Genomic DNA, 60,948 nt, shown 5'->3' with positions numbered 1-60,948 from the left:
GAAATCAGAAGATTCAGAACTTTAAACTGAAGAAAGGAAAAGTAAAAACTATACGATTGGCTCACTAGCAATACAATTAACTCAAATATAATGTACAACTATATATAACTCAATCATTTCTTAACCTGTCACAGTTTAACGTATGAAATAGCTAATCGTCACTAACAATTTGTTCGAAAAGATTTATTATAACATAATGGTTCGAGGACAGATAAAATTATTGGGCCGATATGGCCCATGTATATGTACGTTAGTCGTTGTAAATTAAGTTAACGACATACGACATACGTAACTTGTAACCCGTATATAAAGCATTGCTTCTCTATTGAACAAGATAAGAATCACCTTCATAACCTCTAAGTGTTCTTGACATGGTATCAGAGCTATAATCTAACTACAACACGGTTATTGTTCAAAATCGATCTTAAAGATCTAATTCCGCTGTGATTTTTCTCTTCGATAGAAGTTCTTCTCAAACTTGAAAACATGTCTGGTGACGATCAAACTGCGATTACTACTACAGCTCGAACTGCAACTCGACGTAGGATTTCACCGTACAACATAACCTCTAGTGATAACCCTGGTACTTTGATCTCAAAACCGTTGCTGCGTGGTCCCAACTACGATGAATGGGCTACAAATTTTCGTTTGGCGTTGAAAGCACGGAAGAAATTCGGATTTGCCGACGGTTCTATACCACAACCCGTCGCAGACTCGGAAGATTATGAAGATTGGATAGCAAACAACACACTTGTTGTTTCTTGGATGAAACTCACGATAGATGATAGCATCTCAACCTCGATGTCACATGTGGATGGTTTGCATGAGTTGTGGACTCACATTCAAAGACGTTTCGGCATGAAGAATGGACCGAGAGTGCAGCAACTCAAGACAGAACTTGCGACATGTAGACAGCGTGGTTTGGCTATCGAGACTTATTACGGGAAACTGACTCAACTGTGGCGCAGTATGGCTGATTATCAGCAGGCTAAAACCATGGAAGAAGTCAGAAAGGAATGTGAGGAAGACAAACTCCATCAATTCCTCATGGGCCTGTATGAAACAGAATATGGCGCGATCAATTCTGCGCTTCTCTCTCGCGTACCACTGCCAACGTTAGACGAAGCGTACAATGCTTTAACCCAAGATGAAGAGTCAAAGCAGCTTGGGCGAATGAACACTGAGCGACTTGATGGTGTCAGCTTTGATGTTCAAGCGACCGTCAAGCCTCAGTTTTCAAATGCTGAGAACAGAGGAGATGGATCCGGCGTGTGCTCACACTGTGGACGTCCAGGACACACCCCTGAAAATTGTTTTCGCCTGATCGGCTATCCGGAGTGGTGGGAAGACAAACCACGTCCCAAGTCAGGCATGACCTCTACTCGTGGCTCTGCATCTGACTGAACTCGACCCAACTTGATTACGTAACGTTGTTGGTTCGCGAAGCTTACTTCAGCCTTACGAGATTATGGCTTCCAGCAGAATGATTCTGACTACTCTTTGTTCACATTTGAAAAAGAGCAGAAGATAATTCAAGTACTTGTCTATGTAGACGATCTGATCATTACGGGAACTCTACTGATGTCATTAACGGATTCAAATCCTACTTGAGCTCTTGCTTTCATATGAAAGATCTTGGTGTTTTGCGATATTTTCTTGGCATTGAAGTAGCAAGAAACCCGACTGGTATGTATCTATGTCAGAGAAAATATGCACTTGAAATCATTTCGGAAACAGGCTTGCTAGGCGTAAAACTAGTCTCCTTCCCTATCGAACAGAATCATAAATTGGCACTTGCTGACGGCCCACTGCTTCCAGATGCAACTTCTTATCGACGCCTTGTTGGGAAACTCATTTATCTTGGTACGACTAGACCAGAGCTCTCTTACCCTATACATATTCTATCTCAGTTCATGGGAAATTCGAGATCAGAACATTGGGAAGCAGCTCTTAGAGTTGTTCGTTACTTGAAAAACAGTCCGGGTCAAGGAATCTTACTAGTGCGAACACTCCTTTGACTCTTACTGCTTGGTGTGATGCTGACTGGGGGGATTGTCCCATCACAAGTCGTTCTCTCAGTGAATGGTTTATACAGTTGGGTGGCTCTCCATTATCCTGGAAAACGTCTAAGCAAGATCGAGTATCTCATTCTTTCGCTGAAGCCGAAAATCGAGCCATGGCTGACACCGTTAGTGAACTTATTTGGATTCATGATTTATTGCATGCGTTTGGTATCGACCACAACACTCTCATTCCTCTTTATTCCGACAGTCTTTCAGCTATCAATCTTGCTGCGAACCCCGTCAATCATGCACGAACGAAACATGTAGGAAGGGATTGTCACTTCATACGTGATGAAATTAAGCGATGTCTCATTACTACACATCATGTTTCTACGAAATCTCAGCTAGCAGATATCATGACGAAAGCTTTGGGTCGCAAGGAGTTTGAAGCTTTTCTTGTCAAGCTGGGCGTTTGTGATCTCTACGCTCCACCTTGAGAGGGGTATTGGGCCGATATGGCCCATGTATATATACGTTAGTCGTTGTAAATTAGGTTAACGACATACGTAACTTGTAACCTATATATAAGGCATTGCCTCTCTATTGAATAAGACAAGAATCACCTTCATAACCTCTAAGTGTTCTTGACAAAAATAACATCTTTTAAACTGGTATAGAAACTAGTAAAACATATATATAGAATTCCATGTTGTTAATGCAGTGAGGCCTGAGTAAAATGCAGAAATAAGCAAGACACAAGTTTTTCTCTTTTTGAATTCACTAGAACAAGAAAGTCTTACACCAATCTTTTCTATTACAAGAATCCTTTAGGATTATCTCAATCCTAAGCTAAAACTCACCCTAGAGCCTAGACTTTTGTTTATCAAAATCTTCCCGACCCCGAGTTAAACTCCCCCTGAATCTAGACTTCAATCTTCCAACTCCTCGGAAGTACTTCACCAACTACGTCAGCACCTAGCGCAGTGCAGTGACACCAAAGGCTTGATCACACAAGCACAAAACAGTGATCTCTTGACTTTTTCTTTTTCCAGAGACAACTCTTACCATAGAGGCACATCCTCCATGTATACATAACCAGAACTTGCTCTCCAAGTTCTTCCAAAAGCAACTTAAGCAACTTTCCTTTTTTTCCCAAGAAATAACTCTCTTGCCTTTTTCTCTTCAAGTAATATCCATTACACTTAATGTAAATCTTCCAATAAAGATATTGCTTCTTCTCCAAGCTTAACAAGCCCACGAACATCACAACATACAAACTTCAACCAAGCCCATCTTCATGACACACACATGTACTACCTCATGTAGTACTTCACGAACTGATACAAAATATACATCTTCAATCTCCCCCTTTTTGATTATGCATGTGAACTCATCACCTCTGGATAGAAAAGCCACGTCTTCAATCTCCCCTTATGAGTCACATCATGGTCAAAAACTAATATGAAAATCCATATCCTCCAAAGTGAGGAGGAAATCTCATTCCACCATCTCCATAGTGACCAAATCTCCTAGACCACGTATTCCTGAGTCCAAATCCTCCATGATTAGCTCCTTGAAAAGACATGAAACAGTCACGTCGAATATGCCCTTGAACTCCACAAGAATAACATACAGGACCATGACACCTCATACCATAAGCTTGCTCCATCTGATTCTTTTCCCTCAATAACTTGAAACACCTTGGCCTAATGTGTCCAACAACACCACAGTGATGACAAACAGGCTGAAACATTTGTTGAGATCCACTCTTCAATCCAGAAACTCTCTCTGGAGCAGTCGCCGTATCAGTTGCCATAGCAGTACTCGTAGCAGCACGCGTAGCAGTCACATTCTTCACACCAGTTGCAGGCTTCACTGCAATCTTCCTATATGTTGCATTCCCAGCAAACCTCTTAACCTCAGGCTTTGTATCAGACGTAGCTACATCCTTAGTTTTACCTGCTGGTACAAAAACACCTTCAACTTTCAAACATTCTCCTTGATATCCAAGGCCACATCTATCACTTTACCCAATACTAAGAAGATGATCTAGCTGATTCGTCCCATTATTCAGCAACCTCAAATTCTTCTGAGTCTCTGCAAGTTGAGCACCAGCCTGTCGTGCTTCTTCTTCTTTCTCTGAAGCATACTTAAGAGCTTCAGCAACTTGAGCTTCTAGCTTGGCTTTCTCCTTAGCCAAATCTGAATTCGTCTCAACCAGCTTGAGCCAATGCTCATACAGCTTTTCATAATTCCCAGCAAGATCAAAGGTTCCACCTTCATCATCACTTCCAGCATCATCATCACCTCCACATGAAGACCCTGACACAGACGCTGAAGCAGATCCCACTGCAGATTTCGTCTTAGAACCAGACATAAAGGTTGTGAACGCCACAATACTCTTTAGCTCCTCACCATAATCAGATTCACTTTTAGAATCACTCTTGGTGACTGTCTTCTTCTTCTGCTTCTGCAGATTTGCACACTCATCAGCTACATGCCCAAAACCTTTGCATTCATGGCACTGTATAACCTTTGGAGAATCACAAAATTTTCCTCTTCTTTCTTTATCCTTCATGTTATCATCAACCATGAACCCCATAAAAGATTTGTTTTGTCCATTCCATGAGAAACGCTTCTTGAAAGGTAACTTAGCTCTCTCCATCAATCCTCGAGATCTACTTGAAAATCTTGTCCTTCTTCCTGAACCAGTTTCTGTCCTCACCCTTATGATCTCACCAGTAACTTAGGTGACCCGCTCTGATACCAATTGTTAATGCAGTGAGGCCAGAGTAAAATGCAGAAATAAACAAGACACAAGTTTTTATCTTTTCGAATTCACTAGAACAAGAAAGTCTTACACCAATCTTTTCTATTACAAGAATCCTTTAGGATTACCCCAACCCTAAGCTAAAACTCACCCTAGAGCCTAGACTTTTGTTTATCAGAATATTCCCGACCCCGAGTTAAACTCCCCCTGAATCTAGACTTCAATCTTCCAACTCCTCAGAAGTACTTCACCAACTACGTCAGCACCTAGCGCAGTGCAGTGACACCAAAGGCTTGATCACACAAGCACAAAACAGTGATCTCTCGACTTTTTCTTTTTCTAGAGACAACTCTTACCATAGAGGCACATCCTCCATGTATACATAACCAGAACTTGCTCTCCAAGTTCTTCCAAAAGCAACTTAAGCAACTTTCCTTTTTCTCCCAAGGAATAACTCTCTTACCTTTTTCTCTTCAAGTAATATTCATTACACTTAATGTAAATCTTCCAATAAACATATTGCTTCTTCTCCAAGCTTAACAAGCCCACAAACATCACAACATACGAACTTCAACCAAGCCCATCTTCATGACACACACATGTACTATCTCCTGTAGTACTTCACGAACTGATACAGAATATACATCTTCACATGTTCTATATAAAAACTTGTTTTATTTTAAATGTCAACCTACATTTTCATTTTTTAGATAGGCCATGTACCTTAACAAGACGAACTGCAAAAACCTTAAGAATTGGATTGATTAGGCCATAAACTTGCCGTGTTATTAACATTTTGTAGTCGTTTGGCAAAAGAAGGGGAGAAACATGATAAATTAACATATACCACAAGATTTGCCAAGTTACCACCACAAGAAACTGAATATTCCTTCCTCTGGTTCTGCAGATTCTTTGTACTTTGTTTTTTTATTTGTCAGGTACTTATTTTGTCTTTAGTCTACTCGTTTCGATTATTAACCTGTTTTCTCCACCGAAAAAACAAACTATAAGTCTACGCATGTACCATTCACATATTGTATCGAGAAAATGAATCTCATGTACAGGTACCTAAGGTATGATTAGAGATTTGTAAAATTAATTTATCAATGCTCAAAAAGGAGGTCTGATAATTGTGTATACATTCAAAACAAAGTTTATAAAAACAAGTACCTAGTATATAAATATATAATCTACTGTTATATCTTATACCAACTGCAAGTATGAATCAAAGATAGAAAGCTGAAGCCAAACATATGAGGACATCGGTGAGGATGAGACCAACAACGTCAAAGACAAACTTTGGAGCAAACAAACCCCAAACCTGCAACAAGACGAGAGAGCAAGTTTATTTAGTCACAGAAAAACAGCACAATAATCTTTGGCCTGAGTGAATATTGCTGTGTTTACCATCAGATGTCTTCTGTGGATGGTGACGCAGAGGATCGTAGCTGTGACTGTAGTCGCGGATATAACTCCGTAGAGCATGTACATCTGATGAGAATTAAAAGAAATATGATTGAACATCTTGTTGGTGAATGTCTATGATAATAGTTAACCAAAGATGATCCGTTATAAAGATATCTTACTTGAAACAACTGGTGGCGCTTTTCTCCATGAGACGGTATAAGGAGAGGAAGTCCAAATACAGAAAGGATGATCGAGAATCCAAATGTTTCAATTGTCAAAAGGATGGCTTGTCGTATAAGCACAAACTCATCAAACCTGAAGAAAATATGTAATAAGCAAAGCCATCATATAGAAAAAGACTGAGTTTACGAAACTTGGACCTACCCAACAAATGCAGCTCCATAGCGGAGACCATCAAAGGCGCACCAATGCCCACTGGCGAAAAACATGCATACAGAAAGAAGACTCCATTGCACAACACACACAGAATCTAGTTTTGAGAATTTGTTCTGTCCATCTGATTTGGTTCTTCTCTCTACACCCTCTAGCCTCATAATACAATAGCCTACATAAATTTAAATGCATGAGTAAAACCGTAACGACTTTAAAGCTTTTTGCTTAAAGAATCGTCAAGTGAGATGAATAAAAAGTACCAGCCAGCAAATATGCTAATGCAAGCATTGATCCTTGCTTCCCAGACAAGAGAATCACTGGCGAGCTACAAGCAGATACAAGAGCGACAGTTCTGCTGCCCCAATTCTTGTCTTTTCCTGAGCAAAACATATGTGCAGAAGCTAAAAGGAAAAGCTGCACCAATCCGATTACATAAACCGTTTGAGGGATGATATTTCTTCCTCCAATCACTTGAAGTAAACCATCAAAACCAAATATCTTGCTCTCTGAAGCCCACAGCAATGCTATCAAAAAGTAGCTTAACATACTACCAACAGTAACATACTTCCATATCCCCTCACTGTGTGTTCTAGCAATCGCAACGTAGAGTACACAAATGAGTGCAGCCACAGATAGGATAGGTGCAATTTCAATCGCATATGTCAATGCTGGATGGTCTGGAGCTAGCCCCAGCATCCACGTTGGTGAGCTACTCATAAACTGAGACGTTGCAGCTTGCTTTGTTAACCCAATATCTATAGAAACTCTGAGAACAGAAACCATAGCAAGAAATACAAAAGCCTGCAGACAAAGACAATGAGAAATATTATTACCTCACAAACCAGAAGTAACTAAGACATGTAAGAGATAAAACTGACTTCTTTCCGCATTGTTTTCCTCATGACCGAGTATCGCAGTTTGATAAGTCCAGTTGTTGCCAGGAGAAAGTTTGCAACTTTTCCTTCTTCCACTGTTTACACAAAAGTTCTTTGTCAGCAGCTCGTATGATGGTGTACAGTAAAATCAAAATTACTCGAAGCTTACAAATATAGCTGTTGGAAAGAAAGCTGCAAGCACGGATCAATACTATGAAGAGTGTGAAAGCTGCACCAGTAGATAATCCAGAACTCACTGCATAAGGTTTATTATCCCCATGAACTATAGCAAGAGACTGAAGGATGAGTGATATAACCAATATCCCAAACCCAGTGATCATTAAACTCAGATTGAACTCTGTCCATTTAGACCGTGCAAGTTCGGCAACGCTTGAGAAAAACTTCAAATATGCAGCGATTTGCGCTTTGAGAGCAGATGTATTTGTACTGTCCTCGTTTCCATCATTATACATCAATATGTGTTTGACAGAGTTGGACCAATGATGTTCTGCTGCAGAATAAAGATTTGATATTCTCGACATATCATCGGACGAGAAACCAACAACGGATGAATTTGAATAAACATCTATATATCTTTTCACCTGCATATAAATGGAGTTAGAAGTGAGAGTCTGAAAACAGAACATCGTTATGAAAAGTTACCTGCCAAGCATTCACACAGAGGACATTCACATAACTTTTCAACCACTCTTTAACAGCTGGTTGCTTAGTGTTATCTAAATTCAAGCTGCTGGAACCAAGGGCATAGAGCTCAGGGTTGACATGCCCAATGCTGAAAATTTTAGATATGAAACAAAATGTTAGAAATATTAAAATGTGTGAATGAATGGATACTTTTTCCCTGAGTAGAAGCAGGAAACAATATTTGAAAATGATTCTTACAAGGCACCTTCCGAAAGGAAATGATATCCCAAGCAAAGCTGACAATGTTGCCGCAAAATCAAGCTGCAAATAGCCCAAAACAATTGAGTCTAGCAAAAAGGTTAGCATAAGAGGAAGAGGAAAGGCAACACAAACCTGCTCGATGGAGCTGATGCAAATCTGCTTCCCCTCCTGACATTCAGATGAACCCAGTAGAATCACATTTATCAGATACTTATTATGATCACCAAGGAATATGTTTCGAAGGCAACAATTACCGGATCTTGTTTACAAGATGAAGTATCAAACTCAGGAGGAACCGAAGGTGTATGCTTCATCGTACTCATGGCAAACATGGTTGTTTCTACCTGTAAGGGGGATTTAAAAACGTAAAGTTGGGCTTAAAATCTTGAAGCAGAGCATATATATATATAAGAAGAAACCGACTACTTACCTCTTCAGCAGTGCCTCCGCCATGATCCCCATTTAATGTCTGCCCATGGTCACCCATTACGATAAGCATAGTATTCTCATGCACGCCACCTGGTCCCGCCTGGCTCTCCAATATATCAACGACTCTCTAGACGAGGCAAGTTTAGAACGAAAGCGAAACAAGATTAATATAGCTCATGCTAATAACTTTTTGCAAGACTGGAGAATGCAAGCAAAAGTTAATGATAAAATGTTTTTTATTTTCGTTGCAAGCATACCTCTAAAACTGTATTATATTGCTCCAACTTATTAATCATCGGCATCGAATCCACTCCAAATATGTGTCCTGCATGGTCCTGCAAATATTAAACTTAACCGAATCAAAGAAACGAACAGGGCAACATGACAACGGAAAAACAAAAAAAGGTAGCTGCCTGCATACCACGCCAAGAAAATGCGCAATGAGAACATCCCAGTCATCTTTGTAAAGAGTTGGGAATAGGTGCTCAATGCATCCATTGTCAACCTATCAAAGCAATCACACATTCTAACACTCAAAAATGCTTCATTCAGCCAAGCTATCTCGGAAAGAAACATGCTAATAACATGAATGACTTACAGTATCCAGATCTTTAACATTGAAAGAAGGGAAAGGATACGACTTTTGAAACTGATTAGGGAACAACTGTGTCCAAGTATCATCACCCATCATCACCAATCGTTTCCCATTTAGCACTAGCTACGCATAGAGAGGGAACACATTCAATTTAAAATAACATTAGAAAAGCAAACACTTTGAATTTAGAGAAGAAGGCATAAACTACCTGATTAATAAAATTATCCTCAACAATAGCAGGAGCACCAAAACTGTTGCCAACATCGACAAAAGTAGGCAACCCTCCCGTCGTCAATCCCTACAAAACTCAAAGCTCGAGATATCACACTAACACTATGATTTGAATAAGATGCAAAACTCTTTACCTTGAGACGCTGCAGACTGGTAGTAGGAGGATCAGCAAAAGCCTTAAAGATCTTAGCAGAGGATTCGTTACCAAACGCAAGGTTCTGCAAGACTGTTAATTTGTCCATCCACGGCTTTGCTTCTAATCAAATTACAGAATCAAGCTTTGTGGATTTTATAATTGGAAAGATTTCGTTTAGTGTGAGATTCACTAAACCTGGGAAGAAAGCACTCGGGGCTAAGAAATCGATTCTGAGAGCGTCCAAGACGATGATCACGACGCGGTCTACGACCGGTTTGGTCCAACATTTCGGCTGGTTCTGATTGGAGTTTGAGTGATGAATCGGGGGATTGGGAGAGAGGCAGGGAGAGAGTGAGACGTCGGAGCATGTGCTGTGGAAAGGAAGCTCTGTTCGAGTAAGGAGGAACCCGCGAGTGAAGATCAGAATGGCGACGGAGTGGATCAAGAGAAACGCTAAAGGTATCAGCTTGTTGTTTCTTTTCGGATACGTCACCATCTCCGGATCGGGATCTTCGACAATTCGGTTTCGCCGTGACGGCGGCAAAATTAACGAACAGAGGGTGATGATTATGCGAAGAAAGAAACAACAAGAGAAAAAGTAGGCGCGTTTAGTTTTTTTTAAGACAGGTCGGTTTTGAGACTTGGCTTATGTCCCTGTCCGCCCGGTTTGAGAATAATAAGAGGACAATTATAAGTTTGTAACTGTTATAAACCATTTAGTGATCGACCCGTTCATCAGCCCGTGTAGCAAGACGGGCCAAGTCCATCCGCAGGATCATACTGGCGCCTATCTACTCTTGTGTTTATCTACATTATAGTTGGTGTTTATCTTACGTATTGCTAGTCATTATCTAGTTACGGATAAGTACGATCTCATGTCGATCCAGTACTTAAACCGTCATTACCATATGTATATAAAGACCAGTTGGTCGATCTAATAATACACACAAGTTCCCCTCTTCATTCACAACACGTTATCAGCACGATAGACTCCAAAATCCTGAGACAAAACCTAACCTAAAATCCGTCACACATAAACCCTAATCCAGGCGTAACTTAAAATCAATCTATCTCTCAAACCCCGAGGAACCAGACGACGAGCCACATATCAAATTGAAGCTCTGGACAAGATGAATCTATCAGCGAAAACAGTTTGTCAATCCGATCTCAGACGCGCCCACACTCGCAGAAACAATAGACGGTGCCGCCTTGGTCTTTTGGAACCCTAATCCGGAAGAACCCTAATTCGTTCTTGATTCCGTTCCAGCAAGCATTACCGTCTCAGCTTCATCCCGATCTCAGCTCAGACGAACCCTTGAACTCAATCCTGTCTCGCGTTCCCGTCACTGCCTCAGCTCGATCCGACGATCAGCCTCAACCCGTTCGCGAGAGACAACCAAGGCGATCGCGACCTAACAAACCTAACCCGATAGCATCCTCTCAGCTCGCGATCCCGAAGCAGCCAGCTCGCGTCCGTTCGAGGTTCATCTTGGTGGTCCGGTTTCTACAATCTGCAAAACAAAGGTAATCCTAATTCTGAGAACATGAATTGAACATGGTTGTTTTGTAAAGATTGAAACCCTAAAATCAGAACTCTAAAGATGAAAGCCATAGGGAAAATAGATCAAACCCTAAAGAGTAAATCGGAGCTCGAATAAGTCCGATCCCCTAAACCATAATTGGAGATTGATCCATTGATCAATTAAAATCAAAGTCTTAATGATTTTGAATCTCAAATCAAATCCCCTTGATCAAAGATCAAAGTTTTTCGAAATCTCCTAAAAACCCAAATTTTGGAAAATCGGTTTTAAATTGTTTGATTTAAACTTTGATTGTTTGATCACCTAGAGCTATTGATAAGATTGTTTAAATTCGAATCTAAATCACTCAAACTGAAACCCTAAAAGTTTAAATCGGTTTTAAAATGTCTTTGTTTGATGATTGATGATCTGAGATGTTAGGATTGATAAATTGATTAATAGATCTAATCTCAAGATTCGAAATCCTTAAGGCCTTGAAACCCTTAATCTTGATTGATATTCCTAAAGGCCTTGAAACCTTAAATCTCTCATTACTTAAAACCTGAAAGATTGATTTAAAGAATTTACATATTGAATGAGAGTTAGGTTGCTAGATTATTTGATTGATATGGATCGTGTGGCATTGTGTTTTTGTTATCAATCATACTGAATGGCCGTGAGGCATAATGCATTGGTTCATACATGCGGCCTTGTGCCCTTGATTGAGATTAAAGCCGTAAGGCCTAAGCATCACAAAACATGAGCCGTGTAGCCTAAAGTATTATAGATAGACTTATGAAATCATATGCACTAATTATTTGAATTGGTTGCAAGAATTCTAAATCATGAATTTATTAATGATTTCAGATGTCGAGATTTGAGCCTTCGGATTATGCTGCCCTAGATATCTCTGGAGATAATTATCCAGAATGGGAAATGAACACTTCAATTGCCCTGAAGTCTAGAGGACTCGGGAAATGTATCATTGAAAGAAATGATGAAGTTGAAAGTGAAAAGCATAGAGCCATAACAATTATGCGCTATCATCTCACTGAGGAACTGAGAAATAAGTACGAAAGTATTGAGGATCCTTATGATCTTTGGATAAAACTAAAATCCATATACTCAATGGAATTATGGCGAAAGGCCATGAATGATTGGAAGATACTCAGGTTCCAGGATTTTAAATCCGTGGAAGAATACGATTCTGCTCTAATGAAAATCGCCCATAGTCTTGAACTATGTGATGAAGTGGTTACAGATAATGATCTACTGTATAAAACATATTCCACATTCAATCCAAAGGATCGGTTGCTATCATATACAGCTAAAGGTTTCACAACCTATAATGACCTATTGTCATACCTATTGGCAACTGAGCAAAGAAAGCAGAAAATTAAAGATACCATTGACAGATTTGAGAAACTTCAGAAAAGATGCATTGAGGAACAAAACAGTGAGATGAGATATCCTGAGGCATTGGATCAGGATGAATCCAAGAAAGCCGTGTGGAGTAATATAGATTGTGAGGCCGGCTTATACATTGACTAAAAGAAAGATCTCGACATGATAATTTTATTTTAAGTCTATGATTTTGTGATTTGCTTTTGACCTACTTGATGATTCACGATTTTGTTTTTATATATTATCTTGCTTGGTCTTGCTTGATGATTCTTGATTAAATAACAAATAAAACCTTAATAAAAGGATAATCAGTCCACTGATAGTTGATTTCATGCATGGTTTAACTTTACCTTGATTGTATAGGTTTAACTTTACATTCCTGCAATCACATAAAATCAATTGTTGGGTGTAGACTAATGAGTCAGTTCACTGATAGATTGATTTCTCGCATAGATTTAACTTCATCTTGATTGTATAGGTTCAACTTTACCTTCCTACAATCACTTGAAATCAATTAATTGGTACTGACAATGGCAAAATACACAACATTATTCAGATCCATTGAGTTATAAAAAAAAAATTCAATGTTTTCTACATTGAAACAGTGAGCAAAGAAAATACGATTCCTTTCAGATTTTTGAAAAATCGCCTAAAAGCATTATGAATACTTATACCCATATTTTCTACTGATTTATTCTATGCTAAGGATCAGTATGAAAGAGGCATAAAGCCATGGTAACCAGTATGGTTCACCACGAAATAAACACTTATGGCATGACCAGATTAGCCATCTTGATCCAAAACATGATGAAAAATTAATTAAGGCACAAAAATGATCCCATAAAATCTCACAATGTGTTATAAGTACACAAAAGGAAAAATCACTAAAATAATTAAGGCTCCACTGTCCTAAGCACTACGAAATTATGAGTATGTTCATGAGGGGGAGAGAGGACTAAAACCCACAGTCCATGATCATATCATAAATTCGGATTCCATGGTTTACAACCATAATATACACGGCTGGAAAGCTTTAAAGCTCTCACTAATGGTACATCACCCACGTCCAGCCTAAAGCTTAAGGACATTGTATATAAATATTGATTTACATCAGGCCATACATGTAAGCATAGACATTCCCACCTCTGAATGATTAAGGGTCATAAACCAGACATATACACAAACCATCTTAAGAAAATACGAATATTCCACCACATATATGTGTGCCATTTAAGATGGAACCTCAGATGAGGATTGGGAATATATATTAGATAAATAAGACTTCCTCCACGAAACTATAATGTATCTTGTGCCAAACATGGATGATTTAATCAAGTGGCCAAGAACACAGATTACAAAAGATAGTAATCTGATTATCCAACTTTGAAAGGAGAAAGTTATCAGGCTGATAAAGAGTAAAGAGTAAAAGAGAAATATAATGGTATCAACCATAGTTGTCTTGGCAAGATCCTCAGACCAAAGATTATGATCTAGACGTTCTAAAAGAATATGATCAAAAGATATAAAAGCTAGCAGAAATATATGCCAGACACACTGACCCGAAAAGAAAAAAATAACTATGTCATACCAGCTTAAGCACCACGAATTTGATGTCTAAGAGACACAATCAAGTTGCTACAATGTCTATTAGAGATAGACAAATAAGTTCCAAATAATAAGGAACCTCGGAAAGTAATGAAAGGTGCTCAGAATCGTACAAATCCGAGTTCATAAGAGAAACCAGTTCAGACAGAGAAATAAGGTTGCGCAACCACACATCTAAGGTACCAGACCATGTAGTTTGGGACGCCAAACTGCAAGGTATAAAGGTCTTGGATAATAAGATCTCAAAATCTAATTAGATCATGTCTGGAACAGTATGAAACTGAAGATAAAGAGTGTTAACACCAAATATGTATTTACATACATAAGAGCTCATAAAAGATTGTAGTACTTGGGATTTGAAGGATATAACCTGAGGATCATGAACCCACGTAGAGTACTCATAAAACCTATATAGGGACGTGGGGTGTTCAAAGAATTCAAAGTAATTATAAGACAGATGGGCGTAGTAACCATGTACATACAGAAAAGCCATCTAAGAAAGAAACAAGTGAATGGATCTTATGAGATAAGAAATTCCGTGAGATTAAAGGACATGACCACATGGTATAGTGTGTCCATGTTCCTTCTAAATAACGTTCAAGTATAGCTTGATTACACAAGGATACTCACAAGGACCAAGGAACAATTTATAAAGAGATATGCTCCTATATGGTGGATGTTACTACAGAAAATCAAGTTTGATTTTGTCTGGATATTTACTAAAGAAATAATGGTGTAGTAAGCAGCAAATGGATCACTGGATAAAGGTATCAACGTACCATAGAAATATGAGAAAGAAATTCTCATAGAACAAGCTTTGTTCCTAAGTTGTTTATGGATTGTAATATACAGCAGCTGTAAGTAATATGAAAGACTAAGTATTTACTTAGTGCAGTCAGTCCATACAGAAAATATTATAATTCCTTGTGATCATAATAAAGACCAACTGAGAGAAAAATGTTTAATGGTTCAAAGGTTCAATGATACAAGTTATCGATTGATTAAACAGGCTATGTTTTACATATGGAAAGTCTGTAGAAAAATCATAGATGTGTGTGTGTGTGTATGATTAAGTCAGCACGCCTAAGTGAGAACCATAAACCAGGATAGTGACCAGAAGGATGTCTGGTCGTGGCTTAATGATTATAAGCATTGCTAAAGCAAGAAAAGATCGATAACCATGTACAAAGGACATGAGTGTATGACTGCGAATTCATTGTGTGATGAGTTTCATTGCAGCAAATAATTATTGATGGTATGACCTTAGACACTCATGATTATGAGCGAATATAGACAAGGTCTATAGCTCAACATGGATCGACAAAAGAAAATAAAGAATGATTGGTTACAATGGATAAAGCCATTGGCACATACGAAGAGATATAAGTCCGAATGAACGAAAGATATGAAGTAAAGTTGTTCGTATGTGTTCTGGGTCTATGACTCAATATATATTGAATGTCCACATTTTGGGAAAGCCATATAACCAAAGAGAATCCGTGGGACATGAAAAAGGACCTGCAAGTAAAGTTTTATTGCAGATTATAAAGTCCATCCGAGCACCGTTTGAAGCACCATCAGTTCAACCAAGACATGGAGTGATCAGCAGCAAAGATGTACATCCTGACCACATCTTAATGGAGTTCCAAAAGACATACCAACGTCCAAGACTTACAAGTTCATTCAAGGAGAATCCAGCTGATCATCTTCACCAAGTCATAGGCAACTTCAACGTTCAAGAAGACTCGGATACCAGATGGGAATGCGTCTACTACAGTGATGCATTCATCAGGGGGAGTTCATGTGTTGTACTCTTTTTCCTGTCTTGTTTTCCCTTTTACCACATTGGGTTTTGGGTTTGTCAAGAGAGGTTTTAATGAGGCAACATCCAAAGCATGAATGAACCTTGACCGGATGTGTCGATCAAGGGGGAGTGTTATAAACCATTTAGTGATCGACCCATTTATCAGCCCGTGTAGCAAGACGGGCCAAGCCCATCCGCAGGATCATACTGGCGCCTATCTACTCTTGTGTTTATCTACATTATAGTTGGTGTTTATCTTACGTATTGCTAGTCATTATCTAGTTAAGGATAAGTACGATCTCATGTCGATCCAGTACTTAGACCGTCATTACCATATGTATATAAAGACCAGTTGGTCGACCTAATAATACACACAAGTTCCCCTCTTCATTCACAACAGTAACATGGTTCTAAACTTCTAGTTAATTAGATTTTTCATTATTCTTCGATTAATTTAGGACGATTATTGTTACTCAACCTTAGTTTTATGGTTGTTGATTTTACTAGTGTTTGCATCTCTATTCAGCAAAACATGTTCACATTTCCAGGAAAAAAATAAAATATTTGACTCCGGAAAAGATCTTCTCTCTAGTTCTTAAAGAAGGAGCGCACATGAGTTTTTGGAGTTAGTTGAGTCATCGGCTGTCTTTTGCTCTCGGTGTTAGCGTGCCCTCGAGGATACATCTCTATTGCCATTGGAAGAAATATTTAAATCACTTATATCTTTCACTAATCTTCATATTCCTCATATTCATTAAAACACCTACAATTACCAAATTAGCCTCAGGATAAAGAAAATAAAATAAATACAATTTAATGAAAGTTGAAAAAAAATGAAACCCGACCGTACAGCTCGATTGCGGTGAGGTTTCAACGATTGCGGTTCGAGGGGATTGCGTTTGGGAAAATGGAACCGGACCGTACGGCTCGATTGCTACTCTGGCCTCACTCCGGCTCAGTCCTTCGTCGTCTTCAGCTGCTGTGTAAAAGCCAATCATATCCCTTGTCCATCGCTGGTGTAACCTCCCTCCACCATAGAACATGTAGGTTTTAGGGTTCCAAAGCTCTTAAATGAGCTGAGAAACCAGATTGGAATGGATTTAGATGTTGCATCTTGGTATCCGAGTCTATTATGAGTTGAATTGAGTAGGAGAATGGTTGCATTGTTCGATTCTAGTGCGCTGAATGTAGATTCAAAATCAAAACGTGTACGACAGTAGAACTAGAAAAACTAGTATTACTGATGACTGTTGTAGAACTAGTAAAACTGGTATAACTTCGAATGTATAATGGATGGTATTGTATGCTTTTGGCATGCTACAATGAGCCACAACATCATACACTTCAGATGCGAAGGTGGAATGTATTGTTTAGTGTTGAAGCATGTTGTGGAGGAGATAAATCTTTCAATGGTAGAAGCACGCATATGCAAAAAGGTCGGGCTTGATGAATGTAATGTGAAGTTGAAATTGAGTTACATTCCACTGCTAGTTGGGAGTGGCGAGAAATTCGTCATTTGTGATGATGAGGATCTTTGTGGTTATCTTTTGTCTCTTGATAAAGACAACCGTAGGTGCATTTTGTTGGTGGAGGCAACAAAAGGTCAGAACTCTCAGAGCAACTTTCAAGAGCGGGCAAACGAAGTTTAAGAGCGGGGAAACAAAATTTTGTAGGTACGAACTATGAGGTATGCCATTCGAATGATGATGAAATCGGAGACAAAGCCATAACTTGATATGGTGGCAACAATCAAGTTGATAAACAACACGAGTAGAAGATTGTGGCGATTGAGGAGATGTTGGAAAAAAGTGATGAAAAAGTAAATGTGGATGAAAATGTTGATGCCAACTCAAAGGCACACCACAACTACTCAAAGGCACACCAAAACTAGTTGCATCTCTATTGCATGATGATTATCCAGGGCGATGGAACCTCTTGTTTTATTGAAAATTTTTACTCTGTTTATTGAAAAACTTTGTACAAATATGGTGAGCTGTGTTTTTGTTTGTGTAATACTAGTATGACTTTCTGAAGTTGACTTTGAAAATCGAAATGTTTGAATTTGACTTTGCTTTATCTGTATTTTAGTACCATATAAATTTTTTTGCAGACTTTTGAATTTGAAATACCATATAAATTTGCTTGGACCAAACAATTTGCTTGGACCAAACAATATTAGTTCTAAGGTTATAGTTACAATAGTATAACTGAGATTATAGTTACAAACTAGTTCAAAGAATAAAAAAAAATTAAAGATAGATACAAATAGTAGTTTCAAGAATCAAAAAAATTTAAAGATAGATATAGATACTAGTTCTAAGAATCAAAAAAAATTAAAATAGAAACATATACTAGTTCTAAGTATCAAAAGATTAAATTGAAAATTTGTGAGTTATCAATAATTATCGGTGGTATGAACAAAAATAGAGAAAAGGAAAAAAACTAAATTCATTTGTATATAGTATGATTTTGACTTTGAATTTGACTGTTTTATTTGTGCAACTATGGAGAACTGTTTTTTTGTTTGTGTATTACTAGTATGACTTTCTGAATTTGAATTTGGAAATCAAAATGTTCGAAATTGGAAGTCAGAATAAGAAATATAATCTTTAGTAGTCGAAAAAATGTTATATTCAACAAAAAAAATGTTATACTCTACAATCAAAAGAACAACCCATCACACTACATACACTTTCATAGTCATTTTGTTAAATATGTAATTACTAATCATTTCGCTTTAAAACTTGTATAGACACTTTTATTACGTAAATCACCAATAATCATATTTTGGAATCTTATATTTTATTGTACAACTAAAGAAGTAGAATATAATTACATATAATACTAAAATAATTGAAAATCACCGAAAGTACAACTATTTTGATATTTTGTACAACTACTATCCTGGGGAGAACTAATTGTATATATTAGGCGGGTATTTAAAAATAATTCAAAATTTTGGCGGACTTTCTAAAATTTCATGAGTCAAGGCGGGATTTTCGAGGGGAAAAAATAGATTCTCATTTCCCACTTACCACTGTCAAGTCCTCTCTCTTGTCTCCCTCTCTCTCTCATCTTTACTCTCTATTCTATCATCTCGTCTCTCTCCCTCTCATTCATCACACATTTCTCATCTCTCTATTACCTTTCTCTCTCATCTATCTCTCGCAAATTCCTCAATTTCTCTCAATTCCGAACAGGAAATTGATCCATGGGTTGAGAAACAGGAAAGGAAAGAGATGATGAAGATGAAGAAACACTGCGACATGCTTCAGTTTATTTGAGATGCTGAGCACGGGAATCCATCTTCGTGCCCATCTGAGGGACGAATCGTCGACAAGTTTTTTACTAATCCAACAGATAAGGATTTTCTACCAGGCCGAAGGTACTTCACTTGCAACGCGTACAAGGTAATTTACATTTTCTCTACTTGCTTAACTTACTGCAATATGTCAAACTGAGTGCAACTATGTGAAACTTGCAGAATGATGGGCTCCACTTCCGTCAACCATGGGTTCTCGGAGTTCAGGAAGAGGTTCGCTCCTTCAGGTAGGAGGTGGACGAAATGGCTGCAGAGATTGCTCAGCTTAAGGAGCTTTTTACCCGTAAATGAGAAGCCGTATGTTGTTTGGATGTGTGTCTTTTGTTTATGCATTAAGCCTTATGTTGTTTGGATGTTTGTCTTTTGTTTCTGCAATAAGCCTTATGTTGTTTTGTTTGGATGTGATGTTGTATTAAGAGTTGCGGAATTGTGTTAAGACTTCTAGAATTAATGTGATGTTGTGTTAAGACTAATTAATGTGATGTTGTGTTAAGACTACTAGTTTTCCGTAGTAATACCACAGTTTTCCGTAGTAATACCATATGGAAATGTTTCAAAACGATCCAAAACACTTAAACATATCATACATAGCTACCAAAACACTTAAAACATATCATATCATACATAGGTTCTGGAACAAAACACGTAAAACATAACATATCATACATAGGTTTTGGAACAAAACACTTAAACTTAAAGTAGATTCCAAGTTTTACGCAGTTTTCCGAAGCATACAACACAATAAAGTAGCTAAACGCATTACTCCAAATTCATCCAAGTTTTAAGTAGTTTTAACTCTTTTCCTTCCCTTCCTCGTGATACGATCCGGAGGTATGATCTTCACCTCCTTGATATGACCTGGTACATTCCAAGAAGACATGTCGGGCACAACATAAAGTGTCATGTCATACGCCAAAGCCCACAGTTCCGTCCAGTAGTATTTTGAGCACAGCTCATGGATATTAAGGCGGCTGCCATCAACGTTTGTAGTGAAATAGATGTAAGCTGCCATTCCGTGCAGACAAGGAAACTTTTCATAATCCCACACCTTGCAAGTACAATATTTTCCAACCAAGCTCGCCCAAAACATATTTCTTGCAATGTCAGTGATCTCGTACTTAAGCTCATAACTATTAAGCTCCCGTACAGATAGCTGTTGTGCAACAACCCATAGATTGTGCAAGTAGTTCTCAACCACAGGCACCAGTCTTGTATCGATTAATCTACAAACAGCATCCTTCCATTGAGTGAACCAATCAGAAAATTTCCTGACGATACAATCCAACATTGGTATTAAGGCCCACCTCGTTGCCTCTTTAAACACGCTCTTCATTGATTCCACACTGCTGCTTGTATCGAAGTTGTACATGTCACGTGGGAAAAAAGACCTTGCCCATTTGTCCTTTTCAGTATGTTCCACCACATACTTGTACACAGCAGAATATCTTTTCTTAAATGAGTCGTAAGCAGAGTTGAAGTCACCCACCGTGTAATATATGCCCAACTCCATAAATCTATGCCCGACTATATTCTTGTTGACGTTACAAGCATGTCATTTCACTTTTTTCCTTCAAATGCCATAAACAATGCCCATGGTGAGCCTGCGGAAACACGTTTCCTTTAGCGAAGATCAAGCTCTGATTTTTTTCACTCATGAAAACCAGTTCAGACGAGTCTCGTATAACACTTTTAAGCATCTCGAAAAACCAAGTCAAACTAGCAAGATTCTCACCATCTAGTACTGCAAACGCAAGTGGATAACTATGACCATTAGGATCTTGAGCTTTCGCGAAAACTATAACACCACCATATCTATTCTTCAGCCATGTCGCATCCACAGCCATCAATTTCCTCATAAATGCAAACCCTTCAATGCAAGCTCCCAAAGCTATGAAGAGGTACTTGAATTTACTTGCATCATCCAATTTCACACAGGTTTTTGTTTCCGGATTCACTTGCTCTAACATGTACAAATAGCTATACATCATTTTGTAGCTCTCTTCCGGACTACCAGGTATATCACTGACGTGATTGCTCATTGTATCCTGCCAAAAAAAGAACAAACACAAGAAACTGACAACAGTTATCCAAAGTTATCAACAGTTCTATCCGTTGTTCCGAATTATACAGTTATACTACAATTATCATGAACAAGATCGATCTAGGTCCAATGAGAAGTTGCATGTACATTCTCCAATTCTACTGCATATACATTCTCATTCCACCATTGGAATGCATTATATACCAATGTATTTCAATTGCAAATCCATTAAAACATACTTCCAAAAGAAAGCTCAAGACGGAGACCACAACTTACGGATACGAAATGTTTGACGTCAGGTGATTGGTCTACGCAGACAACGGCGGCGGCGGTAGAGAAGCTGCGGGAGAGAGGAGTGGAGGTGGAGCTGAGTTGCGGGAGAGCCGAAGGAGGAGGAATCGCCTTAGCCTCTTCTTTTAGTTTCGCGAGAGAGATGAGAGAAGTGAGGCTCATGAGAGGATGAGCGATTAAAGGAGGGAGGGAGGAGCGATTAGAAATCGCATTTGATTTTAGGGTTTGGTTGGTTTTTTCGGTTTATCCACTTAGATCCGACGGGTTATTAGATGGGTGGGTTTGACCCTGGTTTTCTTTGTAATTATCGACACTTACCCTGGCTTTATCGTATTTCATTCATTTTCGATTTAAAAATAAATGTTAACTGAAATAGAAGTTATAACGAGGACATCCTGGCTTTAAAAAAATGAACGAGGGGCGCTACAGACGATTTCTCTTGGTCCTCATCTATCCCAATGTCAGGGAGAAGTCACTTGATTATCCCCTTCAGGATGAGTCCTTTTTTTCCTTTGCATGTACTTCATTCATCACTGTCTCAACAACTTCCAATCAACCGGCACTTCTCTAAATAATGGTCGGCCTAGTTTGTGTCGGAGGTCATGTTCTCGGATGCAGCTAGCTGTCCGTGAAGGTGCACTTAAGAGGTCTTTGCAAGCTGTTCTTGGCAAACCTTATCCTTAAGAATTGTTCATCGAGCAAAGCTAATATCTACCGGACTCGGTTCTCGTTATAACTGCATATTCGATTTTGCGGACTTTGTTGTTTCTTCTGCTTATTAGTTGTTGTAGTTTGTTCCTATGTAGCTTGGCTTGCCTCTAACCTTAGTTTTCATTTATGTTGTTATGCTTCTTGTGTTTTTATGTATTTCAGTCAAAAATTAAAAGTTTGTAATGAATTTTAACATTTTTACCAAAAAAAATTAAATGTGATAAAACTAAAAACATAGTTCCCTTACAATAAATAAAATAATGTTTATTTATTAAGTGAGTAATTAGAGAGAGATGCATCAGCCTCTCGAAACTTAGAAAAACCGTAGTCTTTTTCAATTTTCTCCCGCACAAATCTAAAAGCTAAGGTGGGTCGATGGCTTTTCTAACACTAACACACTAGGTAAAGACCCGAGCCAAGCACGGGGTGAGTTAAGATGACAATAATATTTGTTGATTATAAACATTAGTGTGATGCCAGCATTAATTATGTAAAGCTTATTTGATGAAACTTACAATGGTTAAGCTACAAATAATTTACATCGTTAATTGAAGTTTATTTGATGGACCATCGTTATGACTTAGCAACTAATAGGAAACGTCCATAAATTGGTATTCGAGTTTTAAAACAAATTTTATAAAAATCCATGAACTCCAAACAGTGTATATATTCCAGGGCACACAACTTTTTTTTTGTAAGCCTAAATATGTAGTACAAACTTTTTCAAAATAATTACATTTACTACACATTTTATATAACATATTTTCCAGCATGTTCTTTATATAAATTATAGAACATACTATATTTTTTTATAGAACATGCTATATTAAATTAATGGCTGCTATAAAGTATAATGGTTTATGAAATCTTTCGTGTTGGAGGGAATGATGAATCCTTCAACCTTGTTTATATAGAATGTCGAAAGGAAACTAATAATAAATACGAAAATATATTACAAATCAATATCTTGGATGAATATAGGGAACTAATAATAACTATGCATTAACCTATCTACCTTATTTGTTTAATCACAACACTAAAATTGATGCCACTACTATATTCTGGCCAGAAACACAAAATATCACTGACTAATATGGTGTTTTGGCTTGGTCAGAAAGTTTACAATAAATACCATTAAGTAACCGGATTTATTAGCAATTATTTGGCAATATAGGGTCTGATTGGTAATGGATGTAGCTTTAAAATTTTTGCTTTAAAAAAAATCTGTAAACTTTTTGCTGTGGCTTTAGATTTTATTGCTGCAGAATTTTATGGAAAGCACAAAAAAATTGCTTTGGATATTTGGCTCTGCAGAGCACTTGTACAGCTGTAGGTTATTTCAAAAGCTGTGGTTTCAAAAAAAAATTTAAAGATTGATTGCTCTGAATTTGATGCTTTAAAAATAAATAGGGCTGTGGACAGCACCTACATCAACTACCAATCACCCGCATAGTTGGAGCAAATCGAGCAGATTTACCTTTTTCACAAGTTTTTTTCCAAAACAAATAAGTATGTTGTCTGAGGTTATAAATAGTAAAGTAAGAAAATGTCATGAACAAAATGTTAGTTTGTTCGAGAACCTGTAAATTCAGTTTAGACTTGTAGAATTAATGGTAACATGCTTGGACAATGGAATGTTAGTTTTTATAACCATTGATATTTTGATTCGAAACAAATGTGTTTGTTGTGGACCGTATATTTGTTCATGACAATAGGTTTTAAAACAACAGGAACCATTGTTTTAAGTCTAATAGACATAGTCAAGCTTGAATTTATTCCAGGATAATACGTGATAATAATTTTATAGGTTCATGTACCAAAATATCAGTTTGTCTCTAATAATGCCATACTTGTCATGAACAGAATGAACAGAAGGACAAAAAGGTACTTACAAAACATACTAATACGGTCGTGAAATATACATACTAATACGGTCGTGTTTATTTCGTATGCGAAGATGAAGAAGTCACGATTTTTTTCAGCCAACGATTTAAATTGTACATAAATTTGATTGATAAAACCGGTTAAAACAATTGACAATGTCGACCAGTTATTGTATTACGAACCAGGTAAAATCGTATGACAAATATCTTTAATCTATTTATTATTCAATATATGTCTTAATATATGTATAATAGGTACCAATGACAATACTGGTAAATATTCTACTAATTTAAGGACTATTAGATTAGTTGGCTGAGAAGAGTTGTGAGGTTGCCACATAGGCTATAATGACAAAGTTGTTATTAATTTACCAAAGGAAGATTATTTTTAAAAATGCTTCTTGATTAATAAGTAAGGGATGTTTACATTTAATCAAATGCATATACATCAATATAAAGCAGCAACTCATATACTTGTAAGTTCATCCCACGGGCGTACCATGTCTTGTGTAAATCGAGCAAAGCTAGATAAAAAAATTACGTCCCTTCCCGCTAAACTCACACCGCACCATTTATGATGTTAATCAGCACATATAGTTTTACAGGTTTAGACATACTGAATTTGAGAATAGCTAGGTAGAGACCGAGGATATTTTCTTATGCTCAAAACTAGTTAATTCGATTCAGGTTACAAAAATTACGGTCACCCAGCTTCCTCAAGAAACAACCTCATCGAGATCTAAACCAGTCGAATCAATATGTAAATACTACCAACATCCAGAACAGAAACAAAAAAACTTACAGGACTAAAAAAACAGACAGACTACATTGGTTTATAAATCACATTTTTTTTATTAAAAAGTAAGGAGAATGGATCAGAACATTGGCTTGATTTCCTCTGATGAGAGCAAATAATAATCGCTTAGCATAATCAGATTCGATCATTTGGGGAAATTGTCATCACCTCCATATCTCCTTTAACAATAGCGGACCAATACCATATGTTTTTGATTTATCTAGCACATCCTAGAAATTTTTCAGCTCAACATAAGCTCCAACAAGCCTACGACGATAAATATCACATATTAGTAAAAAACAAAACTATAAAAAAATTAAGGAGAATGGATCAGAACATTGGCTTGATTTCCTCTGATGAGAGCAAATAATAATCGCTTAGTATAATCAGATTCGATCATTTGGGGAAATTGTCATCACCTCCATATCTCCATTAGTAAATAATAAATAAAAGTTTATCAAACAAAAACAAATAAATCAACTGTATGTAAAAAAAAGGAGAAGGATCAGAAAATAGGCTTGACTTCCTCTGATGGGAGGAAATATAAATCGCTCAGTATAATCAGATTCGATCATCTGGGGAAATTGTCATCACCTCCAATTCTCCATGTTTAAAATTGTATATTAAGATCTAAGGAAACCAACTTAAGAATACTAACAAACAAATCAATAAATCTAATGTAATTCAAATAAAAAATAAAAAGGAGAAGGATCAGACTAATTGGCTTGACTTTCCTCTGATGAGAGGAAAATTCTATTCGCTCAGTATAATCAGATTCGATCATCTGGGGAAATTGTCATCACCTCCATATTCTCCCTTTTAATCTTTCATCAACAAACCTAACAACAACAAAAATCTACTTTCAGACAAGACATTCCAGATCTTAGGCTGTCTACTAGATAAAATAAGTTTCAGACAAGATTTTCCCTAGACTGCGAACTCGTGATGATTGATAATACACAGAGGTATTTACATTTAATATCAAAACAAATAGAAGAAATAGGAACCTACTATTGCGTCAACTCATACACAACGAACATGAACAAGAACGGTGGTAATCAGTTAAAGTGACGCGAGCAAGAAACACTAAAAAACTAGAGATCAGAGAAGCAGATCTAAGCAAGGTTCAAGGGTATGAGAAGTCGACGGCTGGTTTTTGTGAGAGCTTGAGGTTTTAGTCAAAGGTTATTTATACTGCCAATGAGATGTGGCTGATGCCGTAAAACCCTAACGCGCGTGTTATTTACGTGACTCGTACTTTAAGTAAATTTCTCTTTGGTCCTCATACTTTGTAAAGTTTTACGGACAGAGAGGCAAATACTTTTAAATGTTTTTTTTTTCAGACCTTCCTTTTTCTGTTTTTTAGTTGCTTTCTTTTTATGTTTTTACTTTTTATAAGTTCTTGGAAAACAAAGTATACATATACAGCTAGATTATGAGAATTCCACAAACAACATAATGGATTAGGCATGATAGTTTTTCTCTCCCCCAATAATATTTTACTTATGACAATGAAAATCAATCAACATTTCAATATATAGTACAGTCTCTTCTTTTTAGATAGTATTGGATAAACAAAATTAATAAAATCAGAAAATAATTGTAAGACACTTGTAATAATGTTTTGCAGCTAAACCAATCTGATTCAATTTCATCTTGGCAACATTTTCAGCCTTCTGGAACCAGGAATCCTTGCCTTCTTCTTCCGTAAACAATCTTCTCTCTTCATTTCCTCCGACAAGATTAATGTGAACTTTCAAAATCTGCGACGGTACGACTCGATGATATAAAACTTGAGTTGTTTGACGTGTGCAAATGAGCATTTTATGGTCTACTCTAGTCTCTTCTTCGATCATTCCGGATCCTGAAGAGTTTAGAGTTATGTTTGACTTGTCAGTGTCTTCTACTCGGTCCTCAAACGAGAAAAACTCATCAATCTCTATGTTGTTGAGTGTACTGGTCCCAGATCTGCCTGTAGTAGTAAAATAAATATTAGAATTACTCACACATTTATACATGGTCTCGTTTCTGTACTTAGAGTTCTTATATCATACCCACCAAAATATTCAATATCTTGATCATTCTCCTCAAAGCTTGGCAAAACCTCTACGTCTTCTGCGAAACTCTGCTAGGAATACATATATTAAAGCGGACGTCCATGCTAAGGTTTAGACTTTAGAGCATATAATATAAATGACTAATTTACATTACTGGCTATGAGATATGATGTTAATTACCTGATTTAAAGACCCGTTAGACATGTTCATCCATGTCGAGTGTCCAGCACTGTGCAATTGTTCTTCGAGATTTCCAATGTGTATTAAATGATCATCAACGTTGCTGTTATATAGCTGGTTGCGGTTACTTGCAACGAAAGCAAAGTCATCGAAACCACATTGACCGCTGTTTTGATTCATTCCATTGGAGAAAATGCTGGTCTGAACCGGCGTGTTTTCTACTTGCAACGGTGGCAATGACATTTGATGCTGCAACATTCCACGTTCAGTTTCTGTATACACCTATTATACACAACATGTTAAGATAAGGAGCTGATCATTCCATATAAGCTTTAGAATTATACTCCAAAAAATCATTAACAAATATAATTTAAAAATCATTCAACCAATTAAAAAAATGACTGCAAAATATAATTGGTTACACAATTTTCAATAAAATTAAAAATAATATAAATATATCAAAACTTTATCTATTTTGAAACAACAAACATCTTCTAAAACAACTAATTAGTTACACAGTTTTCAGTAAAATTTAAAATAATATAAATATATCAAAATTTCATCTATTTTGAAACAACAAACATTTTCTAAAACATCAACTATTATAAAATAGAGAGAGTATTAACTAAGGCCAAGCCCGACTCAAAAAGTAGGGCCTTGTGCCATATTATTTTGTTTTCGTTTTTAGACAATAACCAATTTTAAAATTGGACCCTTGCTATACAAAAACTTAAAAAGTTAGAGCTAGTAAAGAAAATCTGATAAAAAATGTGGGATCCTGACACTACCCTAGAGCCGGCACTGACTAAGGTTACCTTAGATTGATTGAGGTATGGTCCATAAGGAGATTCGTAATTTGAAAAGCTTGGAGTCATGTTTTGTGACAAGTATTGCGACCGGTCATCATGATCACCGAATGCGTTTCCAAATATCGGTTGGGTCTCCGTAACGTTATTGTAAGGTAGAACTTGATGTGTATTTGAACTTATTTCAAGATCCGAACCAACGTCAAAACTTGAGCTACGACTTATATTCGAACTCGTGTGGGCGTAAGGCTGATGATGCTGCTGATGTTGATCTCTTGGTTTCCCTTCGATTATTATCTTCTTGAAAACGCGGCAAAGTGCATATGCATCCTGAAATTATTAACATCATCAACTAAAGTTTAGTTTCAAACGGTCTTGTCTAATAAATAATAATAAAGTACAAATATATATACTTTAAGAGCAAGTTAACTGATTGGTTGGGTTAGCTAGTCAACCTGCATGCCGAACGCAGTAGGTTCGCATTCGGTTTCATCGAGGCGATATTCATGCATGACCCAACCAGTTCTAATACCGTGTGGGGCGCGTCCACGATAATAAACTAGGGTTTTCTTGGTTCCTATGGCTCGATCTCTCAGACTCACCCGCCGGTCTTTGCCGGTGGCTTTCCAGTAACCGCCTTTTGTTGCTCGGTTTGTTCTTGAACCATTGGGGTACTTTCTGTCCCGTGGACTGAAGAAGTACCATTCTTGGTCTTTGCTCGGAAGCAACGACTTCCCTGCCAATTTTTATCGGTGATTAGTTTCTGACGACAACAATGATTATATATGTTATACAAGTTTGGATAATCCATCTGAAATTAAAGATTTACAGTTTCCAAAGATACAAACCCTAAAGTACACACACAAATAAAGGCAAACTCATAAAAGGCTTGGTGGTCCATGAGAGTTTCTTTTTTGACCAAAAGGAGTCCAACAATTCGGTTGCGTCTGGTCTAGTCTATACTACTGTAATACATTATATATATAATATATTAATTGCTAACATTTATTTGTTTGCATCTAAGCTTAGTATATTTTTAGATAAGCCAAACCGGCAGATTCAATCCAAACTGATCTTAAAATGATAAAATTAAAATCAATGATGTCATCTGTAGTTTTGTTATTAACAACCCCTGGGATAAGTTTGAAGATGTGTAGAATCGGATATGAATCGGGATGGAAACTAAAACCAGAACCTATATATGTATATAGTAAAATTCATTTCATTTCATTTCACTCACTATTTTTTTTTTTTTTTTGAAACAACACTCATGACTATTCTTCTACCTGAAAAATAAACGAACAAAAACTCCGATGGAACACCTGTTACTCTATTAGTTGCAAAAGGAATTGCCAAGTGCACTAGATCTTAGTTTGAAATTGATGTTAGTTTAGCATCAACTTTTTATAAATAGCATATTTACAACGAGATGTAAATAGATTATAGATGTATATGCTTTGATCAAGGTTAACGTATATATTATGGGTTTTCTTGTCATCGTGATATTCTTATTCTTTTCTTCACTCTATGTCATAAATCTACGTTAAACCCTATTAAGCTCTTAAGCTAGTCAGCTAGAAAAGGATCTTGTACCAAATCATATACTGATAGATTGATTTGTGATTAGTCACTAATGTTCTAATAATTTATTACCTGGCAAGTCCCATGGTTCGCACTTGTAGAGGTCTACTTCAGGGATAATTTCCAGCTCTATCTCTCGACCGTTGATCTTTCTTTTGAGATAGTATGTGATTAGTTCCTCGTCCGTTGGATGGAACCTAAAACCAGGAGGCAACGAGACCGGAGCCATGTATAAACTCTTCGACGATATTGAAACCTGGATTCAATATCGGTTTATGTAGTGTGCGACAAGACTTAACGAACGGTCTTGTTAGGGAACAAAAGACCGATCGTATTATACGTATATAGGAAAGGTATAACTGAGTAAGAGATACTAGAGAGGTGGAGAGAAATAATACGAAAGACTCAAGAGAAAGAAGAAAGAGAGAGAAAACAAATGTTTTGTGTTATGAGGGCTTGAACGGTGTAGGTTTATAAATAAAGAGGAGAAAGACAGATTTTCTTATAAAATGGCTGAAAACTAAATAATCAAAGGGAGAGGATGTCACCTTTGGAATGAAATAACAATATAAAATTATAAAGAAAATACCCAATTGGTCCCATCTTTTTCTTGATCTCTTTTTGTTTTCTCTTACACAGATTCTGATTCTCACCATCGTTATCTTCAAGTTTGATAGATAGGTTTAAATATTACTAAGAAAGCTTTTGTTATTTATTCACAGTAGACCGGTCCATACATTACATAAAGAAATTAAACTGCGAATGAAAATTTAAATAAATGATTCATTCATTATAATTTTTGTGGATTTTGAACATATTTTCCATGCTACGTGGTTCTGGGATACTTGTTAACTTTCAAATACATGGTTTCTGTATAAAACTATACAAAAACATATGTCACAATTAAAATCGGCATAATGCAAAAATGTATTTCTTCATCTAAGAGGTCTCCTAAAGTATTCCATCCTTCCCCAAGTGTTGTCGGTTTGGAATGTTCCACGTGGCAGGACATCATTGGGTGCATGGGGAAACGAATATTGGGTTAACCAATAGAAACTGGTTTCAGATCTTTATGTTTTGCGGCGCTTCTAACTGAAATAAACTGCCTCATTTGTAATATCCCACTTGCGAATCCTTTAGTCACTTCGTGATTGCCGCTGATCAATATACAATCCCAATCTCAGCTATTCTTTTAATTACCGATCCCGAACCGAATCCTTAGCTAATCCCAGAGTAGAGCAACATCTCTTGTGAACTAGTTTTAAAAAATCATGTATTAGTTAGTTCAGTTTATGTTCGTTTCGTACTTCGCAGAGAACATGTTGCACTACTTGTCCATTCACAGGTGACATAAGCATGTATGTATACAAACACATCGCAATTTATAGCTTTTTAAAACGTGAAATTTGTAGATAACTTAGCTCTGATTTTACATCATCGATCGGTTGAAGTATGATCATTAATTATAGAGTAATTATATTGGTTATTAGTGTCTAGTTATAAGGCCATTCTCGAGAAATTAAATCTCCCGTGACTACAAAATAAATCAAGTTTGGCATATTCTCATTGCCCCGTCATCAGATCATCGGTCATACGATAAATTTTCTTCTCATTCACTCATTTGCTACTTGCAAGTTACAACGCCTTCCTCATCATTTTCCACTAATTCTTTATTTTTCAAATTTTTATTGTTACTCCCTGATAGATGCACGTATGCGATATCATAAGTTATTTTGCGTATTTCTAGTTTTGAAAACTTCACATGTCCTTTAGTGTCCACACTACTATGACATTATGAACCACACCAAATGATAACGAGACGCAAACTCGTTCGTTCATGAGCATGTAACATCTAAACCAGAATGAAACACATGATACTGATATATACAAACGCAGAAACGCTCATATATGGAGTGTGAATATTTTACACATCATATATAAAATTTGAAAGGTAAAGAGAATAACAAGTTGGGGGCTCCACATGGTAGATCATGTGGGTCCAGCTTGTGATCATGTGAAGAAATCCCTTGAGGCATTGATGGGCCAACCCCAGCATCGCTTATCAGCTTTTCTCATCATCATAATCAACTTTTATGTCATTCTTCAGATTCCTTATTCTAGATCTATATCCAATTAAACATTAATATAATATTAACATTAGCATACAAGTTTAACACACACACATATAATAACAAATTGTTCATACCCTTCTTTACACTTTTCCCTCACATGAATCCATCTTTTTGTTCTTTACTTATTCATTTTTGGATTTTACTTGTTCAATTACAGATATTTTTTAATAGTACTCGTATAGTATATAATAAGCATGAATGTATATTAAATTCCCAAGTTGAGATCATGAATTATTTACAATAGTTATTATCAAAAAAGAAATTCATTTGGAAGCAAACAGAAATTATGCATAACAAAAGAATTATCATTACACTGATACGCGTATATTAGACAGACTATTAGTAGAATCCTTGAATAAGAAATGTATTTTGAACAAAAAAAAAATACCAAACAAAGTGTAAATTTTACATAAAACTCTGAAGTCTCTGATTGGAAAAAGCGACACAATCCTGGTCAAAATTTGGCTGGGCCGGTTCGCTACTTTTGACTTTAGAGCAGTTTTTATCGGGTTTTTGTCTGGGCTAATAACCAGTTAACCACCTCTGCTTTTTAAACTGCAAACCAAACCGGAAAGACATTCGCGTAACGGTTCAACCGGGTTCACCATGAAACGACGCCGTCTTCACAACACAAAAACCTCGCAAAACCTCTTTCATTCCCGTCTCTTCCAGAACACTAACCACCACAACCATGGCCGACGGCGAAATTCAATTCCTACGCGGTTACGAGCTCCGTCTCCTCCGATGCACCGTATCTATCCCCTCCTCGGATTCTCCTCCCGAGATCCATTTGCTCGACGAATCCCAATCCGAAACCCATCCACACGACTCTCTTATAAAGTCTCTCTTGTCCTTGATCGAAGCTGGAGACTACCTCGGAGCTCTGGCCTCGGACGCTGCTAGGGTAATACTCGGCGACGCCGAGCTGGAACTAGTTGACTCGGTTGAATCGGCGGAACGAGTTTACTCCGAGGTTCTCGACAAGGTCGAGTCCTTCGTGGTGAACGATTCGTCGGATGAAATCGATAAGGCTCGCCGTGCTGTTGTGGTGATGTGCTTAGCAATCTCGTCTGCGTTTTGGTTCACTCGCTGTAATTTGACGGGGTAAGTTCATCAACTTCAAAAGTTGAGTCTTTATTGTAGAAAAAGTGGATTTTTTCTCATTAAATGTTCTAAAAGTTGAGTTTTTTTTTTTTAATTTTAATTTCGGTTATTACAAAACTCCAACGAGCTGTTTGGTTGTGTTTTCTGATCTGTTAGGCCGACAGATGGATCAGTGAAATGTTCGTTGCCGTTTAAAGTATCAGAAAGTAAGGAGTTAGTTGAATGGGAGAACTGGGCAAAGATTCAGCTCATGTCTGCTGGCTCTGACTTGCTTGGGAAGTTTTCAAATCTTCAGGTACTATCTTCCTTCTGCTTCAGCTCATGTCTGCAGGCTCTGAGCATTCATATTTTGTATGTCCTGAGATTTAAGGGCTATAGGCATTTTATATAAATTTTTACTTTTTTACAAATTTGGGAGCTTATATACATACAAGTTTTTCTCAAAATTTTGGGGGCTGTAGACCAATGCTTTACTAGCCTCTGCTCGGGACCGGCCCTGGTCAGTAGCCAAATAAAGTATGTGTGCATATATAACCACATAAGTTTTGTTACTCTTCTATTTGTTTGTTGTGAACTCTGCTTAACCCAATCCTACTTTCTTTTCCTGCAGCACTTAGTTTTTGCTAGGATGCTTCTGTTGAAGTTGAAAGATTTGCTGTTCGAGACAACTGCAACCCAAACATTTGAACTAAGGAGTGTTTCATGGTGGCTTGTCAGAGTTCTACTTATTCATCAGAGAGTTCTACACGAGCGATCTTCATCTTTGTTTGAGATGTTGCAAGTCTATATGGCTGAAGCTCTTGACCATTTTGGAGCCTTGGAGAAAGTTGAAAGCTATTGGTCTACCATGTTGCTACAAGGCGAAGTTTCATCCTTAACCTCAACCATACATCTGGAAGCATGTGTGCTGCAGTATATTTATGGACGGATTGATCCCTGTCGGTAAGTTATCATTGAGACACCATCGTCTTTACCTACTTCGTACATGTTTATAGCTTCTTATAAGATGTTTGTGACATATATATATATATATATAGCTCCAAAATTGAGTTTGTAATTTGGCGTTGCTGATCTAATTACGATACTTTGTGATCTTTTATCTACTATACTGCTATAGTATATTGGTCTTGAGTTGGAGTACAATTTTTCAGGTTACAGCTTGAATCTGCTAAAGCAGCATCAAACCTCGAGTTCTCTGTTAGTGGGGCTTTTGGATTTCGTACGATTCACCAAGTAAGCTATGATATATCTATATGTTTGTTATATTTATTCGTGTTTTGTTATTCTAAGTATCTCTGATCTTGTTATAGGTCGACCCAAAGGCACAAATGGTATTGATAGCCAAAACTAGTTCATCCAATGGGGACGTGATGTTGGCCTCTAGTAAAGCTGATGTTGGACCTTATGAGGCTTGGGGAGTTGAAGCACCTGAAGTATACATGACTCCCAAACTAGTGAACGACGAGAGTGAATCTGGCAAAGATTCTGCGACCTTAAAACCAGTCGAACAGGCAATGATTTTGGCTCAGTGCCTTTTAATTGAACGAGGTAGTCGGCACAATGAGATGCAAAGTAAGTAACTCCAAATTCAAGTGTATTTGAAACGTTTAATGTTAGTGTTCTCTGTTCTGTAATAAGCTTTGATGCAAAGATGGAAAGACCAATACTAACAATTCTGAGTAGTAAATTAACCTACCATACATCAGTTGTGACTGCAATTCAAAATGCCTGATTAGTTTCCTAAGGTCTGCTCTTGCTTCTGTTTCACTTGTGCTGAACTGTATTGAACTCTGCCCTTTAGTTTTATTTGTATATTGTAATAACTTTTTTCTCGTGCAGGATGGGATATGGCTCCATATATTGAGGCGATTGATTCTCAAAAGTCATCATATTTTGTTGTAAGCTACAATTTTCTTCAGTTATTTGATCGTCTCAAGTGAATAGTTATAAAATAAGGAGCTATTGGCTTTTCATTTCGTCATAACCTATGCAAGTGAAACAAACTGACTGACTTTTGTTTCTTCGGACATGGTATTAGCTACGGCGTTTCTGTGACTTACTACGTGTCCGGTGGGAATCAACTCGGGGTCGTACAAAGGGACGCGCCCTGGAGATGATGGGTAAACTGGTATGTATGAACTGTGTACATGATCATAATCAAATTGGTTTTTTTTCCCTCTTTTGCATTGGACTTCTCCCGTGCTGAAACACTCATTTGTTAGCGTCATTTCAATCTGTCCATTATTAGGTTGAAGCTATCAACAAGAGCGATCCTGGAGCATCACAAAGAATCCCTTTATGCTACGCAGTCCATCTCCCCACCATTCCTGCTTTAAGAAAGTAAGTTAAATTTTTATGTGCGTGTTCAAATATCCATTTTGGATTTCCTTCTGTCTTATGCATTGTACCGTTTTGATTCTATGAACAGGGAATACGGTGAGCTACTGGTGAGTTGCGGTTTGGTTGGGGAAGCAATCACAATATTTGAGAGCCTGGAGTTGTGGGACAATCTAATTAACTGCTACTGGTAAACTAAAAGTTTGAATCTTCATTTTTCCCATCCTTTCATGACTTGAATGTTTTGTTCTCGAATCTTATTACATGATGTGAAACTTCAGCCTTCTGGGAAAGAAATCAGCGGCTGTAGATCTCATCAATGCGCAGCTTTCTGAGCGGCCAAATGACCCAAGATTATGGTATATAAATCTTTGACAGTACCCTATTATACTCTCTTCGTGTTGGTTGTATATCTTATTAAAATGGCTGTGAAATACTGTAATCTTTATTGGGCTGTGAGGTGCCGTAATCATGTAATGCTTGGTATTGCTTTCAGGTGTTCACTTGGTGATGTTACGATTGATGACTCATGTTATGAAAAAGCCCTGGAAGTGTCAAATGATAAGTCAGTTCGTGCTAAGGTAGTGTGAGACACATGATTCTTATAGATATTCTCTCAGTCCACGCTCTAATTAACTCTCCTTCTTGTAGCGCGCTCTTGCTCGTAGCGCATACAATCGCGGTGATTTTGAGAAGTCAAAGATGTTGTGGTATGTAAAACAATTTGGTTCTGTTTCTTTATCTTTTTCCTTGATAAACAGGGAATGAATTTATAAAACTTAACCCTTTAAGCTGATTTACTTTTGAGATGTCTCATATTTTTTCATTCTTGTATAGGGAGGCTGCAATGGCGTTGAATTCTCTGTACCCGGATGGTTGGTTTGCTCTTGGTGCTGCTGCGTTGAAGGTATCATCAAACTCTATCTTCTCTGATAGTTCAGTAGCAAGCTTTTCCATTCCAAATGTCATTTATATGAAAAAAACATATAAATTATTGTCACCATGGCTGGGAGAGATGCTAATATAACATCTCCGATATTATACCGTAGGCCAGGGATGTTCAAAAGGCACTCGATTCATTTACTTTTGCTGTTCAACTCGATCCTGACAATGGAGAGGCCTGGAACAACATTGCTTGTCTGTAAGCACTTCAGTTTCATAATCTGCTCTGTTTATGCTGAAATTGCAGAGAAGATTAAATACTTTTTTTCTTTTCACGCACGCGTTCGTATTAAACTCACCTCACTGCTCATCTATTTTTCACTTTCATATTGGGTGCAGGCATATGATTAAGAAGAAGAGCAAAGAATCATTCATCGCATTCAAAGAAGCGCTTAAATTCAAGTATATATATCTTTCCCTTACCATTTATAACTTGAGTTAAGAATTTGATAGCGTTAGTTATCTAAAAAACATCGTTGCATCAACAGGCGAGATAGCTGGCAGATGTGGGAGAACTTCAGCCATGTAGCTATGGATGTGGGAAATATTGATCAGGTAAAGGCACCTACATAACTATTTGATTACCTTTAGCTTAGGAGTTAGACGAGTTGGTTTCATCTGTGCTGTTTTTTTTCTTTCGTTCAGGCCTTTGAAGCTATACAAAAGATACTGAGCATGAGCAAAAACAAGAGGGTTGATGTTGTTTTACTGGACCGTATAATGACAGAGTTAGAAAATAGGAATTCAGCATCGTCTTTATCGGTTGAAACTGAAGCTTCTTCTGATGAATCAACGGAGTCAAAACCGCGTGCTGCAACACCAGCTGAAACTCAGCGTCACTTAGAGTTGCTTGGGAAGATTATTCAGCAGGTTAGAAAAAACATTTTGATAGCTAGTATATTTCACTGTATTGTCTCATTGTCTGAGTTTTGAATGTGATTCTTGCTTATCTCTTTTTATAGATTGTCCGAACAGAAAGTACATCTGAAATATGGGGATTGTATGCAAGATGGAGTAGAATCAAAGGAGATCTTATGGTATGCAGCGAGGCATTGCTGAAACAAGTGCGCTCATATCAGGTATAAATGAGTCATAATTAATCAAAGCCGCTCTTTGATCTGTGAGCATCATTCTCAGCTCCATTTTGTGACATATCTCTGGCAGGGATCAGAACTGTGGAAAGACAAAGAGCGTTTCAAGAAGTTTGCAAGAGCATCGTTGGAGCTTTGCAGAGTCTACATGGAGATCTCACTGTCCACAGGAAGCAAGCGAGAGCTCTTTAGTGCTGAGATGCATTTGAGGAACACAATCAAACAGGTATAAACCAGTATTACTATTCATTAATCTCCACAATACTTGATAAGCTTTAATATGATGAGACTGAATAAATGGTGACATGTGTTTGTGTAGGCGACAGTGAGCTTCCCGGAAAGTGAGGAATTGAAGAAGCTCGAAAGTTGCCTTGAGGAGGTGAGAAATGCTCTGAAGAAGTGTGAAGAGACTACAAATACGAAAACATGAAAGAAGAAAGATACTCTAGTAGTAGTCTCTGGTCTGCGAGTGTTTGTAACATTTGTATCGTTTTTCTTGTTGTTTGGGTCAAAGACGATTCGTAGTCGTGGATCACTGGATTGGCTTCCTTTCTACCAATTATATTAGGACACGTGTACTATTATTCCCATAGAGGGGTCATTTTTGACGCGAAAACGCACTTCGAAAAAAAGAAAAAAAAATCTGTTGGTATGGTTTTGTTGCATCATCTCCATCCTCGAGTCTCGATCGCCGTATGGCCAGCTTACAATCCTCGCCGGAAAAGCCTCCAGGATGTGCTTTTGAGCATGAGATTTGGATTAACGCGAGATCTCTCTCTAAAGCGGTCCTTGGGCAAGTACTATTCCGTATCTCGACAACAACAGCTCACGTCGCCGATCTCCATGGCCACCAAGAGCGAGAATCTCGTGGAAACTTCGACGGAGGAGAAAGGTAAGGTAGATGAGGATAAGGAGGAAGAGATCTCACTCCCTCCGCCGCCGGAGAAACCAGAGGCTGGAGATTGTTGCGGTAGCGGCTGCGTACGGTGCGTTTGGGATGTGTATTATGAGGAGCTCGAAGAATACAACAAGCTTTCTAAACCCAGTTAGAATGATTCTCTTTCTTTTCGTCAAAAAATAATTTAACAGTTGATTGTTTTTGTGAATGTTCATTCTTTGAGAAGTCGAAGATGCTCTGTTTATGTTGAAACATGTTGGATCATTATATGTATATAACAAATAGTTGATGCTTTTGGCTTATAAAAAAACAAACGAGAAATCAATTTGGTCTATTCACAGGTCGATTGTAGATGCAGAGCCTTACTAGTTTTTACCTTTGAGGACCTATCACAAGAACAGAGATGTGGAGATAGAATTCTGGGTTCATCAAGTTGTTTACCACCCATGAAAACGGTATCTCTAGTTTCAATTCTATCCCTTGTATCCTTACCAGCTTGATTTCTCCCCTCGTCTCCTGCGACCCATCTGCTTCTTCTTCTCCACTCGTTTGAGCTCTGTCTCCACTGTACTCCGGGAGGAGACTTTCCATAGCGTCACGTAGAGTAAAGCATTTCCCTGTTAGATACTGGAACTAATCAGTTATCTTACACAAGAGAGATTCAAGTACAGGTCCATAAAGCCAATCTATTATTGGTGAAGATACTAAGAACAATGCGGCGGATCTTTAAGCTGAAAAATTATTTACCTTTTTCTTTGAGGAACTCAACAGGGCGATTCATGTACGAAATCTCATCCCATGTATCGATCTCAGGCACATCTTCAAGATTCTCGAAATTTTGACTTACACTTCGAACATACAGCCGAACAGGAATCCTTGCTGAAACAATGATCATCACAAGTCAAGAACATTAGGAAACCATTACTTTGCGAGGAGGTCATTATTCTATTCCTAAGTTGTTTCTGTTACACGATTTATTAGATGAGGGATACTACTATTTACAGCCAGCGTTTCTAACTAGGTTTATGTCACTTCAAACTGAATCTAAACATTTGAAGCTGAGGTTATAGTTGGCAAACCTGTCTTAACTTGTCCAGCCACATCTATCTCAGTCCCACCACCTTGTCGAGATACTGGAGATGACAAACTTTCTTTTCTTGAAAACTCATCTTCGATATTTCCCATTTTAAGCTTGGGTAATAACCTTGTGTAGGCATCAAGATCACCTGCCAAACCATCAGTTTTCAGAACTCGAAGTCATAGATATATCCAAAGGTTGTATACCAAGATTGATGAAGCAGATAGTAAAATTTGACAATGCTGAATGCAAAAGCTGTGTCTAGTGGCGGTTAGAGTTATAACCAGAAGTATTGCTGTAACAAGAATGATATTGGATATGCGATTCATTTTTTAATATATGCTTAACATGGACCACTCGTACCGTTCATGACAGAAGTCCACAGATCCTCTTGATCACTCTGAGACATATTCATAACATTCTTGCAGTTTCCATTGATAATATATGCCGCCTGCAGGAGTAAAGCATTGTTATAAAATAGCAGACAGGAGAAGCCTATGTCTACTCCACTAGGGAATGACCAATCAAATTCAGCAAATTTTTTTTTTATCATTCGCTGTCATTTGCCAGTTATAGATCTTCGACAGCCTATGAAATTCTATAACCCTCAGAACTTAACTTAACATACGGAAATGGTAATCATGGTGGCAGACAGAGATGTAAACGGTTGTAATAGATCAAAATGTGGAAGAATGCCATAAGCTTGTTCTACAACGTCAAATATACTGGAAGAGTATGCACTGTTTTATTTGGGAAGCAAATACGTTTCACTTAAAGTAAAAAAGAAAAGTAGAGAAGTTTTGACAAACCTCTTTCAAAGAGTTAACAAAGTTCCACTTGGCAGAATCTTCTCCTTCACATGGAATCAGTACGTTGCTAGGATATCCCCTAAAGTGTATCTGCAAGTAAAAAGTTTCTAAAACCCTCAAGAACAGCAAAAGATAGAAAGGAAAACTAAGGTTTGTGTATCCTAATTCAGTGTCTCTCAAACAAAAGAAGCTAATGAAGCTGAGATATAGAGAAAGAAAGGTCACAGTGAGGTTCCAAGGTCTTTCAGATTCAGCGCATAGGAGATCAAAAAGAACACCTGTTGGTATATACCTGCAATTACCAAACAAGACTCACCTCTCCATTTAAAACATATCACACAAAAAAAAGCAGTTACTCCTATTATATGGTAACAGATTGAACAGTGGGAGTAGTACCATTTAAGAGGAACGCCTTTGTAATCGAACCAGATTGAGTCTTCACCAGGAGGAAGTGAATCCTTGAAGTAAGGCTTTATCAGAGGAACTAACAGAGGCAAGTACCCTATCCTTGGTGCTAACACCTGAGTGCAAAACATAAAGAGAGAGCTTAGATCTTCGTATGCTCTTATCTCGAGCTTAACAACATTCCCTCAGTCAAATCCAATCCTCTAATGCAACTGTTCCTCCTTCTCAAACAAATTGATCATCAAAACGATATGATTCAAACCCTAAAACCCCAAATTCGATGGTGATCCAACTAACAAACAATCGTAGAAACAAAGAGAGAATCGATTACGAGAGCAGGAGGAGGAGCAGGGTGAGAAGCGACTTCGGATTTGTGGAGATGAATCTGCAGCGGAATTGCTCCTTCCCATACATACTTCATAGCTTCTTCATTCGCCGCCATTCTCTTCTTCTTCGTCTCCTCCTACGTATCCGTCGCAGCTTCTCTCTAAAAACGATCTTTCCCGTGACGTCATCTTCTCTTGCGTGTACAGTATTGATATAAGGCGTACGTTTAGATTAAATAGTTAGTCGCGAGCTAACATGATCCGTGTACCAAGTCCGAGATAGTTAGATTTTATGCGAATAGGTCTATATCGGTTTATCCTGGTTTGGCAATTATCCCAAGTTGGTTTGGTTTATTAAAATTCAAGGTATTATATACTGGTTTTGTAGAGTTTTAATTTCGGTTTCAATAACTTTCTGGTTTAATTTCTATTTTGAACTTTTCATAGAGGTAACAAAAGAATAGTAACGGGCTTAAATTTGGTTTGGTGTTCAAATCGGTTCTACCATCATAATCACTAGATTAACTCGAGTAAAAAAATTGTACAAGTGGTTTACAGTAACAAATTATGCCTAAAACAACAAACAGCTCGGAGAACAAAATAAAACAACAACAACAAAAAAAAAAAAAAAAAAAAACACTTTGATGAACATTAAGAAAATGTCATAACTATAAGCAGAGGCGTATCTGTTCTTGTTCTGCCTCTATAACCATCTTTCTCTTCTTGTATGGACCAAACCCTCTTGAATTAGACTCAGAGTTTGCTCTTCTGAGCTCCGAAAATGCAGACCTCTCGCTTGGTTTCAACTCCCACCTACACACCATTGTTTCATGTGGTTCTGAGCTCTTGTCCGTATGTCCTGTATCATCCACCGAACCAGTGTTTGATCCAGTCGATGATCCTTCATTCTGAACAGCCTTTTCTGAATCTGAGCATCTGTTTTCCACTTCTTCTTGCTTAGGAGGGACTTGTTGTATCCAACAGCTCAAGAGTTTCTTTTGTGGGTTTATCACCATGGGGAATGTTTCGGAACGGGAGAGTTTCCTTGGTAATGGCTGAATGATAGGTGACTTACAATACGTTGTTAGAGAAGAGGACACGCCTGAATCAGATACCAAAACTGTGTTACCAAAGAGTCTAAGGCTTTGCTTTGTCGGTTCCTTGACCAAGCTCTCTCTTGGAAACAACTCCAGCTTCGTAGATGGGTTTACCAGAGTCTCAAGATCTTCAGGTGCATTTGCAGTAGCTGCGAGAAGAGCAGCAGGAGGTGATGCAGAGGAAACCGGGGACAAGCTTCGATTAGGTGAATGTGAATCAGAGGAACCCAAGGCTTCTGATCCAACGGTTGACAACACAGAGGTTGGAGATCCGTTGTCTCGTTCTGAAGGAGAAACTGATCTGCTTGCTTGATCTCCCTCGTTCCCCAACTTGCGTGGGTAAGGATGTGATGGTTTTCTCTTGGGACGAGGAGGTGGTATCACAATTGGCTCCAACGAGCTCCCATTACCTCCAGATGCTTCTTTAGCAACCTGTGTATAAGACAAGATAACAGTGCTAAGTCACAAGTCTCCAGACAATCTATGCTATGGACAATGATCCCTTGTTTGGTACTTTCTGTGAACATATTATTTGCAAATAAGTTTTAAAGACCTTGGAGAAAAACTTCTGAGCATGGCTTCGAATCTGAACAGCAGTCTTTGTACCCACATGTTCTGTTTAGTGAAACAAACATATATATATATATATTTTTGGTGGTTCAGGTATTGGTAAAGAGTCTAAAGACCATATATAACTTGGTAGAAAATGATCATTCAGTTATTACCTTCTATTTTCCTCCATGCTCGCCCGTGTAGCTTCAATGCTTCAACAAACTTATTGTGCTCTTCATCAGTCCATCTCTCTCTTTCCTTTGTTATCGTGTATGGTTTCCTCACCTAGCAAGAAAGATAAACTGAGTCAAAGATCTTCACTTTTGACATAACAATATGTGACACATTAATTAGATTGCCAAATAGAAGTAAAACCTTGGGTGCATAGTCATTTCCCTCTTGGTCGCTGAATTGTATCTTCTGCTTCTCTGTAGTTTTGGCACCCTGAAGCAACCCACCACCAAGCCCAAAAGGGGAAACTTTTATTTTAGGAAAACATTAAAGTTTTGTACTTTTATAACAAAAGTGGCATTTGGTTCATTTACTTTCTACTTCAGTTGCTCAATAATACATTTTCATTCACAAAATCAAACGGTTTTAACTGTATTCAGAGATCCTAGTTACATTTACAAACACAGTTCGCTTGTATATGTTAATAACAGCCCAGCAATGTAATTATTGCAACACACCACAAACTTAGAATAAAAAAAAAAACTCAACTTCTTCTCTAAAGGGCATAAGATTCATTAGCTAATCTGGATAAAGGAGAAAAGATTTTGAGTCAACACCTGAACATTCGTAGTCAACGGAGACGACGCCATAGCTTCCCGGATTTAGAGATCTCGCCGGAGGTTAATTAAAGAAACTAAAAAGGTTAAATTTTTGAATCTCGAGGTTGAAATGAGCTTAATTTCTTCTATTCTCCGTCCGTTTGATAGAGATCTCAGAAAATAGCTAGCTCTCAGAGATTTTAAGAAAGCTGTGCTCGGTCGGAGTAAAGGAACAAGCTTTGAACGGTGTTGTTTAGCCGGAAGAAGAAGGAAAGAGCAAATGAAGAAAGCAGAGAGAGAGAGAGAGAGATTTGTGGAGGAAAGAAGAGTTTGGGGGTGGTGAGAAAAATAGGAAGACAAAAGGAGGGATGCCACGTCAGCTTCTGGTATGTGCGCTTTTTCGATTTTTATTTTAATTTTGAATTATTTTATTGGTTTCTCCATGGAACGCTCGAGAAGAAGATGAAATCTTGTGGCTCACCTTCGATGACCCACATTGACACGCGTCGCTCGTTCCTGCAGTCACTTTCTAAAAATATAATTAAATCTTCTTTTTCTGTAGTTGTCTCGGGAGATATAATTTCGTAAGCAAAGAAAAAAAAGAGGATTTTGCTGGACGGAGAAATGTGAGCCACCAGTAGATTAGAGGAAGGGACAAAAAAGGTCATACTCACGAGAGTATGATATCTTGTGCTTACTCGCTATTATCTGGCTTCTTCATGTTCATTGGTTTCCACTTCAAGAGCTTTCTTTTTTTTTTCTGGATAAAATATTTCATCTTCTTCAAGTGTTTATCATTAGATAATTTAGTTTGGAAGACATTACATATTTACATATGATTTGAGCTTTTGTGTTGGTAAGCTTATAACACTTAAACTAGATTTTTTTTTTTTTTTTAAATACGATGCTATTTGTTTTCTTTATGTCATTATTTAAGGTTGGACACAAAACTCGAATTCGAAGAACCGAACTGATCTCAATCCGAATAAATAGTACCAAATCCAAACCGAAATTGATTAAATATCTGAATTATTCAAAATTTTGGTATTTGAAGAAGTGAAAACCTAATCCGATCCGAACAACCGAAGTATTTTGGGTTTCTGAAATAGATTTATATACTTATATATATTAATTATTTTTTAGATTTAATATATATAAAAACATCCAGAATATATATGATACTTTTAAGTTTTTTTTAAATATTTGAAAATATATACAAATAATCAAACGTAAATATCTAAAATAGTTAAAATATCCTCAAAACTCCAAAATACTTAAATAATTATTAATTATCTATCCAAATATTTAAAACAAACCAATTTATATGTTAAGTTAAGTACTCTGACATATCTTATTCAAATTTATATGTAATATATTCTATTGTTTATAGATTTTTTTTATAAATTAAAGCATATAATAAATTTAATTTTTTTTTAAAATAATTTAAATTGGTTATCCAAATCCGAACCGAATCCTCAAAGATCTGAACCGGAAACGAAATCCCAAACAGACCCAGAAAGAACCCGAACTCCCACCCCTAATCACTATTATATATCTTATATGTGTCATCATAGGTTACAAAAATATATGTTATCATATAATTAATCGTATTTTATACATACCATCAAATAAGTAATCTTATAATTAATAATATTTTATACGTACAATCATATAAATAATCACATATATTATATTTTTAAATTTCAATGTGAAATATAAAAAACATAATTTAAGTTGGTGTTTGAAATTGAGCTTTGTATTGTATTTTTCTTATATATATTGAAAACATTTTTACAATGGTTATTGGAAAATATGTTAGTAAAAATCAAATTTTGAATATATGTATATTTTTGAATGAATTTTTAATATAAATCAATTTTAAATTATTATTTTGATTTGAGTATGTATATCAAGTAACATAAACTCATTACTTTTTAATATAATGTAATAGATTTCTAATTTTTTTAATAGCATAAACCCGTTATTTTTTTTTTCTAACTTACTACTATCCATGTTTACAAACATCATTATTTTTTTAACTACTATCTAAGTTGTCAAACAAAAACTTAAAGTACTTCTAATTTAATAAGATAAATACAATTATTTTTTTTGTGGTGGTAAACTTATAAGATTTAGGGAAATTGCATCTAGTAGCTAAGAAAAAAACCAAAATTCACAAAATAACTAAAATCTCATTCTCTCTCCCCTTCTTTCTTCCTATCTCTCTCTACTCTCTCTCTTAAAAACTAATTTTAGTTTTTTTTTTGGTTATTTCATAAATAACCCCGATATACAAATCCTTAAATTTACAATTCATCAGCAGATTTTTTATAAGTGTTTAAATGATTTCAGTTATGTAAGTTATAAAAAAACATATATAACATTTTTTTAATTATCTTATGTTTTAGTTTGAAATTTGTAAAATCATTGTGATCAACTGACCATTCCAACCTCCTTTGTCTCAGTAGTCTTTCAGTTCTTGGTAGTTATATTGTAACCTTAGTGGGAAATTTCAAATCAGAAATGAATTAAAATCCAAAATTAAATGAGATATTTGTATTTTTACATTAAGTTAAATATCTTCTGCCTATAGAAAATACTTGGTGTGGGTCGCTCCATTACGAAAGCCTGGATATATACACATCATATATATTTAATAATATATTCAGATACGTATTCGTGACATTTTATAATTATTTTCAACTTGTTCGTATTAATATGTTTATCCATTGTGCAGGTCGTAATCAATTTTCTTAATTGTGTAAGATAATTTAATTAAATCATTGTCAAGCATATAATATAAAAGCAAATTAAATTAATTGTATCTCATTTTGGGTGGAAGTAAAAGTTAATTACACTTTAGTTTAAAATATAGTATATCTTGACTGCACTTTTGTCCAGGTCACTGATTCTTACATTCAGCCGACTGTTCTACAGAATAAGGACACGTGGAATGAAAGATGAAGAATTCTAGACCACTCGTTTATTCTTATGTTTATTTACCAACGTTCACCGAATTTATAACATAATTCCTCAGCCACATATTTTTCTTCTCGTTGTGCTTGTGCCTTGGCACTTTGGGTTTCAAAGAGGAGAAAGTGGTTGGTGTGTGGCTTTCGTGTCTTAGTGTTATTGTTACCATATCTTCGATTGCAATAAATTCCAACCTCTAGTGGAAAACCATATCTATCTAATATGACAATCATCACTTAGAAGAAAGTAAAAAAAAAATACAAGATAAGATAACTCAATACCGTGAGTCGGCATGTGGTAGAAAACAGTAGTTCTGAAATTCATTACGAAAAAAAAATTGCATACAATAAAAAACCTTATATTAATTGCTTAACTAATAATTTAACATCGTACCCAAAGAATCCATACACTAGTAGATAATAAAATCATCCAGAGGGGTCAAAAGGCAGAGTAAATTGACTAATCCGACGAAGAATGTTAGACTTTGGTACTGATGAAAGTTAGGCAATAATCTACTGGATTGTGTGAAATGGCACGTTACATCATTGTGATATTTTTCGTTTTCGTCACAGCCATACGTTAATCTTTTTGAGATATCTCGCCTTGTAAGTTGTACACCATATATTATTCTTTCGAAAGGTTGTTTGTCTTTTGCCATATCCTTACCAATTTTAAATTTTCCAAGCGTTGGACATTTCTAAGTAAACTACATTTCCTGCTGTTTTCGAACTAAAACTTGATCAGGTGAACTTGATTTGTAGGACTTATAAGTTATAAATCGCAATATTTCACAGATGCAAGCAGAGTCGGTGATATTAGCATTAGTAGAAAACAACATAGAGAATCAATTAGGATCATTTGTATGAGTGAGCGAGAAAAAGAAAGGTGGGTGGGTCCATATACTTGGTATTGATAAAGTCCATTGTCTATAAGCTTCTAGGATCTTAATTATGTGGTTCATATTTATTCCCCAACATCTTTTGTGCCTGCCGCCTTTATAGCCAAACGGGATAAAAGTGAAGAATCAGATATTCTTCTGAAATAAAGACCTCTGACTTTGTGATAATCAGTAAGAAAGATTGTGTGGTGTGTAAAAAAGGGCTAGACCAGTGAAACTATTTATGGACCAACCGTTCCTTTTGGATTTCGAATGTGGTAGAAGCGGGGTCAAAGTGAAGTAAGAAATAGTGTTTTTTTTAGAGAAGTAATAAGAAATAGTGTTGGGACAACTGTCACAATATGGTACTTATAATTTTTAAGTGGTTGTAACGCTAGAAAATATAATATTTGTTGGTATTTATAAATATATGTCTACCGCGCAGATTTTTGTTTTCAATTATTTTTATATACACATTTTTTTTTCAATTCTAAATTGGTATATATTATAATATATATGTGTATATCAATTTTTATAACATAATAAGTTTACGGTATATTTTTTTCATTGAATAGATTGTTTCAAACTTTCACATGTATTTGTATCTTTTTCTATATATACATTTTTGGATTATTATTTCTTTAATAAAATCGTAACTATATATATAAAAATTAGTAAAATATTATTTTATTGTCATATTCAAAGATATTGTAACATTTCACAAATTTAGAAAGTTTGAAAAAAATTAAACTTTTCGCTTCGTAGATTTATATTATCGAGTAAATAATTAAACATTTAGTTTTTATTTAATTTTTCAAATAAACTATATAGTTTTAAATTTGTTTTCATTGGTTTAAGGTAGTAAATATTAATCATTGTTAGATAATATGATTTTTGTTATCTAAATTTTTTTTTATATAATTTTAAAAGTTAACATCGACAAATATTAAAATAATTAACATATGGAAGTATAGTATTACAACACTAAATTATATCTATTTAATTTATACTATCCATAAATCCAATAGATCATCTATTGTTTAAATCCAATTATTGATAGCCCAATAAAAATTTCTGGTATGCCCAAAATTTAAATGATAAGATTAGAGATTAATGTAAGATGATTTTCTAGGAATAGGTCTATTAGATCCATTTTTAAAAAAATCACACATGAATCAAGGTTGTGACTTATGTTTTAATATATAAGATACAAAAAGGAAAAGAAGGAGGAATAGCTCCCACAACCTCATTAAGCAAATTTGTATTTTATCACTCGCTGCTGAAATTACTTGGAAGGCCCAAAACGCCACAGAACAATTGTGATCTCAAGTAAAGATAATCTATACTATATATAAAAGTTGACGATATAAGTCATTGTAGGATTTAAACCGATCAATCTTATTATGACACATCATTATATTAGTTTATTTTTTATAGAAATTATTTATATTTCTAAAATTATATTAAAAACGAAATTAATATTCTATTTTTAACTTAAACTAACAAAATAAATATTAACATTTTACAACTTGCTTTAAAATGTTAATTGTTATAGTGAATGGGAAATCAAAATTTTAAAAATTACCTGTTAATAAAAAATGTAAATTATCTAATAAAGTAGGCTAATAAAAATTAATTAGTTTTAAAAATGTCATGATTTCCAAATTTATTTATATGAACATAAAATAGGCTAATGAAAAAAAAATTTGGTTTTTAAAAAATGTCATGATTTCCAAATTAATGTACATTAACAGAAAATAGAAGTTTTAATACTTAATGTGAAAATTTACTTAATATAAAAATAAGAAACTTTCTAATATATGAAGTATTAGGGTGAGTATAAAAGCTGATGGTTGAACGAAGATATATATGCAGTCTCTTACCTGAAGACTACACAGCTCGCTTTCATATGATTGAGAACGTGTTAGATTTTTGAAGAAGCATACAAGTTCCTGGAGAGCTCCCTGAGAATCTGAGAGGTGAGTTTATGTACACCGCTTTACTAAACAGTTAAGCAAATAAGACCTCGATAGAGCAAAAGCTGCTTTCAAGAAGATGAGAGAGCTAGGTTTTCTCTTGAAACCTTTACCGTACAGCTCCACGACGTTGCTATACAGTTCTGTTGGGAACCGAGGTAAGGTCGATGAGATCTTGAGAGGAATGAACGAAAACAACGTTAAGCTCGATAGCCTCACCCGGTGGCGGATCTAGGATGAATTTCTACCCGGGGCAAAACAACAAAACACTAGTAATATATTTATAAATTCAAATTTTCATCCAAGGCATTAATAAAATTCTAAAATTACACTTAAAAAAAAAATCGGGGGGGGGGGGGGGGGGGGGGGGGGGGGGGCAGCTGCCCCACCCACTCAGCTGCCCCACCCACTCCCCACCTAGTTCCGCCGCTGGCCTCACCGTGAACAGCATTTTGCAAGTGTACGCTGCTGAATCTGATGTGCGGTCAATGGAAAAGCTTCTGGCTGGTTGTGAAGTGATCACAATGCTTCATGTGCGCACAGCTCTTGACATGGTGCCAAGAGAGAAGCAAGAGAGCATCGGAAGTGAAAGATCACGAGTCGTATGAGGAGCTCATGAGGCTATACGTGAAGCATGAAAGAGTAAAGATGTTTACCGTATATGGAATCTATACAAGAAGACAGTAAAGCTTGACAGTGAAGGATTCAATCTCTCTTGAATTCTAGATGATATCAAAGGAGTATGAAAGATGTACTACAAAGAGTATGAGTGGTCGGGTCTTGAGTTTGATGTCCGATTCCCAACTATGTTGGTGTCTGGTTTTCACAAAAAAGGAATGATGAAACAAGCAGATATACTTATGAAAAAGAGTACATGATGTAAGAGACAGAAGATGTGATAATAAACCAATCACTTCTTTGCTAAAAAAGTGGGAGAAAATTGGGAATCGAGCGAAGCCTTCACACTTGAGAAACCTTATCAAGAGTCTAAGTGACTCAAATAAGTTCTCTAAAGCACTTGAGGCATCTTCAGTGCTTTGTGAAAAAGAGGTGGTCAATCTTTTTTTTTGTGATCGATCTTTCTCCAGAAGATATAATGAGAAAGTGTTGGGTTTGAAAGAAGCTGATAAGTTTTTCGAAAGAAGCATCCGAATAAGATCAAGGGCTACGCCTACGCTACATTCTTAAACACCTGCACGAGATGTTACCAAAATGTTAATAAAGCGGAGGCTATCTTCGAGAAGATGGGAGAGCTAGGTTTCCTCTCCAAACTTTTCCTATTTAAGTATGGGCAATTGATATCAAAACTGCTACACTAATAACAACTTTAAAAGATAGATATAAAGTTAAAAAATCATCTAAACTGATAACATATCACAAAATTTTCTAAAACCATCTAAAATAATACCAGGTTGTTATTATGTTCTTTCTTGAACCACTATATTATTTCGCTTTCATTGAGTTTACAACTCTTTTATCAAAAAGCTACTAACAAGAGAAATTCATTTATATGAAATACATATTGCTAAAAGATAACTTCTTTATGAGTTTCAAGCTGTTTCTTATAATCAAAAGACAAAAAATTGCTTAATAATCAGCAGTTAAATTTTTATCAACACTTTTTATTATATTTCAGCACAAATTTTAAAAGATAATACGAACATAACCCTTATAGAAAGCTAATCAATATATGCTTTATGAAGCAAATCTAAAAGTAAGTGTAGTCAACAAATCTTTAAAAAAATATATAATCTAACTAATACTAAAAGGGTTATATGAGGAGTAGAGAGGACGTCCACGTCAGATTAAAAAATCAGCCAATGGGAGAACAGCTCTCCGCCACGTCAGACACGCGATGTCCAAAATTGAGTATCGGCCCCTTTCTCTTCGTCTTCTCCGTCGTCTTCGTTTCATGCGTTCACCGTTCTGGCTTACTAGCAATCAATCCCGTCCCCAGCAATCAATCCCCTCTCCATTTCTACACACTATTTGATCTCATTAATTGAACCTTTTGGCTTTCCCAATCTGAGGTTCTATATAGATCTCGCACTCCACCTCTTATCTTCACCAAATCTTATTCCCTCCTCACGATTATACTATACCCTCCGCGATGATGTTATCCGATGTTTCCGAGTCAGTGAAAGCGAGCGGTGAAGCTACGGTTCCCTCCGTTCTGGTCAAACCCGTCAATCAAACCAGTGTCTCTTCCGGCGATGAAAAAGCCGGCGATGTCAGTTCCGTGAAACAGAAGTTCTCTCTGCGGCCTCCTCCGGTCCGAGCAAGTCAATCGGCAAAACCGGTGTTTCTGCCGGCCTCAACATCGGCGCTAAGTACAAAGCCTCTGTCTCTTCCCGCGATAAAGGCAAGGCTATCGTTGGGAAGGCGATTACCTTCAGAGACGTGACGTTCGGGCCATATGACGGCAAGATACAGTTTCGTCTGATCCACTTTTGGGAGGCTTGGAATGTTCAGATGAAGGTGCTTATTGGCCTCGAGATGATCCTCATCGATGAAGAGGTAGAAACCGATATCTTTTTGCAATTATAGTTTATGCAATTGTTTGTTTATCAGCGGTTTAAACCAAATATTTGCTATAAATGTCTTATTATATCTGAACAACATCCATCACCCTAATAACTAAGTTGTTGTTAGCATCATCATGAGTATACTTTTGTGGGTTAGATGTATAAGTAAATTTTGTTTCGACTCAAGTTATCTTGGCTAGCTTCTCTAACTACTTCTCTTTTGTAACAGGAAAATGTTATCCAGGGTTTCATCCCTAATGGAAGGATTGAGACTTACTTGCGTCACATGAAGGCCGGTGGTACTTACCGACTCAACAAGTTTTTTGGATCAAAGAGCAAGCCTATTTATCGGGTAGCTGAACCAGATGTCACCATTAGCTTCTCATGGAACTCTGTCCTCTATAATCTCGAGGACAGTTCCATTAACTTCCCTGAGGATCGGTTCCGGATCCATGGTTACAGAGAATTCGAGGCTGCCTCTGATCAAAGAGGTGATCTTTATGGTAAGTTCTCACCAGCTTTAATCCACATAGATGTTTTAATTGATTCTAGAGTGTTGCCTAGGATAGTGTTTTCATACAGACTCAGAAATTTAGGTTTTATTGCTTGGATTTATAAGATATAAAACAGTGATTTTTATTATCTTCTTTGCAGATTATATAGGCAATATCAAACTTGTGAATGGGCAGGTTCTCAGTGACGGTCCTCTTCTTGATGAAACAGAGATAGCTGCATCCCGCCGAGTTGAATTTCATGTTCAAACACATGAGTGAGTTGTTCTCTAACTTCTTCAGCATACACATATGGTTTATCTTACTGAATGGTTTGTGTTGTTACAGCGACCCCGTTCTGAAGTTGTACCTCTGGGACAAGGCTGCCTTCCAGTTCTGTGAGAAGTTCAAGGCGTCTGTAGGCACTGCCCGTGTTATCTTAGTGACCACCTTAAACCCGAAACGGTTTGGAGGTTTGTAATACTAACTTTTTATTGTTGTTTAAGCTGTTAGTTATGGTTCGGATCGTATATGTCATGGTGGTTTATAATAGGCATTATTTTATGTGGTGCATAATTATTGATATAGGCTGACAGAGCTATTTTTTAATTGACTCTAGAGTTTGTTAGGTATGAAGCATTTAAAATATATGTGAATATTTATTAGTAGACTGAGCAAGGCCTGAACTGATTACACATTCTGTATTGATATACATATTCTCTTACTTTAGGTATGTCATAATTTTGCTTATATATCATGTCATCTTTCTGTTGTAGGAGTCCTCTCTCTATCTTCTATGGCGTCTTCACGGGTATTTCTGGATAGTGATGTCCAAGAAACCCGGTCTTATCTCAGCTGGTAATGTTTATGTTTCATGATTTGGAATATCAGTTCAGTTATTACGATATCATAATTTCTGATTTGACTTTTTCCACTAAGCTGGACTCGAACTTAGATGTTGCCAACAGGGTTAATGCATAGGTGGTCACCAAGCCTGAGTTAGCGACTTTGGGAGACCTCTTTTCCTATATGAATCAGGCAGCCGCTAAGGTATTATAGTCTCAATTTCTGATGCTCGCATCTAATTTCAAACATGTTTCCAGGTTGCTTGGTTTGAGTGCGCAGCAACTATTGATGATGTTGTGCACGGTTCTGAGTGGTATTATATAGGCTGCGGTGTGTGCCATACCAAGGCGACCAAGGGACCTACAACCCTTATGTGTAAGAAATGTGGGAAGAATGAGATTGATGGTGTGGCGCAGTAAGTGGTTTATATATAGTTATATACATTCTTTGACTGCAACGTTTATTAATGTCTCTCTATTACAGGTACCTGTCTAAACTCTCTGTTTATGACCAGAAGGATCAAGCCGTATTTGTTGTTCTTGGGGATGCTGGTGAGGAGTTGACTGGAAAGAAAGCTGCTGAGTTAGTTGAAAGATACTATCAGGTAATTGGAAACTTGTATATTTATAAGATTTAGAAAGAGATTATTACTAAAACTTTGGAAATGTATTCTGATAATGTCTACATATATGTTAGGCCAATGAGGATGTGGGAGAGGATCACATAGTTCTAGTGCCTCAAGCCATGATTGATACCATCGGGCAAACAAGGAAGTTCATTGTGAAGGTATCAGATCACAATTTGAATGGCAAATCCCAGACTTTAACTGTGACAAAGGTGTCCTCTCGAAGCCCCAGAACCCGTGGTCGAGACAGGAGAGAACGTTGATGGGGAATCTGATAGTGGGGGGGGGGGGGTGATCATGCAGATGAATCGGCGAGGATGAGTGCTGATGGGGTTGAGTTTGAAGGTGTCCAGCGTGCCAAATGTGGCTGATGAAGTCTTATTTCTTTCTTCTGTTTAATTTAAGACTATGCTTTGTTTCTTCTTTTTCTGAATTTTGCTTTGCAGTGTTATAACAACCTTGGTTATAAACTCTTTTGCTAATAAAATCTATCTTTAGTATCTATATATTTATGGGTTTGAAAAATAATGATTGATAGATCATTATATTTTCTTGATGTACGAATGAGTGAGTAGTCTATACCAAATGAAATTTCAATACCCTTGGTTTCTATAAGTGATTTATAATTTTATATTTGTATTTGTGATCTATGTAGTTTAAATTTAGTTATGAAAATATAATTTTTATGCTGTTATTTTAATCTAGGCAAACACATTTAAAAAATAAATAAAAATGAGACAAGTGTAACCGGTTTTCATTTCTTGGTCTATTTTACATTTTGCAATCGCTTTATTTGATCAATTTAGTTTAAGAATTTGAATATTTTTTCTTATTGGAATATGTGTAGATCAAAATATAATGACGGCTAACTATGTAATGTGATCTTTGTAATCTTTATAGAAACCAAAAAAAAATGATAATATCTATATATATTTACCACAACAATTGGTAAATAACAAACCAGTTCAGAAATATTTCAAATTCCGAATTCAATTTACAACTACTATACCAGATTGATCATCTGATTTTTATTTAATTATAGTAGAATTAGTTTAGAATTTCTCAAGTTTGCCGTGTGATTTGAGAATATGTATTAGATGATTAGTTAGCATTGCTTAGGACTAAGTTCTTTAACTCATTCGATCAAAAACATAATAATTATAATTATAGGTAGACACCCATGAATGATTAAATACATTAACTCTTTATATAAGCCAAAAATGGAAATTTTGCCGAAAATAAGAACACATGTTGATATCAGGATTCGAACCCTGGCCAAGAGCTTATGCAAAGGCTACTCTATCAATAGACTAAAGACACACATTGCTAATATATGACAAACACTAAACATATATATGAACCGCTCGGGAAGATTTAATTGCTTCTTCTTCCTTTTTAACGAGGGAAAACTCGACCCTTCCTCTTCTATATTTCAACTGCCTTTCAATCCAATCTCCTCGCCATGGCTGATCAAAATCCTTCTTCCTCTGTTCGAACTAGGATTCGGAGGTTTATCGAGATTGATAACGCATATGGAGAACACTTCCAATTCCGATCGCGAGCCCCGTTCAAGTCGTTTGATGAACGTCTACAAGAAAGTCGATTCATATTCTCCAGGACCGTCCCACCAATCGGGGGTTACTCTCGGCGTCATCACAGCCACGAAGCCACCATCCGGTATCGCTCTCTTTGTCTCCGAGGTTTTGTGGTTCAAGGTTCTCTAGATCCTAGGAATCGTCTTTTAGAGGATGTCTTTAGGGTTATTGATAACATAGGGTGGTGTTACACGGTGTTGCATGTGAACCCGTTCTGTCCTAGAGTTGTGAGAGAGTTCATCTCTAACAAACCATTCAACGAGGATGGAGCTCTTATTCGGGGATTTGTGTACCGTTTCTCCCCCACGGTGATCAACCAATTGATGATGACACCGTCTGTTGAACACTCCTTTCAGTGGAAAGACGTTGTGCTGAAGCAGGCTATCACACACCTCACCGGGGGTCAATGCTCTGGATGGACGTGATTCAATCTAAATGCTCTGCTCAATCCCTTCCAAGTTATGTACCGTGTGTGTGAGCGTAACTGGCTTCCAGGTCCGGATTCTGATTTGATGATGAAAAAGCGTCTCCGCCTCCTGTATGCTGTGTCCAAACGCAAAGAAATCGACTTTGGCCAGCTTATGTACGAACAAGTTATCGACATGGCCCGTGTAACAGATTTGGAGACAGGCTTGATATTTCCAAATCTGATTTATCAGCTCTTGGTGCTTCAAAAAGAAGTCCCTCTTTTACCGGGAGATGAAGAACCAATTAGAAGAGGTCTCCCCATCTATGGCTCTGAAAGTGGAAGGAGTGAAGGAAGTGGTCCGAGGGGACGTAGAAGGCTATGTTAGTGTAATAGCCAAGTGTTTTTTTTTGTGCAAAGTCCATCGTTCTCTCATGAATGTAGCTAACGTATGATCTTTTTGGTAAGTAACATGTGTCTGAATCCTCTTCCGAAGGTTGTAATCACAGTGACAGTTACGTTTTTGTTATGATGTCATTGTATAAATGAAAATGTTGTTTGGTATGAGATTATCTTTTCAGTTGTTTCTATTACTACTCTTTTTGTTCCACCATTGTTGAGATGAATTTATTGTTGTTAGAAAGAGAACATATTGTTGCTAGATTCTTGGCTTTGTTATAAAGAAGCAGTATGAAGAGGTGCAGAATCTTGGCTTTGGTCGATTCTATACAGTATGTGTTTGCTACCAAATCCCGAGTCAAAACTCTACACAGTCAAAGCAGTTGTACTTGGAGCAACATACAAAAAAGGAGCAACATATAAACCCTCGATGCGAGGAATAAGAAGAAGTCATGGCTGAGACTTGATATATTCCTAATTTTTTTATGATTACTTAAGCTATTCTTTTTGTTTTTAAACAACCCAATATACTTGATTTTTTTAGAGTTTTGAAAAATACGACTCTTTCATTCCAAACAATAGCATTCTTAATTATCTGCACTTTTCATTTTTTGGATAGTTAAAACTACATCAAGTATAGCTATTTTTTTATAATGCTATGAAGACTTTGTTTTTGCTTTATTTAAGAATTTGGTTTTAGATTTTTATAATTTATATCATCTAAACAAAATTAGTATTTCTATGGTATCAATTTATTTTAATATGTGATTCCATATATTGCAATTTTGGATCCTTCATGTACGGTCCCTACAATTATTTTTGAATAACATAATTAGAACCATATTTCATATTTGATTGAAGGAAACTTCAAAAAAAAAAAAATTATACCATTGGATTGGAATGATTCAACGGTTTAGATTAGTAGTCTAGGTTATCCTCACCATTGGCTCCCATTGGACGAACCCATTGGAAGTAACGCCGCATCTTCTTGATATATGGAGTCATCCTATAGATTCCTCTACGCTAATCCATTCATCTCTTACCTCAACCCACCACAAGTCTCTCTCATATGTCGTAATCCATATCAAGCCACCACAATCCTATCCCAATTCTGTTCCAATCAACACGAGTTAGATTAGAGCATTATCTTAAGCAGGTAATCGACATCTAGACAATTGATCTTTTTCTTCCATCTATCTGATCTTTCTAATACACCTCAAGACTCATATATCCACTAAGATTTGAAGCATTACGTTTTTCAAAGATAACCAGTAGTTTGAATTTGTAGATATAAACAAAGATCTAGCTCTCATAGATTTATCAGTTTAGTCTTCCCTAATTACCTCATCAGATAGGTTTGTCAATTAGCTAGGATTGCATGTTCTTAATACGTTTTTATCTTTATTCTAAAGATCTATATTTGGTTAACTTTCACAGCTACCACTCTGATGGAATCAAAGAAGCAGTCAACACAGCTCAACCAGCCACAACAACCGCCAGATCAATTAGCGGTTAGCACAGCTCAGCCAGCCACATCAATAACCACTCAAGGAAGCTCAACCTCGGGAGTAACTAATGTATACAAGCTAAGCAAAGCCGAGCTCAAACGCTACCAATTGACACGCATTGAGGAACCAGAAGAACACATCGACCCAGACTACTTGCGTTATTTGAAAGCAATAGGTGCGTACGACTCATCTCAACCGCAGTCAGAACGAGGAAAGGGTCAGGGTCGTGAACACATCGACCCAGACTACTTGCATTATTTGAGAGCAATTGGTGCGTACGACTCAATTCAGCAACAGCCAAAACGAGGAAATGGTCGTGGTCATGAGGGTCGACGCTAACACATCTACCTAATATTCCTAATGTTGTGATATTTGTATCACCACTGCTTCGTAATGTTTTATTTGCTTCAGTATGCTATTTTTCTTGGTATGGATAATTTGATTCTCTATGTTTGATTTGCTTCAGCACAACATTTTCTTTGCTTGGTATGTTGTATTTCCTTTGTCTGTTATATTTGCTTGGTATGTTTTGATTCACTAATGTTGACACAGCAATCCAACCAATAAATGTTTTACTATTCAATAAGATACACATATAAAAAAAATTATATATAAAATTCATATCCATTAAAGCATTTCCTGAACAATACATAAATATGATCAATTTATAACTAAATTATAATACTGAGTGGAACCATATGTTACCTTATAGCTTATAATCGGAAATTAACTAACAAGAGCAATTTTCAATACACAGCTGATCTATCTCAGCCATCCCCCAACAATCAATTACTTGCCAAGCACACAATGACAACAGACACAATCACTTCAATTACAACAGAAGAAAAAAATATAAACGCACCATGAACAACCCATAATATTCCAAGATTTAAATACGTTAAAGGAAGAGACTAATGAATACATAATCCTATAGACATTTAATTGTATAAATACGTTGACTACGTTACAACAATCTCGCAAGGAGATGAAAACGTACACAATCGTATCAATTCACATAATTATTATCTGAACGCAAAATCATTAACAAATCTCCTAATTACAGAAAATTCTTAATCTGAAAAGGAAAGAAGTATAAACCATTGTATAAACATTAAAAATCTTTTATACCCTAGCAAAGAACGAAAATAATATCAAAACCTACTTCCGCCGGAGCCGCTTATTCTTCACGCATATACGCAGGAACGTCCTCGACCATTTCGCAGGCCAGCTCCGACGACTGTGTAAGCTTAATCGTGATGACTACTCCACCCTCCGACCAACCCATTCAATCTGCGGGTGAGTATATTAGCTTTGCGTCCGACTATGCATAAACGACGGGATATATATATTTTGGGTTGTTCTCAGATAAATTTCGATCAACATAAAACCCTATCCAATCGGAAATAAACCATAATATAAGTTAGTTCTACGACCAATCTATGATCAATTTAGAACTTTCATGCCATGTTCAATAAGAATATAGATGTTTAGTATGTCATCTCGATCATATATCTATAGAAATTTTTTATGTTTTTGCGATTCAATAGTGTTACCATAATAACTTCTAATAGATTGTTTAGTTTAATAATAACATAGAAATTAATATCTATTTATATTTCATTTAGAATAATCACAGAATTCGAATTTTCTTAATATAATCAATGCAATTTTCAAAATCATTAAAACAATATAAATTTGTAATTGCTAAGTATATTCCTGGTATATAAAATAACCAAATTTGCAAAGTCTGTTTTCAAAATAAGATTTCAAAATATTTCAAGAAGATTTGTTAATGTTTGTTAGATATAATTGCGGCTTGATTAAACTAAATCAAAGTTATTACAATATATTATAATCCATTTCATATATAGATGATATAATTGGAATCGCAAGCCTCATTACAACAGCTACATATAATAAATAAAATAATGCTATATAAATTTTGATGTGTATATATTATTAGTTTAGTTACTTACAGTTTAATAATTTATATTTTGTCTTAACGTTTCAGATAATGTAAAACCTTAACAACATAAAGAATATCATAGATAAAAAGTTGGTCAAACGCAAAATCGTTGTTGGAACCCTCTTTTACGGACACATGATTTTCTGCGTGCATTTCTTATTATACAAAAAAATAAAAAATTTACAATAATATACTCAATTTTGGTATAAAAATAATAGTTGTTATTTTTAAATTTAACATAAAAAGCATTTTATGGTATTTGATGTATATAATAACGGCTGGAAAAAACTCCGGATTCGACAACCCAAACCGTATTCGATCTGAAAAAGTAGTACTAATTCTAGACCAAAATATATTAAGCTTCCATCCGGGGTTAAAATCTTGGTATCTAAAGAACCCAAAGCGAATCTGGCACAAACCAAAATATTTCGGGTACCCGATCATATCGGAAATAGGTTTATATACCTAAAATTTTATATAAATAGCCAAAATTAACAGTCTAAATTGTTACTTGAAAATTTTATATAAATAGCCAAAATTAACAGTCTGAATAGATAAAATATATTCAAAACACCAAAATATTTGAAATATCTATTGATTTTCTATCCAAATATTCAAATCAAACCAGTTTATATATTTGACATATGTTATTCAAAATTTACATGTAATATATTATTTTCAATATATTTTAACAAAATTTAAAGCATATAATGATTATTAAAATTTTAAAATAATTTAACTGGGGTTATTCAAATCCGAAGCAAAACCGTAAGGATTTAAACCGAACACGAACCAAGATTTAGAATTACCCGAATGGGTCTGTAATCTTTAGCTCCATAAAGCCAAACCCGAACAGACCCAGACCAATCCCAAATAAGTAATTTTATAAAATTCACATACAAATAAAAATGATAATTATATATTGCATAAAACATAAATTTTATTGTGATAGCATATTTACATATAATTTCTAGAAGTTTGTTATTTTAAAATTTATCGATTTATATTGTGGGAACCGAAATTCGCACTGTCGATATCCGTTTAAATTAGGAAAGTTAGGAAAACCCTAATTTCCCAGAGGTCCCGGATATCTGTTAAACCACACGCCAAGTAATCAGAACACGCAATTAAAGACGAAAAGAAATAAGAAATCGTAAAAGAGAGCAAAAGGAGTTTTATTCCGAATCCGCATATGAGCGTTACAACAAGGTAGAAGCCTTGGCTACGAGAGCTGTCGGCGAGATTCCTAGTTCTAACAACCTAAGACTGCAAAACCTAGTTGAGTCGCTGCTCGAAATAACAAAAATGGAAAGTTGCCTAATTGCTCTAAGTGCTAAGTTTCCTCTGAAAATCCTACTCCATGCCTCTCGCCTAGGACTCCTTATATACTGGCTCCAAGGTCGGTTTACGCTTTTCCCCTTCTGCTCTTAAGTCGCCATAGCATAAAAATGGAGTTATTCCATTTTTTCCGATC

General features: G+C 36.4%; 9 protein-coding genes, 2 long non-coding RNA genes and 4 other non-coding genes across 18 annotated transcripts; 5 read left to right on the top strand and 10 right to left on the bottom strand.

The window, feature by feature from the left end:
- Positions 1–3,459: 3,459 nt before the first annotated feature.
- Positions 3,460–4,668, bottom strand: LOC106383783. Its single transcript, XM_048768154.1, has 2 exons — positions 4,041–4,668; positions 3,460–3,962 (listed from the first exon to the last, which is right to left on the bottom strand). Exons 1-2 carry the CDS (start codon positions 4,666–4,668, stop codon positions 3,460–3,462), a joined length of 1,131 nt encoding a protein of 376 aa, XP_048624111.1.
- A 1,191-nt stretch (positions 4,669–5,859) lies between these two features.
- On the bottom strand, positions 5,860–10,392 carry LOC106387715 (GPI ethanolamine phosphate transferase 3-like). Of its 2 annotated transcripts, XM_013827624.3 has the most exons (18): positions 9,941–10,392; positions 9,744–9,865; positions 9,587–9,676; positions 9,382–9,501; positions 9,205–9,288; positions 9,041–9,118; positions 8,785–8,910; positions 8,609–8,698; positions 8,487–8,522; positions 8,359–8,414; positions 8,112–8,241; positions 7,618–8,050; positions 7,452–7,543; positions 6,834–7,374; positions 6,565–6,745; positions 6,360–6,495; positions 6,181–6,264; positions 5,860–6,094 (listed from the first exon to the last, which is right to left on the bottom strand). In XM_013827624.3, the coding sequence occupies exons 1-18, from the start codon at positions 10,239–10,241 to the stop codon at positions 5,999–6,001; spliced, it is 2,796 nt and encodes a 931-aa protein (XP_013683078.1). In that variant the 5' UTR covers positions 10,242–10,392; the 3' UTR covers positions 5,860–5,998. The 2 variants fall into 2 exon arrangements, with proteins under 2 accessions (XP_013683078.1, XP_013683080.1); XM_013827626.3 differs by lacking the exon at positions 9,941–10,392 and having other exon boundaries at positions 9,382–9,497.
- Positions 10,393–18,232: 7,840 nt separating this feature from the next.
- Positions 18,233–19,899, top strand: LOC125593095. Its single transcript, XR_007329003.1, has 2 exons — positions 18,233–19,488; positions 19,563–19,899. It is a non-coding gene; the product is annotated as an uncharacterized LOC125593095 (long non-coding RNA).
- A 282-nt stretch (positions 19,900–20,181) lies between these two features.
- LOC106383784 lies at positions 20,182–20,910 on the bottom strand. The gene has a single exon (XM_013823843.1). It carries the CDS (start codon positions 20,908–20,910, stop codon positions 20,182–20,184), a length of 729 nt encoding a protein of 242 aa, XP_013679297.1.
- A 4,066-nt stretch (positions 20,911–24,976) lies between these two features.
- LOC106385351 (NAC domain-containing protein 86-like) lies at positions 24,977–31,071 on the bottom strand. Of its 2 annotated transcripts, XR_007329002.1 has the most exons (7): positions 29,819–31,071; positions 28,621–28,901; positions 28,175–28,495; positions 27,360–27,641; positions 27,181–27,247; positions 26,134–27,094; positions 24,977–25,961 (listed from the first exon to the last, which is right to left on the bottom strand). XR_007329002.1 is itself a non-coding variant. In XM_013825283.3 (6 exons), the coding sequence occupies exons 1-6, from the start codon at positions 29,973–29,975 to the stop codon at positions 26,712–26,714; spliced, it is 1,491 nt and encodes a 496-aa protein (XP_013680737.1). In that variant the 5' UTR covers positions 29,976–31,071; the 3' UTR covers positions 24,977–26,711. The 2 variants fall into 2 exon arrangements, 1 of the variants encoding a protein (XP_013680737.1); XM_013825283.3 differs by having other exon boundaries at positions 24,977–27,094.
- On the bottom strand, positions 25,197–25,296 carry LOC125593720. The gene has a single exon (XR_007329618.1). It is a non-coding gene; the product is annotated as a small nucleolar RNA Z103 (small nucleolar RNA).
- Positions 25,448–25,547, bottom strand: LOC125593718. The gene has a single exon (XR_007329616.1). It is a non-coding gene; the product is annotated as a small nucleolar RNA Z103 (small nucleolar RNA).
- Positions 25,623–25,722, bottom strand: LOC125593722. Its single transcript, XR_007329620.1, has one exon. It is a non-coding gene; the product is annotated as a small nucleolar RNA Z103 (small nucleolar RNA).
- On the bottom strand, positions 25,829–25,931 carry LOC125593719. The gene has a single exon (XR_007329617.1). It is a non-coding gene; the product is annotated as a small nucleolar RNA Z103 (small nucleolar RNA).
- A 1,461-nt stretch (positions 31,072–32,532) lies between the features above and the next one.
- LOC106387716 (tetratricopeptide repeat protein 27 homolog) lies at positions 32,533–38,543 on the top strand. Of its 2 annotated transcripts, XM_013827627.3 has the most exons (20): positions 32,533–32,982; positions 33,139–33,277; positions 33,593–33,924; positions 34,134–34,215; positions 34,293–34,554; positions 34,822–34,880; positions 35,021–35,110; positions 35,231–35,322; positions 35,411–35,509; positions 35,601–35,678; positions 35,816–35,900; positions 35,971–36,029; positions 36,157–36,226; positions 36,369–36,460; positions 36,601–36,663; positions 36,750–36,816; positions 36,907–37,131; positions 37,224–37,340; positions 37,426–37,578; positions 37,672–38,543. In XM_013827627.3, the coding sequence occupies exons 1-20, from the start codon at positions 32,570–32,572 to the stop codon at positions 37,780–37,782; spliced, it is 2,688 nt and encodes an 895-aa protein (XP_013683081.1). In that variant the 5' UTR covers positions 32,533–32,569; the 3' UTR covers positions 37,783–38,543. The 2 variants fall into 2 exon arrangements, with proteins under 2 accessions (XP_013683081.1, XP_022565635.1); XM_022709914.2 differs by lacking the exons at positions 32,533–32,982; positions 33,139–33,277 and adding an exon at positions 33,467–33,498.
- Positions 38,004–38,402, top strand: LOC125592760 (UPF0651 protein YPL107W, mitochondrial-like). Its single transcript, XM_048768153.1, has one exon. The coding sequence runs from the start codon at positions 38,004–38,006 to the stop codon at positions 38,400–38,402; it is 399 nt and encodes a 132-aa protein (XP_048624110.1).
- LOC106387717 (autophagy protein 5) lies at positions 38,491–41,119 on the bottom strand. The gene is made up of 8 exons (XM_013827628.3): positions 40,874–41,119; positions 40,534–40,658; positions 40,363–40,429; positions 40,138–40,227; positions 39,692–39,779; positions 39,330–39,476; positions 38,998–39,129; positions 38,491–38,867 (listed from the first exon to the last, which is right to left on the bottom strand). The coding sequence occupies exons 1-8, from the start codon at positions 40,982–40,984 to the stop codon at positions 38,623–38,625; spliced, it is 1,005 nt and encodes a 334-aa protein (XP_013683082.1). The 5' UTR covers positions 40,985–41,119; the 3' UTR covers positions 38,491–38,622.
- A 251-nt stretch (positions 41,120–41,370) lies between these two features.
- On the bottom strand, positions 41,371–43,666 carry LOC106387719 (protein REVEILLE 1). The gene is made up of 5 exons (XM_013827630.3): positions 43,306–43,666; positions 42,893–42,961; positions 42,691–42,802; positions 42,519–42,580; positions 41,371–42,397 (listed from the first exon to the last, which is right to left on the bottom strand). The coding sequence occupies exons 1-5, from the start codon at positions 43,336–43,338 to the stop codon at positions 41,537–41,539; spliced, it is 1,137 nt and encodes a 378-aa protein (XP_013683084.2). The 5' UTR covers positions 43,339–43,666; the 3' UTR covers positions 41,371–41,536.
- Positions 43,667–51,223: 7,557 nt separating this feature from the next.
- LOC106404337 lies at positions 51,224–53,863 on the top strand. The gene is made up of 11 exons (XM_048768152.1): positions 51,224–51,289; positions 51,349–51,630; positions 51,868–52,141; positions 52,293–52,407; positions 52,478–52,602; positions 52,906–52,940; positions 53,021–53,098; positions 53,168–53,179; positions 53,233–53,390; positions 53,459–53,579; positions 53,672–53,863. Exons 1-11 carry the CDS (start codon positions 51,224–51,226, stop codon positions 53,861–53,863), a joined length of 1,458 nt encoding a protein of 485 aa, XP_048624109.1.
- A 2,797-nt stretch (positions 53,864–56,660) lies between these two features.
- On the top strand, positions 56,661–58,049 carry LOC111206321. Its single transcript, XR_002658529.2, has 2 exons — positions 56,661–57,156; positions 57,438–58,049. It is a non-coding gene; the product is annotated as an uncharacterized LOC111206321 (long non-coding RNA).
- The last annotated feature ends 2,899 nt before the right edge of the window (positions 58,050–60,948 follow it).

The sequence above is a fragment of the Brassica napus genome, chromosome C9, assembly GCF_020379485.1.
Source record: "Brassica napus cultivar Da-Ae chromosome C9, Da-Ae, whole genome shotgun sequence".
Taxonomy (NCBI): Eukaryota; Viridiplantae; Streptophyta; class Magnoliopsida; order Brassicales; family Brassicaceae; genus Brassica; species Brassica napus.
This window is presented reverse-complemented; position numbering and strand designations above follow the sequence as displayed.

Bases quoted from the DNA above. Each gene is read 5' to 3' on its own strand.
- LOC106385351 (XM_013825283.3), bottom strand. From the start codon at position 29,975: ATGGCTCCGGTCTCGTTGCCTCCTGGTTTTAGGTTCCATCCAACGGAC. The intron at 28,902-29,818 runs GTAATAAATTAT...AAAAATTGGCAG, and splicing joins CGAACCATGGGACTTGCCAG to GGAAGTCGTTGCTTCCGAGC. The intron at 27,642-28,174 runs GTAACCTTAGTC...TGTGTATAATAG, and splicing joins CATACCTCAATCAATCTAAG to GTGTATACAGAAACTGAACG.
- LOC106387715 (XM_013827624.3), bottom strand. From the start codon at position 10,241: ATGGTGACGTATCCGAAAAGAAACAACAAGCTGATACCTTTAGCGTTT. The intron at 8,051-8,111 runs GTAACTTTTCAT...ATTTATATGCAG, and splicing joins TCTGTGTGAATGCTTGGCAG to GTGAAAAGATATATAGATGT. The intron at 7,544-7,617 runs GTAAGCTTCGAG...TTGTGTAAACAG, and splicing joins TCTTTCCAACAGCTATATTT to TGGAAGAAGGAAAAGTTGCA.
- LOC106383784 (XM_013823843.1), bottom strand. From the start codon at position 20,910: ATGGAGTTGGGCATATATTACACGGTGGGTGACTTCAACTCTGCTTAC.
- LOC106404337 (XM_048768152.1), top strand. From the start codon at position 51,224: ATGATGTTATCCGATGTTTCCGAGTCAGTGAAAGCGAGCGGTGAAGCT. The intron at 52,408-52,477 runs GTGAGTTGTTCT...GTGTTGTTACAG, and splicing joins TTTCATGTTCAAACACATGA to CGACCCCGTTCTGAAGTTGT. The intron at 52,941-53,020 runs GTATTTCTGGAT...TTGGAATATCAG, and splicing joins CTTCTATGGCGTCTTCACGG to TTCAGTTATTACGATATCAT.
- LOC106383783 (XM_048768154.1), bottom strand. From the start codon at position 4,668: ATGGAGAGAGCTAAGTTACCTTTCAAGAAGCGTTTCTCATGGAATGGA. The intron at 3,963-4,040 runs GTATTGGGTAAA...TTGTACCAGCAG, and splicing joins TCAGCTAGATCATCTTCTTA to GTAAAACTAAGGATGTAGCT.
- LOC125592760 (XM_048768153.1), top strand. From the start codon at position 38,004: ATGGTTTTGTTGCATCATCTCCATCCTCGAGTCTCGATCGCCGTATGG.
- LOC106387716 (XM_013827627.3), top strand. From the start codon at position 32,570: ATGGCCGACGGCGAAATTCAATTCCTACGCGGTTACGAGCTCCGTCTC. The intron at 35,323-35,410 runs GTAAGTTAAATT...TTCTATGAACAG, and splicing joins ACCATTCCTGCTTTAAGAAA to GGAATACGGTGAGCTACTGG. The intron at 37,132-37,223 runs GTTAGAAAAAAC...CTCTTTTTATAG, and splicing joins TTGGGAAGATTATTCAGCAG to ATTGTCCGAACAGAAAGTAC.
- LOC106387717 (XM_013827628.3), bottom strand. From the start codon at position 40,984: ATGGCGGCGAATGAAGAAGCTATGAAGTATGTATGGGAAGGAGCAATT. The intron at 40,430-40,533 runs GTACTACTCCCA...TGGTAATTGCAG, and splicing joins AAAGGCGTTCCTCTTAAATG to GTATATACCAACAGGTGTTC. The intron at 39,780-40,137 runs GTTTGTCAAAAC...TTACTCCTGCAG, and splicing joins TTGTTAACTCTTTGAAAGAG to GCGGCATATATTATCAATGG.
- LOC106387719 (XM_013827630.3), bottom strand. From the start codon at position 43,338: ATGGCGTCGTCTCCGTTGACTACGAATGTTCAG. The intron at 42,962-43,305 runs GTGTTGACTCAA...GGGTTGCTTCAG, and splicing joins CGTTGACTACGAATGTTCAG to GGTGCCAAAACTACAGAGAA. The intron at 42,803-42,892 runs GTTTTACTTCTA...CTTTCTTGCTAG, and splicing joins GAAATGACTATGCACCCAAG to GTGAGGAAACCATACACGAT.